General features: G+C 39.8%; 3 protein-coding genes across 3 annotated transcripts; all 3 read right to left on the reverse strand.

Annotated features, from left to right (window-relative positions):
* Nucleotides 1-31,284: 31,284 nt before the first annotated feature.
* Nucleotides 31,285-36,978, reverse strand: foxc1a (forkhead box C1a). The gene has a single exon (XM_054769426.1). The coding sequence runs from the start codon at nucleotides 36,755-36,757 to the stop codon at nucleotides 35,330-35,332; it is 1,428 nt and encodes a 475-aa protein (XP_054625401.1). The 5' UTR covers nucleotides 36,758-36,978; the 3' UTR covers nucleotides 31,285-35,329.
* Nucleotides 36,979-40,183: 3,205 nt separating this feature from the next.
* LOC129176870 (forkhead box protein F2-like) lies at nucleotides 40,184-44,838 on the reverse strand. Its single transcript, XM_054767346.1, has 2 exons — nucleotides 43,712-44,838; nucleotides 40,184-42,664 (listed from the first exon to the last, which is right to left on the reverse strand). Exons 1-2 carry the CDS (start codon nucleotides 44,610-44,612, stop codon nucleotides 42,486-42,488), a joined length of 1,080 nt encoding a protein of 359 aa, XP_054623321.1. The 5' UTR covers nucleotides 44,613-44,838; the 3' UTR covers nucleotides 40,184-42,485.
* A 1,418-nt stretch (nucleotides 44,839-46,256) lies between these two features.
* LOC129177186 (forkhead box protein Q1-like) lies at nucleotides 46,257-47,435 on the reverse strand. Its single transcript, XM_054768027.1, has one exon. It carries the CDS (start codon nucleotides 47,329-47,331, stop codon nucleotides 46,552-46,554), a length of 780 nt encoding a protein of 259 aa, XP_054624002.1. The 5' UTR covers nucleotides 47,332-47,435; the 3' UTR covers nucleotides 46,257-46,551.
* Nucleotides 47,436-72,089: the final 24,654 nt, after the last annotated feature.

Raw genomic sequence — 72,089 nt, forward strand, 5'->3', positions numbered from 1 at the left:
GTCACGATATGGCGACAAGGTGGCGGTGTGTCGGTGACGTCATCGTTCTCGTGTCGAGTTGTTTACACAAATTTCAGATTTTCCCACTCTGGAAGCCGTTTAAAAAAAATATGGCTTCAGGGCACCCAGAATGCTGTTTCCGTGTGGATGAGAGATGAAATGATCAAATACTCTGCTATTTGACCTGAAAACATTTCTGTGCGTATAGCCCCTAAAACTGAACTCAAGACCCCTGACGTCACTTCCTGTCTGCCCGCCGCTCAGCTCCACTAGGGAACATATTTATAGCAACACGCACAAGCATGAGTCTTATTTATGTCTTAAATTTAGTTTAGTTATTTAGTTATTTCATGTCTAATAGACTTTAATAATGTCAAAGACCTTATTTATAAGGTTGTAAACAGGTGTTATTTGCTCTAACCTTAAACTCATCTATTTAAAAATAATGAATCCTACTTCACTCAAATTCACTTAACCAGTTATGAATGAATAATGTTAAAAAGTGAGCTGAGTGTACTGGTACTGTGCTTATTATTCTTAATTATTTTATTTTTAACCTGTTAACACGAACACTGCTGAACTTATTTGTACACTTCTATAACTATAAACAATGATCAAAAGTAAGATGAGTTTACTTATTGTTCTTAATTATTTATTTAAATGTTTTTTTTTACCTCTTAATGTCAACACTGCTTTATTTTTATACTTGTACGACAGTTAAGTTAATGTTAAAATGTTAGTTGAAATATTGCCTTTCCAGTTAATAAGCTTTTTATGATGGCGACCCCTGAACACATTATTTCCATTTCCTACAGTATAAGAAAACTGTGCATGAGAGGTCAAGCAGTGTCCCTGGATTGTATGTTATTTTTCCACCTTGAAAAGTGAGTGTATGACTGTCCATAACAAATACATACCTCAATTTGATGCTTGATTAGTGCAAAGAGGGGCGTTATTTGTGTCATTGTCTCACCCAACATTGACCCCGTGCCTTTTATCCCGATACATGTGCAAAGTTTAACACAAACCTCTTTCCACATTGACGGTAAAAAAGAGGGCGAGTGTCTCTGTGCTCACCTTAAATTAACATTTTTAAGGCTTTTTTTCCATCAGCCGCAGGATGTTGCGATATCACCGTCTGGAAGGCAATGATGGCACAGATATGCAATGTAAACCAGTACAATACATGATTTATGTATACGTCCCCTCCTATCGTGTGGTTTGGGTAAATTTGGCAAACTCGGCTTCTCCACTTCCTCCTATGAGGTGGTAAAATAAGGCTGGGGGAGCTTTTAAAAAGTACATATTTCAAGATACTGTATGTTTACTCTTTAAAAATAACTGGGGGATATTTCTATTTTGGTGTTACACTGCAGTTTAAAGATGTTGCTGTGACTATACATGAAGATTCAAGATGGGGACAAAAACATAAGTTCCTAAAATGTTGCAATGTGGGAAAAAAAGTGAGCTGGCATGTTGAATGAACTGTATATCAATGCTTTGCTTTGAGGTGGTTTTATAGTAGTCGAAGTTATTCTAATTTCTCATTCTTATTACAGGGTTTCTATGGAAACATTTTGAAATGTGTATCGTTAGAGCTGCAACAATTAGTCGATTGATCGATGATTAATCGATAATCCAATTAATTGACAACTATTTTGGTATTCAATTAATCATCTATTGATTTTAAAATGTAAATATCCTCTGATTTCGACCTCTCAAATGCAAGTATTTTTTAAATTTCTTTAGTAAACCATGAAAGTAGACCTATTACCTAACATCAGCTTTGACTGATTGATATTTTTGCATCTTTTCTGATATGTTGCAGACCAAATCACTACCTGTATGTGTTTGGTTCATGTTGATTTGGTCCGTCTCTAAGGCCTAACCGATTGCCGGTAATCGAAACAACAAGATTCAGATTAATAAAGTAAGAAAATAATTGTTAATTGCAGCCCTTGCATCCTGTAAATGAATTGTAGAATTAATGGTCTGTTTTCATTATTCTGAATAAGTATACCATTATATCACTATGTAATTCCCAGGAGATTATGGATAGGTAATGCAGCTCATACAAAGGTCTGGAGGAGGGTACGAGCAGAAGTCTGGCCATACAAACATCTTAGTTGTCCTTGCAAGGTTTTTTTTTAAGTTATTCATCATTTTATCATTTGGAAAAACATAATGCTTGTTGTATAGTTTTGGAAACATGAATATTTTTCCATACTACTTTGTTTCCATGTCCACTAGTTTTCCAGACCTGGAAATTTATCAAATCAAATTCCATACTTGCAGAGGAACCCTGTAATTATTCCCATATGAAATAGAGTAAGGTTCTGATTTGCATAAATTTGTTCTAGGCTCAACCTACTTTTTATTAAGAAACTTTTTAAAGTAACATTTAACATTTCTAACTGTCCTAGAAGTATTGAAATAAGTTAAGCACTGTATAATAGGACTCAATAAAACTATGTATAAAGTAAAACTACTCCATATTCTCTGAACACGCCTGACAGACAGGTAATGGAAAGGGAACAGTACAGTGGTTGCTGAGGGATCCTGTCATCTAGTGGCATATTAATTTCTACTTTTCCTCTGTGTTATCGCAAACAAAAAGCCAAACATTGAAGTGGAATTAATTTTTCAAGGCTCACAAAGTTGATGATCAATTGATGATGGTTGGGACTCCAAGTTTTAAGGTTTGGAGGTTTCACTGTGTGTTTTAGCATACTGCATAAGACAAGATTCAAAAACAGAGATTCTGACACAACGTCCTTTTTTCTCCTCCTAATGAAAGAAAAAGCATCCCGGGCACTCTGGCTAATCTAATTAAGATCCCAAGAAGAGAGAATATTGAACGGAAAAGGCACAGATTTTGTCAATCTCCACGATTGATTTAATTAACTGCAAATCTCATGCTATGACCTCTGTAATCCTGTTTTTTTGCCTTTTTTCACCCGCTAAAAATTAAAGTTTAACTATAAATAGAGGTGGATAATGCAGTTGACCCAAGGGGTTAATTCTCTGGCTTTTGGACGCTTTCAGCCCCCGGAGGCCCTTCGGTGTGCGCTCTCCTCGGGTTACATTACCATGAACTCCAGAACCAGTGCAAGGAAATGAGTTCATATGAAGAAATGAAGTGAGGATTTGGTGCGCTCGGGCACCTTTGTAGGCACTCCAAAGATGAGAGGCCGGGAACAGGCCGAGCCTAAGTCTCGATTAATCCCCCTCGGTTTCACGCGTCATGAGATCAGCAAGAGATGTCAAATATTGGAACCAAGTATTAGATTACTGACTCATATGCGGCTGCAGAAATTATCTTTCCCAGTTTCAACACTGAAATAGCAGAAATTCTTGGAGCGAAAGTGAGGTGAAATGTTTCAATTAATACCAGATGAAAGGACGTGTTGAGAGCAGTGTCCCTGCATGCCACGCACCCAACAGCTCTGCTGAATAATGTCTGCTTCACCAAAATCCTCAAATGTTTTACATAATCGCAAATACTGTTTGAACATGAAAAGCTCAGGATTAGTGTTATAAAGTGTCGCTCTGCGCCAGAACAAATATACACCTTATTTTAGCGCCCTAGCTGCTTCAGCATTAATCTTTCTACATTTGTCCAGCTAATCAAAACAGAGTTGGATAAATAGAAAAATGTAGCTTGAGCACACATACAGACAAGTATGATGTAAACAGAGGATGATGCGTCGCTCAGCGAGCCATTTCATTTGGTGGCCGCTCAGGAAGATGATGTATGCATCTCATTGCAACACACTGAAAGATCGCACCCAATGCAAGCTCGCGCAAACAAACACACGTGTCGGCAACGTCAAACTCCACCATAAATTTTTCCAAAAAAAAGGAGCACTGATTGCCTGAGCAGCTGAGCTAAGCTGTGGTCTGGAAAGTCCATTCAAAGAGCTACTGTGGCGGACCTCAGGGTAAAAGTGCATCCTTAGGGTGGGGAATTTCTGGGAAAAAGGCCGCTGGAGGTTTGTAACTGCGGGCATCAGGTAACAAGGCCAAAATCTATCGTCTTGGGAGGTTACAGAAATTAATGCTTGTATTCAGTCCATAGAACTAACGGAACATATTTAGTTGGTGATGGTGATGTTTTAATTTATCTTGAACATGCATACAAGTTACATAGGAATACATCACAAAGTACAATTCACAATTCCACATGTCCAAAAAGCAGTAGGAAGAAGCAAAACTTATTTAATCCTTCCCCTCTCCATTTAACATCAATTACAATACTTTTGTTCTCTTCCTGTATTCCAAATGTACTCTTTGCTAATTTTAAATACATCGGAAAATTATAAGGCAGTACAGCAATGTGGTAAAACAGGAGTCAAGGTTTATAATCACCGTAAATAAATTATATAACAGTCATAATAAATATATAGTAATAATAACAACTGATGAAAAGGTTAATAGTTGACAGAAACATAGTTGGATGATGAGTGAGTACAGACAATGTACTCACAAGAAATGAAGAGTAGTGAAGTAGTGAGTGCAAGAGTGGTTAGACATAGCATTGTATGTGCACAGTGGCCCAGGATAGGGATGAGACGGATACTCGTATCCGTTACGGATAATGCATTTTTGCAGAGTACGAGCATGTAACCAGTACAGCTCATCATTATTCGTAATTGTGATTAAGGAAAATTCTCATTGTGTAACTACTTATGTATTCACTACTTATGTATTCACTTTCACACTCTGTGATTGGCCAGTCATACACAGCGACCGCCCCTCCCTGGACAGACTCGCTACAGCCAGAGAGAGGAGCCATGCCTGTCACTCTTTCACACACAGATACGATACAGACAGTGACTCTCTGCTTGCTTGGCTTGACTCCAGCTCACGTTCTCTATTTCATTGTCACGGTTTGTATGATATTTTAAATTAGTTGGTAGACTTGTTTCGGTACATATGTGGTGCATTTGACAAGACAGAGCTGAAAACGTCTCGTGTCACGTTGGTCGCTGCCTCCACTCCGACGGGTTCTTTTTAGGTTTTCCTCAGCTCAGCTCATATCTAAAGTTACTTGATAAATTTGTTTCATTACGTTCGCGGTACATTTGACAAGAAAGAGCTGTAAACAGCGCGTGTTGCATCGGTAACTGCGGGTGTTTTTTTTTTTTTTCCATCTGCTTTCTTCTAATTTGTTGATATCAAGTCAGTTGGAAAACTTTGCTCATCACGGTGCTTTTGAGAAAACTACAGTCAACAAGTCTGACAGATTGTGGATTGTGGATGATGGGCAAAATTTAAAAAGTGCTGTTTTCCTTTAAGATCCAACAGTGTAAAGTGTATATTCTTGCAATTTTTCAAAATTATTAAAATTATGATCAGCGAACGCAGCGACGACTCATCCGAGAGGTCACAAAAGACCCCACAGCAACATCCAAAGAACTGCAGGCCTCACTTGCCTCAGTTAAGGTCAGTGTTCATGACTACACCATAAGAAAGACACTAGGCAAAAATGGCCTGCATGGCAGAGTTCCAAGATGAAAACCACTGATGAACAAAAAGAACATTAAGGCTTGTTTCAATTTTGTCAGAAAACATCTTGATGATCCCCATGACCTTTGGGAAAATACTCTGTGTTTGACGAGACAAAAGATGAACTTTTTGGAAGGCTGTGTCCCATCACATCTGGTTTAAATGTGACGCGGCATTTCAGAAAAAGAACATCATACCAACAGTAAAATATAGTGGTGGTAGTGTGGTGGTCTGGGGCTGTTTTGCAGCTTCAGGACCTGGAAGACATGTTGTGATAAATGGAACCATGAATTCTGCTGTCTACCAAAAAATCCTGAAGAAGAATGTCCAGCCATCTGTTGGTGACCTCAAGCTGAAACCAACTTGGGTTTTGCAGCAGGACAATGATGTGTTGATGTGTTCAGGTCAGAATAAAGGTATCAAAGAGAGCCAGACTCTGTGTGACTCTGCACCTCCGTCTGCCTTCATAACAGCTGTGATGTGGCTTGCAACAATGTTCAAGCATTAATTACACTAAAAATTTTAACTTCATTAATGAATTAGTTACCGCCTTTAATTTGCTGTTTTTGACAGCCCTAATTTTTGATTCCTTCCACATTCCAAAAACATGCATATTAAGTTAACTGGTGACTCTAAATTGTCCCCTGCGACCCTGATAAGGATTAAGTGGCATAGAAAATTAATGAAAGAAAGAATTATTAAAATTATTTAGAATTGTTAAAACTTTAGATGAGACAGTTACTTGCTATGTACATGTATGGTACTGTTCCGGCATACACAGTTTTTTCCTGTCCATGTGAACAGAGATCATTTCATCATCTGTATGTATATGCATTTCCAAAACACTAAGAATAAAGCTTAATCTAAATAAAACGTTTTTAAATTAGATCATTCCATTATAAAAGTAACCTCAGTTTGCAAAGACATGGTTGAGCCATCCAGAGGGTCCAGTTCTACCTTACCGGCCCACATACTTTTGGCTGTATAAATTAGGCTGATTTGGTTGCATTCCATACAGGCATGGAAAAAAACATTAGCATCTTTGGCCAAAAACATTGGCATCTTTGGCCAAAAACATTGGCATCTTTGGCATGCAAATATTCTTGGCCATCTGTCAAGTTGCTGCAGTATCCTTGAGCATGTTAAAGGATCGGCACCTATGAAAGCGACAGTAATAACTAAGCAGTGTTGTGTTTTTGTTGTTCTTTTTTTCACTGCTGTTTAATTTAATTCTTGTGTTTAGTGTTTTATTATTTTACTTTATGTCTGCCATATGTTTCTGTCATATGTTTCTGCGTACAGTGTGAGTGACTTAAGTGTTATTTCAAGTATGAGTTCCTACTTACACTAAAAGTCGGCCTACAAAGCGACGTAGGAACAGAACTCATCCATAACCCAAGAACCACTTACCTTCATGGGATCTGACTTTGTGGATTATTTTTGAGTCTTTCTAGTCTGGCTTTCGAGTCCTGATTGGAGCGCTCGTGCTAGCCAAAGGAACAGAACTGTATTCGTGAAATGTGCACAACTGACTTTATATCACCAGCCAAATTAGAAGCAAGCATCATCATCATTTCATGACTGCTATTATGTGTGATTGTCATTGACAGCTTTGTCATTGTGGTTGTTGATATTGTTTTGTCCTTATGTCCTTGTTCGTCTTTATAGTTGTCACAGACATTTATTTGCTGATGTCATCCTGTATGTTTCTGTTGTTCTATCACAATTGTTGTTGTTGCTGCTGTTGTCCTTGTCTCTTGTCTCTCTTTTTTTTTGTCCCCCTCTCATCCCCCCCTCCCCCGTTTCCTTTTCTCTTCTTCTCTGTCCCCTCCTGCTCCGGTCCGGTCGCTCCAAATTTGCTTTATAACAAGCATCAAAGTCAAATAAATTTTATATGACAGGGGAAGTGTATATCACACTTCTCCCTGGCAGAGTAAATCTGTTGAGCACTTGACGGCATTTAGGTCTACAATTCTATCTGCTTTAAAGGCTGGACAGGACAGGAAAAGAGAAAAAAAAAAAAAATTTGAAGCAAGCATGTGTGACTGGCCAATCACGAGAATGAATTGAGAAGGATTTACAGATGATGACGAGTTGTACTCGTTTCATGCTCATAATCTGCAAAAATGCATTATCAGTAACGGCTCATCCCTAGTACAGTATCTAGATTCGAATCGAGTCGTCTTTCACAAAGAGATTTACATCCCTAGTAGATACAGTATATACTGGGACAATGCAAATACCTGTAGTCCAATTAAATATTTCGGTTGAGCTAAAGGAGTAGCTCAACTAAACTGTGCGTGTAAATGTACTAACAGATGTGTATAGCTCTCCCTTGTCGGAAGATGTGCAGCGATCCACTTGTGTGTGGATTAAAAACAAAGAGGGAGTGTGTAAACTTAAATTTCCCCAAAGAGGATCATTTTATTTTTTTGGTGCACTGTTTTTCTAGTTTTGTGTGACGGGCCTTTCTGAAATGACCTGGAAAGCAAACTAGTTGTGGGAAAGGCAGCAACACAAACCACTACACCAATATCCTGACAAGAGGATGGATAAAGTATCACACTTTTTAAAATGACATGACATCAGTGGCAACTCTGCATTAGTCACGATCGTAGAAAACAAAGTAAACATGTAGTGCTGTTCTTCCACAGAGACAATAATAAGCAAGAAAAAAAGAGTATTTTGCTCTCTCTTTCTGTTCCCTTGAAGTGTTTGCTCTCTGTGTGGCCTTGGAGGGAGCGGCACACACATCCTGCCTCTCAGTGTGATGCAAGGTCAGATGGTCAAATCAAAGGAGTGATCATGAGGACAACTATAGTGTCCATCTGCTAAATTGTCCCACTGAGCGATATCATGCATTAGTGTGTTGTTTATAACTGAATGTTCCCCAGAGAAAATGCATCCATAAACTAAGGGAAGACACAAATGAAGCCTTCCCACCCAAAAAGTCCCAGGAGATTAATTAATTCCAAGCCCATATGGATTCCTATGCAAGACCATGTCCTATTCAGACATTTAACTATAAAGTGACACGTTCTTTCGTCGGACAGATCTGCGAGCCGCGAGATTACCGATGTGTATTTGTGGACGGTGGGAGGACAGGGGAGGCCCGGTGCTGTCTCTCCCATCTCCAGAGAAGGGAAATTTTATTAAAGGCGTCAAGATTGGTACCAGACATTTCTAAATGTTCCTTCTTGCTGACCCCTCTCACCCCGGCAGAGGTCAAGGGGGCTTCTATTAATCCTCAGTGTTAAAAGAGACATGCAGGTGTGGGAAGGAATGAAATCAAATGCGTGATCATCCACATGAAATGAAAATGATATCACTTATTTCATTCATCTATTATTACTATATAATGAGTAATAATAATTAGCTCTAAATTTATGTCCGCCATTTACTTATACATTACACAATGTTTCGGTCAGTTTTTACTCCTGTATTTATATATCTATTCATTTATCTTTCATCTCTTCATTTTTTATACATTTTTAATGTATTTACTTCTCGGTAGTTATTTTCAATTGCTTTTATTGATTTATTATTCATTTATTTTAACATTTCTTTTTTTCTTTTTCTTTCATCGCAAATTTAGTTTTGTAAACTGGCAAAATTCAAGCCAACGTAGATATATGCTAAGGAGTTATATCTGCATATCATCTTTGTGTTATAGGTGAAAAGGTATATTATAATACTATTATTAGTATCAACATTTCAGCGTTTTGAATTGTCTGCTGCTGCTTGTTTTCCTTTTCCTTTGTATTTTTAGACTTAGCTGAGGACCTAAAAAAAATCAAGTGTTGTCCCTGTTGGTACAACAAATGGCCCCCGGGCCACACTTTGGACTCCCCTGATCTATTTTTACAGTCTTTTCAGTCCCTATTGGTGGCATTTAAACACAGAAAGTGATTATTAGTAATTGCTCAGACACGGAGAAGGGGTAAGATTAAATAAACTCTGCTTCTACCTACTCCTTTTCAGATATGAATTGTGCAAGTGTAAACATTCCTAAACATTGTAACCGAAACAAATAGAACTAAAACTATGAGCATTACTATGATGAATGCCAGTGTTTACCTTAGTACTGTACCTTTTTTGCATTCGTGATGGCATACTTTAGTTCTGCATGAGCAAAGTCTTTTAGCGCACCTCCTTGCAGTGCAGCCCACGTGTTGAAAGGATGCCTTCTTTGTCTCGCTCTTAAGTGAGATACACATGGTAATAAATGGCAGCTCCTGTCAGCGCCATGAACTCTCTCGCCAACCTTGGAAGTGCACTGAAATGTAAAACTTGGAGTCGAGGCCCAGCAAATATTACCCCCGCCATTCTTACACGCAGCATTCCAAAAAAATGGATGTGAACCAAAAACAAGTTTATCAAAAAAAAAGTGTCTAATTTTGAGTTTTTTTGTTTTCCCACGCACTCGCCAACCCCGTATTTAATTCGATCTCAATCAGCTAGGCCATGTGTTGCAGAGATTTTTTTTTTTAAGCATGGGACTTATCAAGCTGTTCCATTAATCATACTTGTCGCCAGCTCTCCCACCAGTGTCCAACAGACTCATTAGCTAAAGCTGAAATGTGGTAGTCATAAATCCTGTCGGGGGTCGGCGCTGGTATGCGACAAGCATGGGAGAAATGAGGGGCTAGGAGGTGATCCACCCGTAAGAAGACACAAGGCGTTTTTGCCAATGAGGGAGGAAGAGGTGAGGTGTCAACAAGCTGCAGCATCCAATCTTCACTGCAGGTTGGTGGGCAATGGGACACTGACAGTGGGAGATGAATGGGAGGGAATTATCTACTCACTCGGCCAGATAATTGCTCCATTTGGCCCTGAGTTAGAGAATGGTTTCTAATTAGCTCCCTGCAGTCCTCCTCCTCTTACCCCCCCAAAAAGAAAACACTCTCACACATGTTGGAGGTTTAACCAACTGGGTCACTTTGATGACACCTTAAACAAAAAAAGCTAACTCCTGTGCCAGTTGGCAAAAAGACTGATCCCAATGATTTAAATTCCTTTAAAAATATCTGTGTCAGCAAAAACAGTTGTGCAGATTTGCATATATGTAAATGGTCATGAGAAAGGTCAGAATTACATAAAATGGAGATTATTTAGAGAAATATTCACTAATTTGAGGATGTATACAATAGTACCTAAGGTGTTTTTAGGATGCGGTTCGTAACACATACAAAAATATACAAATGACGTTTACTGCATTTGAAGTGCGTTGAGCACAACTACAGGATTGGTAGTGTTGCGACATATTGGAAATATTTGGAAATTACAGAAATAAACAAGGGTAATACATGACAAATTACAGCAAATATTGGCCCTTCAAGTAAGCTTTTCCCAAACTTAGTTAGTAGATTACAGTAATCCCTTGTTTATCGCTGTTAACCGTGATAAGTGAATTTCCTTATTTATAACCGCAATATTTTCGTATCAACCGCACGGTGGCCGAGTGGTTCGCATGTTGGCCACACAGTCGGGAGATCGGGAAGACCTGGGTTAGAATGTCCGCTTCGGCATCTCTGTGTGGAGTTTGCATGTTTTGTGTGTTTTCGCCAGGTACTCCGGTTTCCTCCCACATTCCAAAAACATGCATGTTAGGTTACCGTAATTGGAGACTCTAAATTGTCCATAGGTATGAATGTGAGTATGAATGGTTTGTCTAAATGTGCCCTGCGATTGGCTGGCGACTAGTCCAGGGTGTACTCCGCCTCTCGACCAAAGTCAGCTGGGATAGGCTCCAGCATACCCTGCAACGCTAATGACGACAAGCTGCATAGAAAATTGATGGAAAATTATTGGTTTTGGTGTCCTTTTATTACAAGCTCATGTTTATGGCAATACATGATATCATTTAGTAGGTTTGAGTCATTAAGGACACCCAAATTTACCAAATTTTCTAAGAATGATTGATTCAAAATGAAAAGTAAGTTGTGAACACCTTCTGGGGTGAAAAATTCTCAAAGCTTGTCAAAAATGGCATAAAAAATTTACCAAAAAAGTGACTGTTCAGTCATCACATGGTGTTTTCATCTTGAGCTGTCTGAGAAATTTCAAGTCAACCCAACTAATGAGGTCAAACTTTGGGGTTTAATAACAGCGTGCCCAATAACAGCACAGGCAACAATGTGGGGTGCACGTTTTTCACATGACCGTGTGTTTTTAATAATACACATATATAAAGTGAACTTTTGTCAAGTGCAATTTTTCTGTTTAATTTGACTTGCAGGATCACACTGTGTGCTTGGTCAGACTTGATGAATCATACCGGGACGTTCCGCATTTTGCCGTTCTTTCCTGGCGCCCTCCGATTTTAATACTTTCCCCTATTTTTCTCGTATTTTAACTTCATTGAAAAAAAATGCTCTCCTGTTCTACCACAGTAGCACAGCTTTTCATCCGCTCGGCAATAATTGGCAACGCTGTTAAATACGCCCTCTGGCCGGTTAAGTCAGGCCTTCAAAACAAAAGAAGCACGCAAGTAAAATAACACAGTTGCACCACAGTAGGCAGCTGGGTCTTTACATCAGCATCCCCCCCACCACGTTGACAATCCCTGATATACTAAAATCATCCCTATTCACAAGGACCTGCAAAAAAGACCAAAAATACTGCAGTATGTCCAGGTATGAAAAACTAGTTAACTCTGGTCTGTAAAAAGAGCCGAAATTTCATACCAGTAGTTGGCAATGGAAAGAAATACAACACAGCGCTCATGCTGTTGTGATGTGATGTACTTGTGTTTCTACATTATGTTTGTTTGTGAATTAGTGCATTTTTCATTTTTTACAGACCTGTTTTTGTCTGCATTGTTGTATAAACCAGTAGACCCTCAGTTTGGGAACACAAGCAACAAGGGCTTAGGGTCTATCCACAATGAAATGTTTTTAGGTGAAAACATCAAAGTATTATATCGTTTGAGCTTCTCATCCACATGGAAACGCCATTCTGGGTGCCCTGCAACGGAATTTTTTGACAATAGCTTCCAGAGTGGGAAAATCTGAAAACGCCGGCTTGTCGTTTTCGTGCAGACAGCCTACACAAAAACAATGACGTCACCGACCCACCGCCACCCTGTCGCCATCACTTGAGCAGAAGTGAGCTTTGATCACAGGCCAACATAATATCTGAATATTTGGATGGACATGACCCACCCCAGTCGACATTCTCCTGATATTGTGTTGTCTTATACTCCATAATATCCATATCGAACTTATTCTGCAGGGATATGGGGAAATAACTATCAAAGTACACTTCACTCGCTAGCTGTATTATTATTATGACTGTTGTATAATTTATTTACATATACAAGAACCTTCACGCCTATTTTACCACATTGTAAATATATTATCTAATCTTTTTCTTATGTGCTTTAAACTAGCAAGAACTACATTTGGAACACAGGAAGTGAACAAACGTATTGCAATTACAATGACTAATGAATGTATTGCATTACAAAGTAATGTACAGTGTTACCTCGCTACATCACGTTTCACCTTTTGGGCTGTTTTGCTGATTTTTTTTAAGTGCAATTTTGCAGATTTTTTTAACAGAGTATGAACGCGCACTGTGTTCTGCGTCCTTGTGGTGTACTCTATCGATCTGCCGGTGCTCTGTTGTATGTGTCTGTCATTGTATTTCCGACTGCTACCAGTAGAGGGTGTTGTATACTCATGTTGAAGAGCTCCACCTCATCTCAGTGTGTTTATGTGCCTGTACAAGCATATTAGGAACCCACAGTAGACAATAAATATAAAGCCACAACAGTCCTTATTGGCTAAGGGAGAACCCGCCCATTGTGTTCTGCGTCCTGATTGGCTGTAGACCATTGCCAATCAATCTCCTTTGTGCCGGCGCTAGGAAACTCACTAACTGCGTGAGCAGCTTGCTAACTGCCATAAACAATAGAAGAAGACGAAGCAGTTAACCAAAATGAATCTTCGGTTCAAGGAGGAGGACGAGGAGGAGGACAATGGCAGGCGCTACAGCTGACGAAGCACGGTCAGAGGAGTGAATACGCGTGAGTCACTTACTAATTTATTGTGTCCAACCTAATAGATTGATCATTAAAATTCAAATGAAATTTTAATTTTGAGAGTGTTTAAAATGTGAGAAAATGTTAATGCCAGTCTGAGAAAAGTGTATAACAAAGTGTATAACAAAGTGTATAACAATTGATGTACAACATTGATGAAAAATTGATGTGGAACGGATGTGGGGTAGGATTAAATGAGCTTTGCTTCTTCCTACTCCTTTTTGGAAGAACTGTGAATTGTACTATGTGATGTATTCCAATGTAACTTGTATGCATGTTCAAAATAAATGAAACCATTAGCATTACCATAATGACTCGTAGAAGTAATTCCACTTCTCGTAAGTCTAGATGAGCCTTGGAAAGCGGAAGACTACATATTTATGCGCATGCGTTCTTTCTTCTTCTATGGCTTGGTGTGTCACGTGGTTCCGTCTGCGTGTCTGTTCACAGCGCCACATGTACGTGTGCCTTGTGTATTACATTGTTTTTACTCAGTGATCCATTCCCGTCTGGATGCAACTATTTACTAATCCGACAATGCGGACGTGAAAAAAAAAAATCTCAGGAGTGTTCCTGTTTGGACAGGGCCTTATTCTCACTTGAAGTGCAAAGAAATGTTCAACATGAATTACCTTTTGGGTAATTATCACTTCACTAATGATAAAAGAGTGACTGTCACCCTCCTGTGCAAGGCCATCAAGCTTTCAGTATCAGCAGGAGGCCATTTGCAAATGAACTTCTGTAATTAACAAACGGTTTATTTGCTCTCACAGTTTGGCATGTTTCCTCAAATCCCATCTTAAGCAAGGCGGCACAGCCAAGCGCTTGCTTGCTGGGCTGTGGGTTAATCTTTATGAATAAGAGTGTTGCCAAGTTCATCAAAGTTTAACCTTCAGAAAGACCCTAAAGCTGAGACTGAAATAAAGTGTTGCAGCGGTATCAAAGATCAAATGGTCACAGTGGGGTAGATAATAGCAGTGGGAGCAGTGAAAGGTGGTGACAGCTTTAGTGCAGATGCCTGTGGTCCCTCCGAGGGCCCTGAATGGGGACCCCTGACATTTGGAAACCTGCGAGAGTGGCCTGAGTCTGGGCCGCCGTCAGGGTTGAGAGGGGTTAAAGTGGGTGATGATGTCTTGCCAGATTGGCGAGCGTTGAACATATTGCGATAACCACGTAAACAACATTTTAGATGCGATGATGAGGGGACACCTAACAAGCATCCATGTTGGATTTTTCCATGCCGGTTTGGATTTCAGGTTCATATTTGCACATTTGTGGAATTCCACCTCATCTGTCAAATGTTTGTTTGGATTGATTAGCGATATCCCTATAAGCGACCACAGGCACTGAGAGGCGGGAAGACTGCATTGGCATAAAAAGGTGGTCGGGATAATGGGAAAGGCGCCCTGGGAAAATAAACGTCAGGCAGTGATCCCTGAATGCAACAGAATCCTTTCTCAAACCTCCGTGTTTCTGTCTGCAACGGTGACATAGCTCACTGCAAGCTGACCTTGAGAATAATGCTTGCATGTAGTATGACGACTACTTGGAATACACACACACACACACACACACACACACACACACACACACACTACCGTTGTAGTCCAAGGACACAGCTACATGTCACCGAGACATTAGTCATTAGCTTTATTTGACAGGCAGGGATTTATCCCTTCCCGTTAAATGAAAATAGAGCATAAAAGTTCACCCTTGACATGTCTTGTTAGCTGACGTTGCACATTTCTGCTCTCATGTGGATGCTTCCAATCCCGCCGACAACAATATAACACAGTTTTGGTGGCGCGAACACGGTATATAAATCAGGCCGTAACGGCGGCGTTGGCGAGTTGAGAATGTGTCACACGTCACCTCTGGAGAGAACGAGTATAGCAGAGCTCAGCAAAGTGCACGGAACTGATAAAGCTGGATTGTCTGGCTGTAATCAGAGCCAGATGTGGTCAGGCCCTCGCCATGGTGGTCCGACCACATCTGCTGTGTCAGGGGGAGAGGGAGAGAGAAGGGGGGGCGGGGCCACAGCTGGATGACCTCTGACCCAGAGAAGGGAACCACGAGCCAAGGCTGACAGCTGCCATGGACTAGGCAGGCGACCTGTTATCATCTCCTTCACTCATATGGTTTACGACTCAAGACGATTTCTGCTCAACTCATCGACTTTCCTTTTCATTTCAAACAGTTTTCACACTGCCTGTATTTGTTCCAGTACTCACAGGTCCTGGAAGGGAGGAAAACGCCAACATCTGTGCTTCACTGGAATTTTCATATTGCAGAGATTAAATGATAAAAGTGCATAGTCATCATGTTTATCTACACCATTTCCATTGTTGTTTGCGCTGCTTTCTTTGAGCTGTTTGGATAACAAAGCCAGAGAAGCTTCTTTAAGGCCGTCAGTGCAGCGAGTAAAGTAGTAGTTTAAGTGTTCACTATTAACCCAAAGGCAGCCTGGTGATAGACAGCCTTGTGGTCGAGGCTCACTCGGGGCTATTAGTAGATCATTGGAGGAGTGACTTTTCCCGTCACGTCCTCCACTTTCCTTTGGGGGAAAAAAGGATATTGATGTGATTCAGCTGCTAAACTGGGGAAAAGAAGATCCCTGCTGAGGTTAGACATTTACTCCAATTTCGGTCAACGGGTTTGGTACTGATTAAATGGCTGCAGTTTAAGATTTTACCCAACTAGCATCGTGCTAGTTTATGGACATCACAGCAACATAAAAAAAAAGTATTGAAATAACAATACACTGTAAGTCAAACCAAAATACTGTATAGTCACACTCCTCCCCAAACAGTAGTGCATTTAAGTCTGCTGGGTTTTTTTTATTGTACTAACTCAAAATATATTACGATGTTATGTGTAGCAGCTCTTTAACTCAGGTGTACTTTATACCAAGGTTGCCACACTGGCATGCCTACTTGTAGCTCTACTTGCTTTAGTTTGAGGTGGGCGGTTTTGCACATGAAAATGGTACCTCAAGAATGTGTGGAAATCACTGTAGATTGGCTGCATCAGTAAAAAAAAAAACGCTACCAAACACCATCAATGGAGGAAAAGAAAAAGACACATTTTATCCAAAGGAGACTGAGGGCAGTTAGGAACTGGAGCACTGCAGCAAAGTGGAAGACTGAAGTATTTTTTTGAGTACCTACAAAACACTATAGAAATGTGATGTTTTGCTAAGGCATAGCAACGGGATAAACTATTGTTAGCACGAGTGTTTATTTTTGTCATGCTTAAATTGTGCATTGTTGTGGTAATGACAACATCGTAGAAATAGTGCATCACAGATTTGCCAGTAGAAACGTGTCAATAGCCAGTGTTTTGTTGTTTCGAGGCAAGGTAGCTGATAATGGAAAAAGAGGATTTTGTTATTGGTGGACTACTCGCGTTGTTTTAGTCCTAGCAAAGCAATTGTTATTATTGAAACTGTACAAAAAATGCAGCATATTAAAGTTACAATATTTATTTAAAAAGAAAATGATGAGTTTTGTAAGCATTTAGCAATTAATATCATTATTATGAATGCCCTGTGATTGACGGACTTGATTGACAAAGTCAGCTGGGACCCTCAACTGGATAAGCAGTAGAAAATAAATGAATGTTTTACTTGTTTCATCACTATCACACACCCCATGTTGGAGGTGTCCATTAACATTGTAGTCATCTCATATCTCTGGTCTTGATGGATGCAGAGGGAGGGAAACCCCACACTTAACTCCCCGTATGTCAGACCCGTGCTGTGCCGCGATAGGGGTGAACGGCGCACCTTCTTCTGCACTCGATGACGGAATTGCCGTGAAAAAAAGACATTTATCTGTCTTCACAAGCCGCAAAGACGAATGAGGTGCTGCGTGAGCTATCGCTACACCGGGCCTGTCGTCTCCTTGGTTTCACTGTTGTTCAGGTGCCTCATTTTTTTCTATTTTACAGCAGTGACGGTATGCATTTATCAATACGAAGGGACTTAAATCATGTCTTGCAGCCCAGCCATGTTTGGCATGCCATGGGTGATGATGTTTTGCCTTTATGTGTGTGTAGGCTTATGCTTGTTTCTCCTTGTTGTTGGTCTGCGTTTTTGACAACTTTAATGAACACAGGGATTATTCTACTATTCTACCGCTATTCTACAGTCCAATAAAAACAGAGATGGTACCGCTGCTCCATTGCAATAATTTCAATTTCCAGGTCTAAGGTTACTGGGAGGTGCAGCAGCTTGACAATAATAGCAAAAACACATTTTTCAAATTGGCTAAGCTACCTTAAATGAACTGATTTTTAGGTCCTACGGTCGCGGAGTCTGCGGTGAGCAGAAAAGGCCACAAAATATGCTCCAGAGAATATGTTTACCGGCAAGTAGAGGAGTTCCCAGTCGTATTATGTTCTATGACAATCTAATTCAAAAATTACCTCAAGTTTTATGCAACTTTAGAGGTGTATATTTCTAGAAAAATGGAAATTTTGCGACTTCAGGTTCATTGGACTTTAGAGGATTCACTGTATTTAGAAATAGCCCAAACAGTGCTCCATAAATCTTTACCTTTGGACGTGACTTCTAAGAGCAATCTCTTCAAAGAGCAAAGGAAGCACGATTCATGCAAAGTCTTGTTGCACGTGCGTTGCATAAGAACTACAACACCCTGGTCCACGGTAAAAGAAACGGGGGCCGCAGATAGGGAGCACAGGCCCCTCCTTCCGAACTCAGGCATTTCCTTCTGGGATATTCCCCTCTTGCGACCTCAGAGGAGAAGCAGGAGAGGAAAAAGTGAGTGTCGAGCTGGCAGGATCCGTCAGAATGAGCCCTGTGTGTAAGAGAGAGTAGCAAGCCAGGCCTGACCTTTGACGGATCTGAGTGGCAGCCCTTCAGTTTTGGATCAGCCGGCAAGGAGTGGCTGGAAAGAGGCCCTCGTTCTATTGTTCTGTGTGTGACGTTGCCTGCCATGCTCCACTGAGGGCAGGTGCTTGAGGGTGTCAAAATAGGAAGGCCGGCGGACAGGCTTGGCTGCCATCCATGCTCCTTTGACATACGACAAAAGCGCCACTCTCACCTTGGCACAAAAGAATACCAGAATTGATGAGCGGGTCATTTGCAAAGATTTTTGCTGGAGACTCCAAGAGGGAACATTAATGGGAAAGAGCCAACTAACCTTTGGACCCATATGATAGTACTCTGGAAAGATTTGCTCATCTCCCCATCCTCATTTTGTTTGCCATAGAACTGTCTTTGCATAAGAGATGATGCATGACCCTCATCATACAACACCCAATGTTCCGAGGCTGTCGTTGAAGATAATCAAGCACATTGTTTAAATGTACTTGCAGGTTCAATGCATGATACATGAATAAAGGTCACACATACACTGACCATAATAGAACACTCTCCAGGCAAACCGGCCAAGTTGTTATCAAAGCCCCAAGTGATTATTTTCCACAAGATTTTCCTGTCAGGATGTTATGAATGTCTCCATGTTTGGTGGTCGCTGATAAATGGCATTGCTTTTTTGCGCTGATGTCATCCAGCAGCCTCGAGGCCCAACTTCCTCTCCAAGTCACTGTGAATGCCCCATCCACGACTGCATAGGTGTATTGTACTTGCTTCATAATCCAGAGCACATTTCTCTACAGAAGCAATAAGATCCATCAGCACCACAGTTTCTATGAGGGTCATTATTGGCGCTAAATACTGCAATATTGATCATCCTTCATCCTCAGTATGTGCAACATGAGGGCGGATTGTATTTATACTGGCAGGGAACAAGGCTTCCTCCAGCGGCGGTACTGTACACCGCAGATTTATATTAACCAGTCTCTCTATGCTTTGTTTGTTTTCATGGCGTGTTCAGCCATCACTCAACAAATAGATGATCGGGGTATGACTTCCTGCGGTGCGAAGTAAGCCATTGAAGGTTAGATCGTCGCAGCTGCATGCAGGACGGTGAATGGAGATGTGTCACATCACTGTTTTCTTGCACAGCGTAGTCCGACCCAAGAGGAGGTCTGTCTGGTTTTGGATTTGTAATAGAAGTCATCTGAACTTAGAGGCTGATATTGTCCCTCAACCACAAACACACAAACAAAGCATGTATGGAATGAAATCCTACACTTGCTTTTATGTAATGTAGCAACTACAGCAGCACTGAGAATATCCTCTTTCACACAGAGAATCCTCAACATGTTAGGGACTATTTTCATTTTTTTTTTACTTGAGTCACAATGGGACGAATGGAATAGTCCACACCACAATTAAAACATCCATTTGTATAATACATCGCAATCTCGGTTTTTGTTATTAAGTCATTATAAAAGGTCAGGTGAAAACCAAAACATGCAAAAACCGATAGGAAACCCACAAGAAATAATGTAAATCCAATTAATCCTTTGTCCTCCAGACAAGCATAAACAAAAAATACATTTTATAGAGAATAATTATAGTTTTACATGCCGACAACAACATTTAACATCGCCTTTACCTTTATTGAAGACTCTTCGTGGTGAAGACGACGAGGAGCGGAGAGGGAGGAAGAAAGTAGAGAAGAGGGGATCAAAACCACCAACAATGTCTTAACATCTTCAGTTGTTGTGATCTGTTTTGTTAACATCTTTACTTTTTCCGCAACATTAGCTTCCTTGAGTTCGTCTTCTTTTTCAGGATGGGATGTATTGTTGATGCGGCGAACTGACTGGTTTGTGTAACATTCTCGTTTCAGTTTGACAAAAGAATGCGCCTTACAGGACACCATAGTAATGTGTAAACTAAGTATTGTGAGATTTGCTGTTGGGTGAATGAAGATGGCTAAATAAACAAGAAGACCAAATCATACAAAAACTGGGGTGTTCAAGGTTTGACGGTACATCCATATTTGTGTAAAAGCACAAATATGTTGCTACCCCAACAGTTTTCTGCCTTGGTGGACGTCTGTGCTCTCCGTTATGCTATTCTAGCTTGTAATGTGAGATGTCAAAGACACAGTCCCACCCTTGCCAGTTCTGTACAGTAAGATCTTGTTTATCGTGGTTAATAGGTTCCAGACCCAACCGTGATAAGTGAATTTCTGTAAAATAAGATTCCTTATTTATAAATGGAATATTTTCATAGTTAGAGCAGAGAAAACCTGTTGATGACCTTGTAAATACTCTTTTTAATATTATTAGAGCCCTCTAGACATGAAATAACACCCCTATAGTTGCCTTTACACTCATAATTACCCAATATAATAAACATAAATAACAGAAAATAAGACATAGGCATAATATGCATAATATGCTCATGTGTGTCGCTATAAATGTGTTCCCTATGGGAGCTGAGTGGCGAGGGGACAGGAAGTGATGTTGGAGGTTCAGAATTGAGTTTTAGCTTGGCATGGGTTACTTCAGCAGCAGAATACAGAATACTCGCTACATCGCAGTTCAAACGTCACGCCCTCAGTCTATTTTTTAAATTTTTTTAAATTGATTAATAAATGATCATTGTTTTGTGGTTGGATATGGCCTATTATTAGTCAAAAATACGCATATTTAAGCAAATTGTACTTATTCTTGCCGTAAATTAAGAATTTTCAAGCATAAAAATGGCTAAATGAACTAACTAAATGAACTAAAATACAAATACAATGCAGAAGATTTTTCAAGATAATTGTGAATGTAGTATTCTACCTTGTCAGTAATTGTTTGATGAACTAGCACCAGACGTGGTCGCCAGAACAGCCATTTATTGCTATTGTTGGAGCCATAACCTACAACAAGCTAAAACTCAACTCTGAACCTCTAGCGTCACTTCCTGTCCTGCACACACATCTGCCTGCCCGCCACTAAGACCCCCTAGGGAACACATTTACTGTGACACACACGAGCTGAAGTTTTATTTACGTCTTAAATGCCTTATTTACTCCTATTACGTCTACTGGGGGGGCGGCATGGCTAGGTGCTAGAGCGGTCATCTCGCAACCTGAAGGTTGCAGGTTCGATCATGTCCAAGTATCCTTGGGCAAGATATTGAACCCCCAGTTGCTCCTGATGCTGCGTCATCAGTAGGTGTCAAAGCGCTTTCTTTGAGTGCCTTGGAGGTGGAAAAGCGCTATACAAGGGAAAGACCATTTAGCATTTACTATATTAGGTAATACAAGTGTAAAGCCATTTAAAGCCGCCATTATAATACATTGATGAGACAATAGCCACCGCAGGAAGTACGCAGTCCACAAAAAAAAAAACAACTGCTAACTTGTGAGCCTATAGGTTATTTTATTTACAGTATGTCTAATATGTCTTATTTTCTCTGATTATATGTACTATATTGGGTAATATAAAGGTTTCATATTTAGAGGACTCTAATAATGTTCAACTGTATTTAGAAGATTGTAAACAGGTTTTCTATGCCACAACTACAAAAATATTCCATTCATTATTACTGAATTCTACTTTGCCAAAATTCACTTATCGCGGTCAGGTCTGGAACCAATTAACTGCGATAAACGAGGGATGACTGTACTACATATCATTCGCAGCGTCTTTGAATGCGTCTTCTGAATGCCTTAAATACAGTATGTATTGTAGTTTATTTAGCCATTTTATGCTTGAAAATGATTCATTTAGACAAAAAATAAATAAAACTGCATAAATGTGCAAATTTTGTGACTAATAACAAACAGCATTCAACCATGAAAGAGCATGATTTATTACTGAATGTATTTTTGAAAAACTGCGACGGAGTGAAGCCACAAAACTCGAACTGCAAAATGGCGAGGGACAATTGTACTATACACTTAAGAACTTTAGGGATATAAAATTATGAGCCATCATAGGTGGACTTTCTGTGCATCTAAATGTCAGTCAGATAGTCGCATTGGTGTTGCCTGCCGCCAGGAGATCCCCGCAGTCATTGTTCCTGGGGCTCCGCTGTTGACGGACAGCACCGCCGGTTCGCTTGTACTTCCTGTACAGACCCAGACAGCCCGCTTCTCTGCTCTTATCATGCATGTCACTGAGCCAGGGGAGAAGAAAAAGAAGGGGAAGTCAGTGGGGGGTGGTGTTGTGGGGGAGTATTAAGAGCAAGAAGAGGGGTTTTCCTTTATGGTTTGACACTGAGCCAACTCCAGTCTGAGCTGATGAGTGACGACGCCGTGTATTACTTTAAGATTACTTTAAGTACGCACATTATTTCTAGCAGAGTTGGAAGCTGAAATACATTTTTTTTTATTAAGATTCCCTGTTTGGGCACGACTGAAGATGGTTGCTGCTGATAAGATAAGAATGTAGCAGTGGCCTTCTCTGGTTGCTGGTGCAGGAGGAGGAAATGCCTATCTGATGGGATTCTTTTAAATTGGATTTTCAATGCTCAGACAGGGAAGGAGAAAAACATTGACACGTTTTTGGGAGTTGGTTGGCCCAGCGGTGTTATAAACAACAAATAATGACACTTGTTTTATGAGATGATGTCATTTTTGTGTGGCCGTGTGGAACTTGTTGATATATTGAAGGCAATATCAACTCATGCTTATCTTCAGATTAATCATTTAATTGCTCTATAATAAATATGTGATTCAGACATAGTAAAACTATAAAACTACACACCTACAATGATGTTTTTTTGCCAGAAAATTCATGTTAGGAAACTTTTCCAACTTTTTTAGCACGAGCCCAGGACTAACTAAAATGTGACCCTTGTGTTTTAACATAAAAAGAGTGCTTGTCATGAACAAGTTTACCTCATGCCATTAAGTCAGCCACCTGCAGTAGTCGGCTAAAAAGAGGCCACTTGGGTCATCAACAGACCTGGATGCCAAGTCCAGCAAAACCAAACATTTGCTGAATAAACCCATGAGGCAGTAAGCCTTCGTGTAAATGGCATTTGACAGGAGATGAGCTGTTTTTGTGTCATTTAAATTAGATTTGCGGGGCCGTCACCTTTTTCCTGCCTGCATTAGAGAAAGGTTAGAACTGTGTAAACCTTCGCAACCGGCTGAGATAAAGGCAGCGGTGGTCACTGGCTACTTCCTGGTGCTCCCTTACTTTCAACACGCACTACCCTGATGCAAATATTTCTCTTGGCTTTTTTGTGTAATAAATGATGTTAAAACCATCAAACTACAGGCACTAGTCCAAGAGCAGTCAAACAAAAAGGCAGTTTGTTTGTTTGCACTGATAAGGACAGCATTTATTGTGTGTAGAAAAAGTGCACCGCATTTAAAAGTGAACTTACATGTGCACATTTGACCCAACTGTCGAGTAGCAATTGAACCCAAAAGCGACCCCACATTTTCACCAAGCGGTACAGATCAGTTCGCCGTGATGTGATTTAAATGTGTAAAGTACTGGGATGGCAATAGTTGTGTCAGCAAGTCAAATTCTGTCAACAACAAATGTTCATCAATAAAAATGCAGGGAAGTGATTATCCTGCCCATGAATACCGATGGTCTATTTGACAGAAGAGACAACCTTTGCCTGACTACGGCAAAAACACTGCAATTTTTTCAGGATTGTTTTTTTTTTTTACTCCTTTGTGGAAATGTTGTTGTAATTTTTTTTGTGAGGAATTGGCCTCCGGGCTCCCAGTTGACAAGGGTTGCTCTGAGGTTCAAACCGCTGTCATGTCTTACATGACTTTAACAAGATTAGCTGCATTTAGCTGTGTTTTGCTTTTTACTTGGCTTTTTGGGGATTTTTCCCACACTTACACAAAAGGAACAGACTCAACAATGTAAAACAAACAAAAAAAACTAACAATGTAAGAGTGGGTTTTTCATTGTTTTATTTTAACATCGGTTAATATGTTTTTACACCAGCATTACGACTGTCAAAATAGTACGTTAAGGTGCTGTCAGTCTTGATTACACGGCTGCCGAAAGGGCGCTCGTGTTTGAACGTACTGCGAGCATTATATCATCCCCTCGTCCTGATTTGAGTAATGAAACTACGCCTGACGTAATACACGCACACGTTACGTTGTTGTCAACTAATGATAGCAATCTGACAAAGTTTTCTAGCCTACTGTAACAACAGCCTGACTGAAAATTGTGGGCCACTTGTCTGAGGCCGCTTTTGTGTGTGTGTGTGTGTGTGTGTGTGTGCATGCGCTATGGACATGTGCGTGAATACCAGCCAGCCGTGAGTGACAAGTCATCTTATTCAGGCTGAACGACATTTTGTGTTTAATCAGTTTTCTTAAACCAATATGGTGTTCTGATATTTTGTCATTGAAAAAATATATTTTGGAAACAAAAACATACAGCACCTGTCACGTCTGTACAGCATTTATGATGACAACAGTTTCACTCTGGAACTGCAGCAGCATTTACACTTGCATGTGTTCTTCCTCCGCATTGTCCTGAAATTTGCTGTGGCAGTACGTGCCATTTATTTATTTATGGCACACCTGAAAAGCGTGTTTGTGTTCTGTTTACGCATCAATTACGCACTTGGCACGAAGTTCATGACCGAACATGGTGCGCATTGGCACAAACTGACGACACTCCTGCACCACTTATTTACACCTTGTCAAGTACTGTTTACATCCAGTGCATAACAATAGTACGTGCAACGGGCATTTTTTCCACATGGGTATGCATTGTCACCATCACTTCCCGCATCCGTGAAGCAGTCGTGGCATTATTTGGTCCTACTGTGTCCCGCGTGACGCGTGACGCCACCAGCAGTCATCACCCTTAGTTTCGCTAATCCCTCAACTTGCAGATGTTGAACTCCAGAGAAGAAACTCATGCAATAAAGAAAGGTAAGTCTATATTTTCTTGCAGCTGCAGGTAGAGAATGTGCAAAGCAGGAAGGAGGCAATAAAGTAGAAAAAAAAGAGACAGGGACAGTGTGGGAGAGGGAATTGCTGACATCGCTTTGGGCATTATGATTAGTTATTATCAGAAAATCACAAGGAAGAGCCAAGACGCTACAGGAATTACTTGAGAATTCCCCTTGAATTGCTCCAAGAGGTGGTGGAAAAGTTAACCCATTCATGTGAATGAAACACGCTATGATACGCACCGCACGCATCGTTTGCACATCCGTTGCGGTGTTTCGAGGTGCATTCACGTTGCATTCAAGACTAGAAATGACGATCACGACTAGAAATTACCCACTGGCAAGATTGCGTACCAACGTGGGGACAAAGTGCATGGATGTGTAAAAGAGGGTTGTGTTAGTATTTAAAATAAGCAGTTTTGCAATCCAGACAAATCAGAGATTGAGGCTCAAACCAGAATGGGTTGTGTTCGACCTTAGAGATCCCAGAATTTTCATAAGGAAGTAACAATTCTGTTGCCCAATCAGCAGACTGCAGTGTATTTCCCTCCACCCATTGAAACCACATCACTGTAATTGGTACCTCAGTTGAAGGGTGCCAAAATGTGTCGGCGTAGCTTACAGACTTGTACCTTATTGAGGTATACTCCTATTCAAGCAGTGATTTTGGATGGGGTGCTGGTGGCTGCAGTAGAAATCTGTTTATTTTTATTCCACCGCTGGGAGAAACCGTCCCCCCACTCTGCCCCCCCGCTCTTTAATGTTCGGCCATGCGGCTTGCCTGATGCAACTGGCCTCCTCTGTTATGAACAGAGAGTAAACAAAGCATTAAGTCATCATAAATCATGGCTGGATGACACGACGGCTTCCGTGATTGGATGAGGAGCTCCTTCTCTCCTCCTCGGTCCCAACGTGTAAGATCATTATTAAAATTGCAGCCCAATTAAGATAATGCTAAATTACTTTCACCCACTTTGATGTGCGGTGGGGATTTTTTTTCTCCAATCTGCAGTTGAAGGAGCAGTGTCTTAAAAGGAAGGCGCAAAGGAGGGCAGGAGGGAAGACAATTGCTGGGGCTTTGATGTTTGTATTGCTTTGCGTGTAGTTAGATTGGAAACGTGCCTGATTGCTTCTGTGAAATGAATTTTAGACAAAGCCTCATTTCCAAAAGTGAACGCTACATCTCATTTGCTGCACACTGCAGACAACTTGAACTTCTGGCAGATTAGGTGGAGTTTAGTGTGTGCTGCGTTGTACTTTGGGTGAACTCATCACAGTCGCCACAGGCCTCTGAATGCTGAAACATTGTGTTTTTTTCTTTCTACTCCATCTTGTTTCCATGTTGAAGCAATGGACTGAACATGTTTCCTACTGCCAAGTGTGCATGTGCAGTGTGTATGAAAACCTCCTCAGGACTAATTGGGATTTGTTTCATCCATCCAGTCCTGTCTAGATGTTATTCAATTGATTAGTCAGTTAGAAAACCAATTCACACAACACTGTGTTGAAGGGTGGCACATGGGCCAACAAAGAACCTATTAAATATGAATACATATTGTTACAGTCTGCTTGCACTGGGGCAGTAACCCACCAGGTTGAGAAAAGGTTGCTGTGTGTTGCAGCAGGAACATACTATACTGACCCCAATATAAAATCTCTTTTCCCCTAATAAAAAAGACAGGCGGTCTTCTATTATGGGTCTTGAGAGTTGCCAAACAACTTGTCTCCAAGCAAGTGTCACTCACACACACCAGTGGCCTGGAGACACACTGAGACCCGCTGGGGAGTAGAAAGTATTTAAATGTTGTGGGCAAGTTAGAAAAATATGGTTTGTGAAGCAGAGTCATCAAACACCTGTCGAGCTTTTATTCTTTTATTGCAATCTACCAGTTGTTGCTGATACTAAAAACATGAAACATGAAAAACATGAAAAAACATGAAAAATATTGATTTTTGCCTTTGATTTCGTCTGAAAACTACTTTTATGAAATAGATCTTGATAAAGAGGAGTTGTTTCTATTCAGCGTCGTCTTGCATCAAACAGATCAGTGTGTGGATGCAAAACAACTTTCTCCAGCTGAACTCGGACAAAACTGAAATCATTGTCTTTGGCCCACAGAAACAAAGACAAAGTGTTATTAGCCACCTTGAGACTCTTTCTCTAAAACCTAATCAGGTTAGAAATGCAGGCGTAATAATGGACTCAGATCTGAACTTTAACAGCCACATTAAATCAATAACATCAGCAGCTTTTTACCACCTAAAAACATTGCCAAAATCAAGGGGATAGTGTCTAAGACAGATTTAGAGAGTCTTGTCCATGCCTTTGTCTCCAGCAGGCTAGACTACGGCTTTCTCACCGGGCTCTCTAAACGAGTCAAACAGCTGCAGTACACCCAGAATGCTGCTGCTCGAATCCTGACTAGAACCAGGAAATATGACCATATTAGTCCAGCACTCAGGTCTCTGCACTGGATTGCGGTCGATCAGAGAATAAACTTAAAAACAGCTCTGCTTGTGTACAAGTCTTTTCATGGTCTTGCGCCAAAGTACATCTGTGACATGTTAGAGACAGATGAACCATCTTGGGCTCTGAGAAGCTCATTGAGTGGTCTCCTGCGGGTGCCCAGAGTCAAGACTAAACACAATGAGGCTGCGTTTCAGTTTTATGCTGCCAAAATCTGGAACAATCTTCCAGAAGATGTGTGACAATCCTCAACTTTGGTAATGTTAAAATCCAGGCTGAAAACACTTCTATTCAACTGTGCACATGACAACTAAAACTATTTTATCTGCACTCTTCATTTTGAATTTTTTTTTTTGTTTTCTGGAATGACTTATGGAATTGTATGTAATGATTACTATAGAATGAATTTATGTTTTTATGGGTTGATTTTATGAAGTGATTTTATCTTTCTTTTCTGTAAAGCCCTTTGAATTACCGTGTGTACAAATTGTGTTCTGTAAATAAACTTGCCTTGCCTTATACTTGGGTCAGTGCAGTACATAATCATCCCCTACAAGATTGATATCGTACAATATTGCTACTACTGAGCCATTCTACTAAGTATTTTATTTTGTGTTATTGTACATAATGCATCACCAAGTTTCCTTGAAGAAAAGAAACTGTAAAAACTGTATGTCCCTACATTTTGCGGGGTTTCTGTTCCAAGCCTAATATAATCATAACATAATCCACACTGCTTGCTTGTTGAAATTCCAGTAAAGATTTACGATCATATATTAACTTGTGCTCCCCTCGCTTCAAGTTTTGAGACCGGATTGTTCTATATAAGCGTCTCACAGCAACTATGGTGCGTTCAACCCCTGAACCGCCTGTGAAATCTCAACACTCGACGAAAAAACATTATCAGTGAAGCATAAAGACATAAACATGTAAAATTGTGTGAGGGGGGGGTTAACAGTGGTACATGTATCCTGTATATGTAACGTATTTATAAATTGTTAGCAACCTATGTTTACGGAGGTAAAAAAAAATGTATTCACGGATCAAATCACCAAAACTGCATTTTTGTGGCAAAATACTGCATTTTCGGTGGCGCATATTATGATAAAATTTTAACAATTTACTACTCAGTAAATCCACCAAGTTCAATTAAAGGGACGAAGCAATACTAGAAGAATGAATACTTGCTAATACAGCAACTGCAGCTTCTCTTCAAAGGGTCAATCTCATAAAAACAAAAAAAAATCCTCTTCCCATGTACTGTATAATTTTTTTCTTTGACTAATGTTACCGGTGGGCTCTATTCTGTCTATTGTTTCTCGTCACACCCTTTTGTCTGAAAGTTCACGTATTTGCCTGACTTGTCGCTGTAAACACAATGGCAAAAAAAACAAAAAAACATCAGAGGGCCTGTGGACTGGGGATGTTTATATGAGCCGAGGGCCTGGAGATGGAACAGAGAGATACAAGTGGCGATCTGTGAAAGGAGCCGCCGCTGTAATCGCCGCTGCCCGCCATGGCGCACAAACACCAGCTGGCCACCTCTCATGCAGACGGAGACCACCTAAACACCTGCAAGAGAAGCCCTCCGAGTGATGTGACGTTCATGTTCAACTCACTCGATGCCTCTCAAGTAGGATAACAACGTCTTTTTTTCATTCGTCGAGCATCTCCTCCATGTGTTTGTTTTTGTAAAAACCGCACTTTACAACAAAATCAAGCATGCGTACGGAAGGTAAGACGTTAGAAGAAAATGAGTTAACTGCCCAGAGAGTAAACAATGGCCCACTGAAAGAGGCTGTAGGGAGGAAGGGTTTAAATCTGCAGGGTCGAAGGTCAGATTGTCCATTGACACAAGCTGACAGCTGATATTTGAGATAGACTTGTTCTCTCACACGCTTTTAACTGCTGAATTTGTTTGCATAAGAGTGCATGTTATATTAGATCAGCAATAAAATCTCTGCACTTAACAGTCTGGCAACTTTTTTTCAGAATAGGATTAGGGTTTTAAAGCGATTGTCAAGGGAAGCAAGGCATTTCGGAAGCATGTTGTTGTGATTAAGCTCCAAGTGTCACTATCGATCTGGGATTGGATAGATGAATGCAACTGAGTTAGATCCCGACAAGCTAAAACGCGATCGTGCTTCCTGATTAAAACAATATAAAGGCAATGCGTGCAAGTTATCAGATTGGAACTCCGGATGGAATTGTCATGCAGCAATTTAAGGAAAACATCAATGCTTTCATTTGCTGTTGATACGACAACTTCACTGTGCTTTTCCCCATTAACTTTAACACTTATTACAGTGTAGACAGATAGATGTGGCCTTAACACAGCAATTAATAATCAATGACTGAAAATTGCCAAACCCTTGATAAGGTTATCTTTTATCATTAGTTTTCATTAAAAATGTTTGCCAAAATGATGCCTCTTTTTTCATACATTGTCTCGTTTTTTTGTACAATAGTGCGCTATTGAACTAGTCCATTTGCCCTGCACTGTATCAGTCCATGGAATCGAGTACCCAAACAAAGCAACCTATGCTTTGGTGACTCACTGCCTGTGTATTTTTATTGCATGCGATTGCCAAATAGCCCGCCACGGGGCCAAATAAAGTTGCGAGTACCAGCAGTTTGATAAAAAAGGTGAGAGGACACTATTGAATTCAAGAAATCATTTGCAAAGTACAAATATGGTGTCCCCTGCCCCCTCCCTCACTGTCTTTGCTGACAAGATCCTTTAATAAAGGTAAGAAATATGTTCATTATATTATTTGTCCATTTCATTCGTCATTTATAATTATTTTTGCATTGTTTTCTGTATGTAAAACTAGAACTATTCTCTATAAAATGTATTTTTTGTTCAAATGTTTGAGTGTCTGAAACATATTAATTGGCTTCACATCATTTCCTAAGGGAAAAAATTCCATCCATTCATCTTCTATGCCGCTTGTTTTAGTTTTTGTATGTATGGTTTTCGTCGGACCTTATTAAACGAATTCATAACAAAAAAAGGAGCTAACTCTGTATATACTGTAGGCTTCTGTATAGATTTGTCTCAAAAGGGCAGAGCTGCACCGCCATCTGACTTTCCAAATTCAAGTGAGGAGCCACTCAGAAGGAAATAGCTCAAGACTTAGTCTGTTGTAGACATCACAGACTTTAAAAAGAAGAGAAAAAAATTGTAATTGGCGTAGTGTGTAGTAGGCTGCTACTGCCAGTAAGTTATTGGCATTGGGATGTTTCAAGGCATTCAGATGACTTTTCCTATCCACACACAGTGTCTCTTTAATATGGTATTCCCACAGGCTTTCATCCTCTGCATTGTCTTGTTTCTATTTCAGGTAAAAGAAACATTTTGGTGCAAAGTCCAATCCATCACTGTCTCCCTTCCCTCCTTGCTGTGCTTGTATCTTCTAGTCCCTAAAGAGAGGATGGGACTATAGAGGTGACCGGGGTCACTTCCAGGATCTTCTTCTCCACCTCCTCCTTTCCTTGCAACCGCCACCACCTGCCAGGGCTCTGAAGATGTAAGCATCAGGGGCAAGGTTGGCAATGCAGGAGGATATACTGTATATTCAGTGTTTCCCATAGGTTTACAGCTTTGGGTGTATGGCCTGACAAACAGCGACACAAACACACGTGCTTGCGGCGTAGCCAACTGTATTGAAATCGCTCTTCGACAGTTACATTTGATAACCACCACCTTTCATCATAAAAACACTGACAAGACTCCGACATGAACCACAACATCAAAATAAAGACGTGTCATGCCATGAATGCAATAACTATTCAGTGCAGGATACAGACCAGAGGAGGAATTGCAACTAGAGAGAGAAATGACATGCCGTCCTAAAACAGAGAACTAAGATAAAGCTATTTAGTTTGTTTGATAAAAGGACAAGATATAGAGACCCGTTCTCTGTGAACGGCGTCCTTAAATGTTGTGATCTGGCAGTATTTACAAAATAAATGTCAAACAAAATAAAATTAACCTGACCTTTCTTAATAGAGGAAACACTGATATTGCCAAGTCATCTCAGGAGTTCCAATTCTATTCGGTTTCTTGTATGGTGCATTATTTGTATACAGCAAATAATACATCAATTGTATAAATCGCAAGTTGTGTATGTTTGATTTGTATTATTTTTTTATTATGTTAAATCTGCTACGCGTAACATATTTCTTAATGATAAATATATTTTTTCAGGAATCTGCTGTTTTCAGAGGCCAGTGGCCGCTTTAAACACCAAGAAAATACCCCTGGAAAGACACAGACAACTGCAGCTGGGGCTCAAATGGCCGCACAGCTTTATTAAAGCGGCCCTCTCATGTTATGCACTCCAAGTTTGCTCCCAACAATCAGGGGGCGACTGCAGGGGCTTGTTTATCTGCATGTATTATTGCGTAAATAAACTTGTATTAATTGCGCAGGTTATTTAATGAGAAAGGGCTGTTTTGTTATTAATTCAGACAAAATGATATATAATTTTGATTTATTTTTTATATGTTGCATATGAACACGTACTTGAATATATCTAGAGTTAAACATAGCTCTTTATTATTTTTGATGTGTACATTAACTGTATCACACAGACATATGTTACATATGATGACACACAAAACTGCATTCAAAAACTATTTTAAAAATCAGCTATTAAAAACTAGGATTTTACATCATTATTATGCAATGGGGAAAAAATAGGCAAAGTAGGGGTGTGTGTTTTTTTAATATACAGTATAGGGAAATTAAACGTGCTTCGTGCTTTTTTGTTGCGTCCGCATTGCACCTTGATTGTCTGCGTTCTTGCACGTGATAATGTCAAATATTATCGTCTTCTCCATAAGACTAGACGTGCAAAATGAGAGGGTTGGGACTCCTGTTACAGGGACAAGTGTTGCACCTCTCACCTTTCACTCGTTTGGCCGCAGCGCGCGCACACACAATTGGCGTCTACGGACTCTCTCGATTGGAAGCAGATGCAGGGAGAGCTCGCTTAAAACTGCACACTGACCGTATAACTAAGCTAAAACATTTTCCACTGCACTGCCAAAGGGCCGAGTGGGTCATGCAGGTGCAACACATGCCTTGCAAGGAGAGTATGAGGAGTAGCAGGAACGGCTGCAAAAAACTGCGCATTGTGCACAGAACAGCACAGCCTGACAGCAAAAAAGTGTTTGATTAAAGTGCTGCATCATTTCCTTCAATTATGCCTCATTTATCATCTGTAGAAGAAGCTTTACCTCTCACTTGTGGTCGTGCATCAGCTGACAATAAGTCATAACAGACAGCAGGAGTCTGATGTCCAATTGACCATGTTTCTGGCACGTTCAATAGATTTTTGTTTAACACTGTGTTCATGGCCGCTTTTTGTTTTGTTTTTTTCTATTTTCAATATACATTTGTATCAATAATTAGGCTTTATACAAATTTGAAGTTTTTATTTGAATAATATTGTAAAATTCTATTTGCAATTAGAGGAAAACAATGTCATAATGATGTATTTGAAACAAAATAAATGCTGAAATAAATCGAAATCCCATGAATTTAATTCAATTTGCGTGTTCAAAGCACAAGATATTTAAAACACTATGAAATGCATTTGATGGCGTGCAGTTAGAGACGCTAAGAACGGTTTAGGAAGTGTGATCTCTTCCTTTTTCTCTGAATGAAGCAAAATATTTCAGGGGGAAAAATAAAAAGAACTGAAAAAGGACGTTCCTGGATGCCTTGAACACCCCAAAATAGAAATTATTACTGTGGACTTAAATATATCCTGTCAGTCTTAAATGAATTGCACTTAGCAGCAGGGCTCACGCAAACATCGCCATTACTGTACATGTATTTTTAATTGTTTTATTTACATTGTTTTATATGTTCATGTCTTACATCAACTTATATACGTCGCCCACTCTGAGTTTTCCCTGTCATGAAAAACGATTCCACTCAGCGGCGCTGATTGAATTTTATTCCTTCCTGACCTGGAACTATTCTGCGAGCACACCATCAATCTTTGGACTAACACGACACTTGTTTGTTATTAGAGCCGCAGGTACACACTCTATGCGGTGGTTTTCTATGAGGTTTCATTCTATATCATTGACCAGTCGTCAGCATCACGTGGCACCTTTTGTTTCTTTTTTTGGTTTGCCCTTTTGCTGTCAGTAAGGATTGAAAGTATTGGAAAGATGTTTGTGTTTTGCTTAATTGTGATGAGAATTATGCGGTTCCAAAGCGGCCTACGTATGCAGTGAGAACACCCATGCCGGTTAAGAAATGCGCCTCAAAGTAAAGCAAAACACATAATTGAAAGCGGGTTGGGTGTAATTTGCATATAAAATAATCAAGTCATCGTATGAAAAATAATACATTTCCTTATAATAAGTTATTATTATTTTGAAGATCATATTGTTCAGAATGTATTAACTATAAGCAACAATTTTATTGATAGCGTTTTAAAAAAGTGTCTCCTGGGGAAAGTGTAAAAAAAAAACAAAAAAAACTACGTGCTACAAAATAAAATAACATATGAGACAACATCCCCTATTGTCCGTTATTTAAAATAACCTAACGCTTCTATGACTTTTTCTACAGGTTGGTTTTTTTTACAGATTTATTTTGCGTGTCCTAATAATTGACCGTCTCCTGTCAGGCAGCATGGCCACAATTCAAACATGTATGCATGTGTTGGACTATACAGTACATTTTTGACATGTGTTCTATGAGAGGTAAGCACTGGTGTGCGCCAGTGTTTACACACAAAGCCACCCAAAACAACGTTTGTATCATTAGTCGCCTGGTTAGCAACATATGGCGGCCTATCACTGCTTTCAGACATGATTATAAAAGTGCAAAAGTATTGTATTATCGTAATTCCACCAATATTTTGCCTTTAAACTAGGTAAAATTGTATTATTGTGAAAAAGTAAATAGGTGCAAGCTATTTCTTAATTTTGTTATTTAAAAAAAATTAAATAAATTCACATAAATTCCCATAACATCGTCAGGAAGGCCTCTTCCTTGTCAGATATCACCAGCCTGTCTTTAACTGCTGCAACAAACCAGTCTTTTTAAACTTTTAAGCTCACATAAAATGACAATTTATTAAACAAACAAAGCAAATTCTTGCAAAAAAAGAAACAAACAAAAAATACTTATGAACATGTGAAGAATCTTTCAGATAGTAGGGCGATATACACGTTCCGTCAGTCACTTTTATAATGGAACAATTTTAAGGTCATTCAGTTTAGAAACACTGTTTTTTTCTTGGTGTTTGGTCCATAATAAGCCGGCTACAGTTTGGAAATAAATTACTATATGCATGTTTAACATAGTGTATAAAGCCACAAGAAGCAAAACAAAAAAAGAGAGAGCGAGAGAGAGAGAGAGAGAGAGAGAGACTTACGTGTTATTTGTGGTAACACTGTTGTTAAGAAATACCGAGATCAAGTCTTTTTTGTTGGTTTGTGTCTCATATTAGTCCATGTTTTGCTGCTAGAATGGGACTCAGAGTGTTCACATACAGTAAATATGGAGGCTGGTTTTGGATCAGAACTTGCTGCAGTCATACACAAAAGCTCCCGAAGTGCGATAGATGGACTGGCTCGGTGGGAACGACATCTGGCAGCTGTTATTCCCGTTCACCGGTGAATTATTCAAGCCAATTCTCTGGGATTCGAACATCTCTCGCACCGAGTGGAAGTTCTGCTGCTGCGCCGGGTAAGCTGCGCCGAGATGGCCCAGGTCTCCGGCCTGGTTGAGGTACCATGAGGTCAGCCTCCCCTGGTGGGCATGGTGGCCCTCCTGGCCGGAGTTGAGGCTGCCGTGGCTCAGGGAGGACGAGGTGGTGGTGACCGAGTAGTCTGGCAGGGTCTCGTCCACGGTGGTGCTCGGGGGGACCAGGTGGCTGCTGGCTCGCTCCCCGGCGTATAAACTCATGGCTTGCATGTTGCAATGGTAGGTGGCGTTGGAGGTAGTGGAGATGGAGTTTTGGTTACAAGGGGAGCTATACACAGATGTCTGATTCGGGGAGTAGTTTAAAGACAATGATGGGGCGATACCTGTCCTTGTGGGGGCACTTAGGCTGGGAGGCAGCTCAGTACCCCCCTGAGGGGACCCCCGGAGGGAGGTCATGATATTGTCCACGCTGAAGCCCTGCGTGGAGGCCTGGCCGTGGTGCTGGTGGTGCTCGGACCCCTCTATGCCCATGGATCTGTTCGACGGGATGCTGTGAGGGCTCCCACTGGACATGCTGCTGCTGTCCGGGCTCTCGATTTTGGGCACAGCGCTCAAGGAGGGAGAGTTGGCCTGCGGGGGCGTCACGGCACCATTCTCGGTCTTAATATCCTGGATTCTCACAGGCTGGGTGCCGACCTGCACAGATTGCTCCTGGTCCCGGGACTGCTGCCTGGGCGGCAGGTCCTTCTGGATCCGCTCCTCCTTCTCCTTGAGCACGTCCTTCTTCTTGAAGCGCCGTCTCCTCCTCAGGAAGCTCCCGTTTTCGAACATGTTGTACGAGTCCGGGTCCAGGGTCCAGTAGCTGCCCTTGCCGGGCTTCTTGTCATCGCGGGGCACTTTGACAAAACACTCATTGAGAGACAAGTTGTGTCTGATGCTGTTCTGCCAGCCTTGCTTGTTGTCTCGGTAGAAAGGGAACCTCTCCATGATGAACTGATAAATCCCGTTCAGAGTCACCTTTTTGTCAGGTGAGTTCTGGATCGCCATGGTGATGAGCGCAATGTAACTATACGGAGGTTTCACCATATCCTTCGGCTGGGGTTGAGGGGTGTAAGGTCCATACGCCCGGGCCATGCTGGCTGGATACTGGTCGTGAGCAGCGTGGGTGTACATGTTCATGGGTGCGGGCATGCCGGTGTATCCCCCACCGGCGGCGGCCCGGTAGTAGCCGGGGTCGCTGCTGATGTAAGGCACGACGCCCAGAGAGTTGGGACTGGAGACGGAGTAGCGCGCCTGCATGACTTCTGGTCCAAAAAGTTGGGAGATTCTTTCGAATCCTCTGCTCAAAACAAATCACAGCTCCTGGCTTTAAAAAAAAAACGAACAAAAAAGTGTTTTTAAGCCGTCCCCATCTCAGAACCGCATTGGAAAAGTTCTGGACTTTGGACATCCGTCACCACGCAGGACTTTTGCGCAGTTAAATTCTTTCCTCCTTTTTGCTGCCAGTGAGGCCCCTCCTCGCTCAGGGCCACCAGTCGTCCAATAGGAAGCGTAGCAAGGGGGGTTCTGGGTTCTGGGAGGAAGGACAAGCCAGCCCACTTCGGGCCCAGACGTGACAGAGCAGCAGAGTTAAGTCACAACAATCAGATGAGGGAAGAGCGATTTATCCTCCAAATGCGAGCAGTTGTGCAATATTTACACTCTTTAGTCAGCATCAGCCATCAGAATCTGAATGATTTATTCCAGCATTGAACTGACTTGTAAAATAGCAGTTAGAGCAGATGGGCTGTGTGAAAAGGGGAGATCAAAGTCCAGACTGTGAGGAGGTGGAGAGTCATCTTCATTAAGGGGGGGAATTAAAAGGCGAGTTTGGGCTCAGAGGTGTGAGGATTTGTTTCATGGGTAGGGTTTAAAACGCAGGGAGACAAATGGTGTTAACGTTTGGTCTGATTGAGGTTTGTCTTCTTTGAAAAACATGCAGCACACAATACACACAAATGTAATGCGTTGTTGAGACGAGGTTGCATATTTCCTCAATAATCCTAATGAAGTTTTCACTACAGTACACCTCATTTTTAGTGTAGGTTTTGCATGCGTATTACATTATATGCAGGAATGAAAGCATGCTGTAAGCTTTTTGACTCCCATTATTGAAGAAAAAGGAGGCCTTCATTGTGCGTGAAATTGTTAATAATCATTGTGAGGCAAAGTTACACTCCTAATATCAGTGTAAGCCTCTGCATGTCGTCTTAATTAAATGTCCGTACAGCTCTCCGACGGTTTCTCCTTACATGGACCCGGGCATGAACTTTTTCCACCGCCCCGGGGTGTTTGCACATGGAGTCCACGACTGGCCTTCTATTTAATACCACAGGCCTTACCCACCCACAGGGGCCCCCTTTAACTCCTTCACAATAGGGGGTATTCAGAGATGGTATCTTTTATTGGTCAAGTATGAAAAGCTGAATTTGAAATAATAATTTCTGGATTGTGTGTCGATATTGTAATTGTTCAAATATCCAACTGATGTACAATTAAAATTCATTCATAATAATACATGATTTATTGTATTTATTTATAGGCTACATTTAACAAACATTTTACTTTTAAGTAACCACCTTACTATGGAATTGGTAAATGTGTGATTCAGTTAGGAGAGTTTGTGATACTTTTCTAAATCAAAATCTGTAGTGTAGCGGATTTGTGACAGGAAACGGCTAAGGGAGGTTAAATAATGAATGTGAGTTTGGCTCCCTCTAGTGTACACAAAGTAGGACGTTTGCCATTAAAGGGGAAAATGACCAGCATACATATCAATGTATTATACATATTTTAAAAAATGAATTGAAGACACTTTCTCGGGAAATACATGAAGCTGAGTGAGTCATAATGTGCATTTTTACATACACAGCGAGGTCTAGGTCAGGGGTGTCCAAACAGCAGCCCGGGGGCCCAGAGCATGTTGTAGAAATCAAATCAAACACTTAAAAAAAATGCACAATGTAAAGTGAAAAGACTGAACAACTTTTTTTTTTTTTTGCCTTTTTACAAAATAAAAAAACACACATAAAAATATTAAAGTGGCCCTCACATCCTTTGATTTTTCTGTATCCCGTATGTATCTGGACTAAGTGATCCTTTCCAAAAGTACACTAAAAACTGCAAGGCTTACGCACACTTAGACTCTACTACCATCTCTTGGTCAACTTTAGTATCACAGTTAGTGTGCTACATGTTGTGTGTCAAGGTGGGGGTAGACTACGAACTGACCTTTGATGAACAAGTAAAAGGTTCTGGTTTCTTCCTGCTGACTGACCAATGATCTTTCCATTGCGTCAGCATCATTCAATTAGCTCCAATTTATCCCAGGGCGGTTTCCAGTTAGAACCTGCAGAAGGGGCATAAAGAAGGAATCATTATTTATTTCAAATAGGTAGAATGTTAACTATTTTGCCTATCGTGACTTTTCAGTACCAGGTTAACTTCCTCATGACCTAATTACCTTAAATCAGGCCAAAAGCCCAAAATGGTTTAGGTGTTTATAACAAGTTAGCAGGGTTGTCACGAGACACTCAGTTCCCGAGACAAGACGATAAACAAGATTGGGTCTACAAGACCGAGACGAGACGAGACGAGACAAGATTTTAACCTTATTTTTTTTTTAAAAGTACAATGAAAAAATATTTTTAAAATACAGGAAATGAGAATATATTGCAATCTACGAAGAAAATTTCTACTAAGTTACACGCTTCTGCACTCTGTGTGTATGCTAGTGGCCCCGCCTTCATTCACGAGACAAAGAGGCTGTATGACTGACAAAGGGATGGACTCCGTTCATGCTGTTTTTCTGTGGAACAAATGTGCCAAGGTGCTAAAACCAATGCACAGAGTGAACTCTCTTCCTGCCTGTTTGGAGGCGGGAGATGTGGAAAGCAGACAGGCATGCACATGGCAATATATTGAGGCCGGCAAAGCTATCGAGTTCATTTTCATTTATTGTGTGATTAATTAATTAATGTTTTTATTTATTATCATCCCAGGCCGAGTGTCCACAAGACAGTTTTTTTCTGAACAAAGAAATCTCGTCACTTTTTAATCTTGCAAGATCTGCCCCCCAAAAAGTTAGCAAGGTAGTTTTAAATAATTTTGGTTACATTATTGTGAAAATTATTGTGTAGACCAGGGGTCACCAACGTTTTTTCTTGCGAGAGCTACTTTTAGAAAATGAAAATGGCCACGAGCTACTCATTTTTGTAGAAATCATTTTCATACCTTATTTCAACCCAAACAGATCAAATATGCTTGTTTTACCAAAACATTCACAAAATGCTGGTATCCACAACTCACATTTTATGTTTCACAATACTTTTCTTTCTGGTGTTCTCACATTATTAACTGAAAACCTGAATGAAAAGCAGGCTTGCGGGCGCCTCATGTGGTCGTGGGGGGCTATCTGGTGCCTGCGGGCACCACGTTGGTGACCCCTGGTGCAGACAATAATCAAAGGTGGTGCCAGTGTGTCTGATAAAGTATGTGAAGTTTCATATGGACCATTTCTGTTGAAGTCCTGCAACTCAAAATGAATTGTTTGTGGTTTAAGAAGGGACATCAGTTTTGGTAAAGTTACACTTCCCTGTGATTCATTTTGTTTCGTTAGTGATTATTGAAAATAACATTGTAACGCAATACTGTGAATATTTTAAGGAAGAAATAAAACACAAGCAGTCATAAAGCGACAAAAATGTCAACAATGTGTGTTTAATGACAAAGAAAAGGAATGGAAATTAGTGAGTAAATGTAGAGGAGTCATAAAATGTTTTACAGTGTAAAACAATCACTGATACAATCCAGGAAACGTATACAGTACAGTACATAGGATAAACCATACGGCAACACAGGTACACAGTAAAATATGCTGTGACAACGGAGAGAGAGAAAAAGCTTAGAGGCACACTACAAATGTTTGGAATATGTGGATTGAGTTTGCAGGGGGTGGGGGTGGAGGGCAGCGGTACAGCTATAGGTGTAGATGCTAACTGGAGGGTCTCAGGTTCCAGTATTCCCGTGGAAAGTGATTATTGCATTCTTTTATTGTATTATATGGGATGCCAGTGAATGTGGGAAATGTGGCAGAACTAATCTGACTAACCTAGATCAGCAGCTGCAGCAGCATTTTGGACCATCTTTTGGGGCTCTATATGCTTGATTTATTGAGGCATGTGAAAAGGGAGTTGTTCAGTACTGAAAGCGAGACTACAGCATGTTCCTAGGAACGCAATGTTTCTGAGGTAAAAAAAAAACAACAAAACAACAAAAACTAAGTATGGGTGATGGATGCAACATGGCATTCAAAAGCTCGTTGCTTGATTAAAAATAACCCCGAGATTTCTAAGATCTGAGTGAGCATTTGAGCTGAAAGAGGGAGGAGTCTTTGCCAAGAAAGTTGCTGACCATGCAGTTCTTATAATAGCAGACAGCCAATCGCGTGGTCTGTTTGATAAGGTTTAAAAGAGAAATATAGTTGAAATATAGCTAGTCATCCGCTTAGCAGCGATATAAAAAGTCGTTCAAAGAGACTGATAACCACCCCAAAAGGAAGCAAGTAAAGAGCAAAAAAATAGCAGACCTAAAACAGAACCTTGGGGTACTCCACAAGAAAAGGTGGCGGAAAATATCCAAAAGAATTTAAGAAATGTTGTGATTGACAAAGGCTAATCCAGCACCACTTCTGTACAGAACTTTTTTCAGCATGAGAATGTCCTTCATAGCTGGAAGGAGTGCAGTCGTAGTGTTCTGGATGGAAACCAGACTAGAATTGTTCAAATTTAGTGGGATGCTTCAATGACCTTGTCAGCAACATACATTCCTAACACATTTAAAAATAAACTAGAACTTAGAGACGCGGCGTTACTATGTAAGAAAAAAATAGACTTTTATAGATATGTATTTATTTATAACAGCCTCCTTCAAATAAATGGGGATATGACCTGATTCCAGTGAGATGTTGTTGCATTTTCATTTTTCGACAGGCGTGGAGGCAAAAAGAAGAGTTGCTTGCGCTATGTATTGGTCTTATCTTTTGTGCTTTACAGAAAATAACTTTTAAAGGTAGAACAGTAAATAGGGATGCGTCTGTGTAGGCTCTCAGTCGTACAGGAGTTGTCAACGTCCGACACCTTCTTCACAGAAGTACAGATGACGCCTCAAGAAGCCTTTTCCTCGATGAGTAAATAGGGATGTGCATTAAATGATGGGGCAATGGAGCATTAGGTCTGTATTCTAAACCGTCATCAAAACTCATTGAAAAGGCCTCAACAGAAACAGAAAATGGAACTGTAGTGTTTGTGGATTACTCAACTTTTTGGATCTTTAAATATGGGAATACCCTACTGTGGCGTTTTGTCATTCACAGTTCAGTAGATGGCGACAGAGTCCCTTAAAAGGGGGTACGGGCCAGTGAGCGGTTTGGTCAAACTTTGAATTTAAACTGTTACATTCAAAATGTATAAAGATGTATGAATTGTCAACATAAAACGGGGAGGCTGATATGTCAACAATGTCATAAATAAACTGTAAACAACAAAAATGGATCATTACTCTTGATACTGTGAACATGAAATGACCGAAAGGATATTTGTATAGGAAATTGTAACACACATTCAGTTTATACATGCAAATTAGGAAACCATACAAGTAAAACCAATCATAATAATAATAATAATGTAATGAAAAAACGCATTAAACGCATCGATTAGTGCAAGTAACAGTATATTTAATTCAAAGTTTGAATAACGACACGTAACAGATCAGAAATAATACGTTCCTTTAATGATAATTTTCAACAATATTAAGTGCACGGATTAACATAAATGTATGAGTTTTTTTCCTGGAAACACGTCCTGAAAATGTGCGCAATCAGTCGGTCGGTAAGTCTAATGAGAATGTTGACTACATGCATCACATTGTGATATACTGTCGCCCTTCGTGGAGAAAAGAAACCTCATATCACAGATGATACGTGTGGTGGTTACATGACACAAGGCTTCACGTCCTGATAGGCGCTCTGGTGATGATGCAGCTGATGATGATGATGATAGTAAGAGCCGCCAGAGCTGGAATGGAGAGAGGACATCCCATTGAGGCTTAAAACGAAATCTTTCCTGTCGCACACTGGAGAAGAGTGGCTGGAGTATCGAGACAGTCCAGCTGCAAAGAAAAAGCCAGAACACGTTAAAACGACTGCTAAAAAAATGAAAATAAGATGTCAACCATGTTTAATTGTGTCTTTGTATATTCATGTATTTGGCATTTAAAAAAAACACCAATTAATATACAATGATCAAGTTAAATGGAGGTTTAGAAACTTCGTTAAGCACTGCACCCTTTTGTTAATATATACTCTGCGTATTGGACATTCTGATATAAATCATTACGTATCAATTAATTCATGAAGTAAATCGACTTTACATTTCTTAAGTGTAGGCCTTAAAGTCTTAAATTAACTTAAATACACGCGTCATATTCTACATGCTTGCTAAAATAAAAAAGGCAGTATTTAATGTTTGTTAAAAATATAAAACTGACAGGGGGAAAAAAATAAAATGTATTTTTAAAAATTGAGAAAAATGCTCACATTTGCTAAGAACGTTGGAAACAAAACAAACAACCAGAATATATTAATATATCTAATTAAAAACTGGGGGTGTAAATTTTTTTTCTTCAGAAAATGAAGGGAAAAAATCACATATTATGTTTTTTTTTTTACGATTTTCAAAAATAAAATAACGGGAAACAATGTATGTCTGTAATGAGGACAATTTTATTAAAATCGAATTAGTAATTATTTGTTTATCATGATCAGAATTAAGATGGATTTATTCTTGACAATGTCCCTGAAGGGGTAATATTTTTTGTATTACTTTACATTTTTTATGACATTGTTTAGTGCCTGATAGTCATTTATAAATGTTTGCATCAGTCTAATTATAGTCGACACCTACCGAATGTTATAGGTTTAAACATACAATAATTGCTTCCTAAAGTATATTTCTGCTCCACTCATTTCGCAGTTTCACTTGATATAAACAAACACTACATGCAACATAATAATAATAATGACACAAATAACAATAATGCATTTTTAATTGTATCGGTATGCTATTTTTAATTAATTCTCATTATCATTTTTTCAGTGTATCATGTTGATAAATGAAAAAAAAATCATAAATAAAGGCCATTCACTCATTTTAGTACCTGGAATGTCAGTAGAATCTCGTCCATTGTGGTACAGGTAAGACTGATCCAGAGAATAAGGCGACATCCCGTGTGTGTGCAAAGCAGTGTGGGCACTGGTGCTGTTGTTCGATGTCAGAGTCTGCTGCTTGATGTATGAAGGCACTGCAGGTGAACTCCAGTGGGGGGCTGCGTTGCCGTAAGGGCTCTGACAGTCCAAAGGGCCCACCATGGCCGGGGAGGACTGCAAGGAACTGTCCGGGCTGCAGTAATCCGCGTTGGGGGTCACCTGGCATGCAGCCATGTATGACGAGCTGGAGCCGGGGGACACATGATGCCCCCCACCGAGTCCCTCAAAGCCCCCCGCGTTAAAGTCCAAGTTGTAGCCGTTGTGACACACTAAAGGGCCTGATGCTGACTGGAAATCAAAGTTGGCCCCAAAGCCGATGCTGTTCATCATCCTGTACATTGGTTTTAAAGTTTGGCATTTCCTGCGAAAGCCCCGAGGTCTGCGGCGAAAGGAGCCCTCCTCGAACATAAACTCACTACCAGGGTCGATGGTCCAGTAGTGGCCTTTGCCAGGTCGACCGAGACCTTTCGGTAATTTGATGAAACACTCGTTGAGAGACAGGTTGTGTCTGACAGAGTTCTTCCATCCTTGATAGGACCCCCTGAAAAAAGTGAAGCGGGCCTGCAGGAACTGATAGATCTCACTAAGAGTGAGCCTTTTGCTCGGCGAGCTCTGGATGGCCATCACAATGAGGGCGATGTAGGAATAAGGGGGCTTTTCTGGGCGCCTCAAACCGGAGTTCCCCCTCTTGCTTTTCGCGTCTTGCGCACCGGCCGCCATCACTGCTTGTGCGCCGCCAGCCGGCATGGAGCGTGCAACGTTCGGATCCAAATGGGGGCTCTTGCTCGCCATAGATGCACCACTAAATCATCCTGTTGAATTCAAAACACAAATAAAACCGATGCAGGTCTTCGTCCTCCATGTCCCATGAAGCGCCCCCCAGCCAAAGATAATCAAGAATTTCCAGCTTCAGCTGCTCTTCCTCGGCTCGGTCCATCGCTGGCCCCTAAAGACCTTCAACCAACTCTTCTTCTGGCTCTGCCCCTGTAGACCCTTACAATCCCTCCAAGAAGTCATCAGGAACTAAACTCCCTCCCATCTGGACACGATCCAGACTAGAAGCCGCGGACACCAGGCTGTGCGTGCGTAAAAGACCGACCACCCCACCCCCTCCTCCCTAATCGCCCTTCCCCTCACTTTCTCATGCACACTTCCACTGCTCTGCTCTCAAAAAATCTTCCAAAAATCTCGGTCATTCGTCAGACCATAACTGGACACAAAATGTGGGCATAAATGGAGAAAAAAGTCTGTTCAAAGTGCACTGCTATTGCAGGTATGTTTACATAGTGATAAGACATAGACTAAATCAAATTATAGCTTATAGAGACCAGTTGTTACCAAATGGGTAGCAAATTATTATTTACATGTGAACTAATGTTAATGTCTACTATAGTACATAAAATATATTATTATGATGTTTAAAAAGTGGGTCCATTTAACTGGAAATATAATCTTAAAAATAGAATACAACAAAATTCTGTGATGATCCATCTATTTTCTATGCCGCTTATCCTCACTAGAGTCATGGGTATGCTGGAGCCTATCCCAGCTGACTTTGAGTGAGAGGCGGGGTATACCCTGGACTGGTCGCCAGTCCATCGCAGGGATTCTGTGAAGACTTGGGACTTTAACTTGGGTTTTACTTGGTGAATATGAAATGAATATACTTTTTGGATTATATGTCAAAGGGGACAGTTGATTTAAGGTTGAGCCTATACAGCAGGTGGAGTTGAACACGTTATAGGATTTTTTTTTAAAGTTCATTTATTTCAGTAATTTATTTCAAAAAGTGAAACGTATATTCTATTGATTCTACAGTGAGTGAAATATTTCCGGGATGTCCTTTTTTTTTTTTAATAATAATTTTGATGATTATAGGCCTACAGCCAAATTTACGACCTGAAAGCATTTCCTGAGCCTTTAACTGTTCTGGTGGTTTCATTAGATGATTGGTTTAATTAGTCTCAATTGAACCCCTGAAATCAAATAACTCGTACACATCTAATTTAGTGAGATGCACCTGTACACCTGAAATGAACTAGAACAAATTTCAATCATAATCCATAATAAACCGTGATGTTGTTAAATACGTGAACAGCAAAAATAATAAAACATAATTAGATTAACAAGAACGTGTTGCCCCGTTGTTTATTAGTGTTATTATTTGAGAACGGGGCCTTTTCAAAGAAAGCTGCCTTCTCAGGAAAACCATTGCGCATGCGCGGAGCTCCAGCGAAACCACTGCATGCACCAATTAGTGAATCGATTTCTATTAATACGTTAATTTCATGAAAATACCCAACAAATAGGAATATGGTATTTTCTTGCTGCGGTGAATAAGGTTCATTAAATGTTATATTGCAAGTAGGCGTCATGCAACATTTCCAAATGGCTTTTTGATTTTGGTGTGAAATATACGTGACAACTGTACACTTTACACATCAACATGGAGTTTTTATTTTGCTACAATCGGCATATCTGAAAGACAGTGCAAACCGACCAGCTTTATACATATTTTCGCAAAACAGTTGAGTAACAGTTGTGACAAACCACAGCTGGATGCACAAGCAAAACAAGAGACTGCATGGCCAAAATAAAGAAAACTGCCACAAAATGCCACCAAAGTCATGTCAAAAATAATCATGTCATCCACTGGTTTCCTTCCTGCACCGGTGCACATGATTTGTGATGATGAAACATGTAAGAATGAATGTCATTCGGAATGAATGCTTCATAAAGTTTGTGAGAGAAGACCACAAATTGGCGCATGCGCATTCCCAGGGTCCACATGGTATGGTGGTTTGACGTAAAGCAATGAGGCAGCAGGTGTATTTAAATACTGCATCATTATGCCGGTATAGTGTTCCACAGGGGACACAAGTGGCAAATGGCTGTGAGTGTCCCTCCTGAAGGGTTTGCTGAGGATGGTGTCTATTGTAAAGGAACTTGTGAACTTCTTAGCGGTGCTTGAGAGGTCGGTGCTCGGCGGTGCGTCCTGTGCCGGCTCCGAGCTTTGCTGCTGCGTGCTCAACCTGGCGTTGAGGCGCTTCCTTCTGCGTCTGAATACGCCGTCTGCGAACGTGTACTCGCTGTTCGGGTTCAGCATCCAGAAATTGTCCTTCCCCCACGGCCTGGAAGGGTCGCGGAGCACTTTGTGGAAGCAGTCGTTCAGAGACAGGTTGTGGCGCACCGAGTTCCTCCAGCCGGTGTAGCTGCCCCGGAAGAAGGGGAACTTGTTCATGAGATACTCGTTGATTTCGGCCAGGGTCAAGCGTCCAGAGGGGGAGTCCCGAATGGCCATGGCGATGAGGGCAATGTAGGAGAACGGTGGTTTGGGTCTCCTTGTGTACGGCTTGGGTTTGCCGCTTGCAGGGCTGTGCGCCACAAAGTCTCCGTCCGAGCCGAGCTCCTCCTCAGCCGCGAAAGGCGACAACTTCCCTCCCTCCGGAGCCTTGAATGTCCCATCCGACTTCATATTATGATGGTTTCCACACAAAACCCCACGCTTCATTCCCTTTTATCTTGAGGAAGCCACGTATTGTCTTGAGCTACTTGGATCGTTGTGTCAAGTCCCGTGCGTAAAGTGTTCCGGCGATGCTGCGTTACCTGTGAGCCCTAACAATCTTCTCACCTAAACCTGCTTGTGCAACAGTTTATAGCTTACCTCAGGACCAACCCAAAAGGGGCGGAGTTTGTCTGTTTATAAAGGTCTGTACTTCATTGGTATGTGACATGTTTCTGTAGAAACATTTAAACGTTTAAACGTGAACATTTTTTAATATTATAATGATTGTCAGGTGCTTTTTTTCCTTCCTCACCTGTGCAATATGATCTGCATTTACACCTGAGACAAGCAGGTGGCGTGTGGTTCCACAGGTGTAAAGTACAGTATTCAGTGGGAAAACACTCCTTGAGGTTATTTTTTTGCCCCCAGTTTGTTTTGTGGTTGTTCAGCCCACATAGAAACCAATGTTTGTTTCAGGTCTGTGCCACTGCCAGGATAGAGGAGTTACCAAAAAAGACACATTGTCATTTATTTTCCTTCTTATTTAACTGGCTTGTTGTTTGAGATTATTTTGGAAACGGGAGAGTTACCCTTGAAACGGTCCAAAGGGAAACACCTGCAGTACGTAACTTTGACAGCATACTCTCTTGTTGTACCAACACAACAGTAAAAGAAGTTTAAGTCGAATCTGCTTAACAAAGTTACACAGGTAACATCATATGACTACATTTACACAATTTGAAAGCCCGAAAAGCAGTTGGAAGAAGCAGACCTTATTGAATCTTAACCCTTCTCCATCTCTCAGCAATTACTGATACTGTGAAACCTCAGTTTTCCAACGCCCCGGTTTTCAACAAAAATTTCCACCAAAATTTTGCCGCACTGTCCTTGTATTTTTTTATTGAGCGCGACTGCTAAATACCTCACCATGGGGCCAAGGAAAGATACAAGTGGCTGTAAGTTGATAAAGAAAAGCTACTGAATTAAAAGAAGAACTCACTGCAAAGTGCGGAAAAGGCGTCCGTATTTCTGATCTCGCCAGGATGTACGAGAAGTCTGCATCAACAATGCGTTCCATCCTGAAGAGGAAATCAAGGAAGCAAATGTTGCGAAAGCGGTAAAGGCGTTAACAAAACAGAGATCAAACGATGGAAGATGTTGCTGTGGATCGCCTCCTCTTTCTTTCTTCCCCTCCTCCCTCACCGCTACTTACCGTCTTCGGCAACAACAGTCTTCAGTAAAGGTAAAGGTGATGTTAAATGTTATTGTTGTTAAATTTATCCATGTTATTTGTAATTTATAATGATTATACATTGTTTTCTGCATGAAAAACTATAATTATTCTATAAAAAATGTATTTTTTATTGATATTTTTGGGCGTTTGGAATGCATTAATTGGATTTACAGGATTTCCTATGGTAAAAATTGCCTCGGTTTTTGTACGTTTCGAATTTCGTCTGACATTTTGGAAGAAATTAATAACAAAAACTGAGGGACCACTGTAATTTGTTCAATTCCTGTATTTAAATGGTCACCTGTTCCAGTTTTCTAAAAGAATACAGAAACCACACCAATTATGATATTCCTATTATAGGCTATTCCATCATTTTACTCCACATATTGATTTCTGGGAGAATTATTTTGTCATGAATGTAAGTATACTTTCCTGATAAGATTGATTACACCCGTACGCTGCTGACAGTTCACAAGGTGATCATGTGTCATCCAAATTTCCAAAACAGGATGTATAGCACCTCGTGTGTTTATGTCAATATAAACAGGTCAAACCAGAGACGAGAACATACTAACTGCCAAGAAAAGTGCTGCAGACTATGTACTAAATCAGACACAAGCCATTATATTGATACCTCTCAAAGATATTACCTCATTTGAAATATGACAGAAAGTACAAAGAACCGGCAAGGTCCAAGGTCCACAAGACATTCTAGGGCTGTGGTTCACCTCCAATTTGTTCGTAATTATTATTATTATAATTATTTATTCTCATAAGCGCTGAAGTCATTCCTATAATTTGCTGTAGTCGTTTTGTGTGATGCAGCTCATGACGACAGCTTTTGGTGCGAATTTTGAGACAGATTTTTACCATCAGTTTTGTATAAACTCCAATTAATACACTATTTTGGCACTGCATATACAGTATATTTTGGAAATGCCCGTTAGAGTAAAGAAAACCTTCACACCATAAAAATTACACTTAGCCACAAAAGGACGGTATGCACATTTCAACATTTATTGTGCACATTTTTTGCAGATATACAATTGTAAGTGTTGTGGCCATATTTACTATATGCTGGGATAATGAAAATCATTGGAACTTGCTGTAAAAATCATAGATAAGCATTTGTGACCACCACAATTGATTTGCCAATGAGTATACAGTCCTGCAAGGACTACAAGCACAGTGCTTGCAGCAGATCCTCTAGGCTTCGGTTCAGAGGTGGGGAACCTACGGCCTGTGGGCAATACACGGCACACAAGAGCAGTGGATCCAGCCAAACAGGCAATTATAAGAAGCCTTCACATCACCCCCAAAATGTAATACATCATAATAAACATTTGTTGAACAGTTGAATTTTCGGCAACCAATAATAAAAATGTTCCCCTCCCTGTTTTAAACACAGTCATGCAGCCTGAAGGTGACTGATCTCAGTCATGACTCACGAAAGTCCTTACAAACAGATGATTTCTAAAATAAGCTCTCACTGTAGTTGTTTATGGAGAGAAAAAAAAGAGTCCTACAGTCCTACAGTGGTTCGGAAAAGGGCAGATGTAATACAATCCACGCACGCTACTTTTCTGGGATGTTTTCATGTTTGTCTTTAAGTGAGAGGTATGCACTCATTGCCCCCTTTAAATTCATTTGCAATCTAATTGATTTGAGATTGGAAATTTCCTGATTCATTTTAACCATACCAATATGAGAAAGCTAGGATGTGCGGATTGACAGTGAAGCAGCAATACTTCCGATACGGTGTTGTTTTTGGCAGCCATTTTATTTTTAGTCTTTGCTTTAGTCCTTTACACAAAAATGCTTATTGTTTTAGTCACATTTTAGTCAGATCTATCTGTGATAGTTTTCAATTTCCAATTTCCAATACTTTTTTATTATTTAAGTTTTTTATTTTACTAAAACTGAACCGACTAAGTATTGGAAAATTGGATGAGGAAAAAAAACAAAAGACGGGATACAATTACTCTCTCTCTGTATACAAAGTACACCTCCTGTAACGGGCTACAGGTGAATACAAAATCCAATATAGGTATAGCATATCTTAAAAAACATAATATACACATGCATGTGTGTATATATTATATATATATGTATGTGTGTGTGTATATATATATATATATATATATATAAATAATATATATTAAAATATTTAATTGTGATTCATTACATTTGTCCATAGTTAACTCATAATTAATCACAATTAATCACAGATATAAATAAGTTTTTATCGGTAATAAGTAGGAATGTAAACCTGTTGGTGGTAAATGATTCAATACGCATCTACATACATGGGTTAAGATACAATTAAAAAACGCTCTATTTTAAAAACAGAACAATTTGATATGATTCGATACAGCGCACAAACAATATAATTCAACGGTTGTTGATGTAGACATTCATCTTACATTATAAAATAAAGAAGCCCATTCTATAAAAGTGGCATTCTTACAGTATTTTCAAGTGTGTAAAAAGAGCACATCATATCCCCAAGCATGCTGTAAGACAGGCGTCCCCAACCACATGGCCGCGGGGTAAGTTAATGTGCAATGATTTAAAAAGAACACTTGAAAAAAACAATTGTAAATAACTACATGAAATTTTATTTAAAGGGATATCAATTTTGGAAATATAGGCCATTCGTTTAAGAAAATGAATGTTTTGCATGTTTAATGCGAATGTCGATGGTCCTTGAACGCACCTTGTAACTTTTTCCCATGCTGAACAAATAGACTACTATACTGTATTATTCCCCTTTTTCTTTCACCTCATCTTTGGTCCCAACTGCTGATACTATGTGGGAATGCATAAAGGGAAGATTTGATGACCTTATTGAGCGCTGATATGTATATTTATGTGGTGCAATTCTCTCAACAACAAAGTCGAGACTCGTACTGGTGGATCGTGGGTCTGTATTCATTTAGTGCTTTTAAAATGATGTTGTTCCTGTCACAGTTTGCACAGTACATAATAAATAAAATAAAGAGGTCGCTATAATGTACATATGTTTTGCTGATGTGTTGAAAATCTTTCCCGGTGACTAGCTAGTGTGCTGCTAATGTTAGTGCTGCTAATGCTATTTACATCCATTCTTGTTTTCAGCCATGGTCACATTGATACAAGCCCCAAAATAGCTATCCTCGGCTATGCCTGCCAGTAAATAGCAGCTCGTAACCCAAATTTTTGCTTGCAGTTCAAAGCAAAAAACGCTCATTAGTTGGGACACTCGTATGCCGAGGTAAATATTGGTATCAGATCGGTATCACCAATACCAGCCTGAATTTTACTCAGTATCGGATCGGAAAACGAAATCAGTGGTATCATACATCGCTAGAGAAAGCACAACATAAAATCATTTAAATGTACATTGCAAGACATATTTCTCAGAAAACTATTTGAACATTGCAAAGGATTTCTGTCACGTAAACCTTTACCGCAAATTCCACATGGTGTCTAAAAATAACCCGGTGAAGCTGTCTACCTGTCTTGGCTTCAGTTTGCATCAGTCTCGCTTGAGGGTTGGTTTTTTTGTTGCTGTCTGTACAAACAAATCCTCTTTGCGTGTGAGGCAGCCGTTAGTTTGTGGGGTCAAGATGATTTCCAGATGATTACGCTGCCGAAAGCATAAACAGTAGCCTCGACATCCACAGGATGCATTCAAAGGGTCAAAATGTTGGGTGTTGCTTCGTGCTATTTAAAAATCTTAAGGATATTTCACACTAATTTGACTTACTGTAAGTGAAGGTATGAGTCTTAAATGTATTTGATCATACAAGTTCTTGCTTGTAGAGGTTTTTTTTGTTGCACCCTTCTAATGCACACATAATGTAATAAATACCATTACACCTCGAATTCTGTTTGGGCGAGTTCAGGTCTTTTCCTTGCACCTGTAATATGCTTAACTTTGGGAAATCTATTTAAAGAGGACTGTTCTTTCATGTTTGTGAATAGCATCAAGGAAAGACGGCGTGAAAACAAGCCCGTTCCTGCCGCTGGTTTGGGGAGTTTCTATTTCCGTATTTTTCACTTCAACACAATTGAACTGACAAACACATGGGAACACAAAAACATTGCGCGTATAAATAAAAGGGTATTGCTCGGTGAGGGGAAAGTAGGAGTAATATGCAGACCGGCTAACATGGAAATGTACAGAGAATGTTTAACTTATGGATGAATGAATCGTGGGGTTAAAAACACAGAAATAAGCTTGCCTATCATACAGATGGGGGAATAATCAGGGGAGAATTTCGCAACAGAAAGATTGAAGACGCAAAAAGGATGAAAGCATAAAAAGAAGAGCGATCAAGTTTCTATTTATTCAATGCAAGGTTTTGAAGGCCTAAGCAGGTACGTATGTGGTAGGAGTCTTGTAAACAGTCAGTGACGAGCCGCAGGGCCACAAAACTGTTATTACGACGGAGAGAAAAGGCGGATAAACATTTAAATCTGAAAATCTATGGCAGGCATCCAAGTGTTGGATCCAAATTCAAATTTGACAGAGAGGGATTCCCACTGATTCGACTCAAGGCACATAAATATTCTTAACAGAACATAAGGGTTTTATAGTTTTATAGTTAACACGAACCTTTATCATCTTATCATCTCTCCTGATATCAGTTTTGAGACACAATGACCCAAAAACAAGTATAAAAAGACGTATGTGCAATAATGCAATTACTGTGAAGGTTGAACCATTACATATTTGCAGACTTTTACAGCTTTATCATATAGTATGCGGCAACCTTTGCACTGCGCCTGTGACTTTTCCCCTCCAACCTACTACTATCTTTCCTCTATTGCTACATTGGTTGATTTGAAGATGAATTCATAAGCTTTCAATACATTTCTGTTACAGTTGCCAAACCAGTACCATATAATGACTGAGCAGTAATCTGCAGGCCACATCTACAAGGACAATAGTTGCGTGAGGCTGTGCTCTGCTGCACCGTGTACACATACTTAAAGCAAAACTGCACTTTTGTCATCCACAATCCTGATGTGAGACATGAACACACATCTTTCTCTTTTCTGTGCGTTCTAAAGATATAAAAACAGATACAAAAAAAGAGGCAGCTCATTACTGCAAGGAATGGGACACACCTATGTGTAATGTTGTATAATTTTCTATCCATTCTGTAACCCTGTAGCAACAGGCACAGCCATGATAACATGTAATAATTATCGTAATTCGCCGTACTTTGGTCGTTTTAAGCATTCCCGGAACTTTAATGTTGTCAGCAAATGTAGCTAGAAGAATATTGTATATGTTCACTGATATTATTCTAGCTATTCTCTTAGCTTGGTTGCCTAATAATCAAAACAGAGCTCCAGAATAGTATTGGTATTGGCAGGTATCCAAATTCATATGTATTCGTATATACTGTATATAGCAGATTCCTGCTTTTTGCAGGGCTTACTTTTTCCGCAAACTAGGATTCAATATTAATAAATTAAATATTTCATGGCTAGATCATAGAAAACCTGCTGCTGCTAAATACGTTTTTTAACATTATTCAAGCCCTGTAGACATGAAATAACACTCCTATAGTCACCTTTATACTCGTATTACTCAATATATTAGACATAATAATAGAGAATAAGCCATCTTAGACGTAAATAAGATAAGACAGACTCACATAATATAAGATAGACTCACATGTTAGCCTTGACAACGTACTTCCTGGTGGCTGTCATCAAAGTAACGTTACTGACACCTAGAGGCCAGTGTAGAATACTACTCTACTGTCGCTGTTGTGGTTAAGGAGATACTCACAATGCATGATTAACAAGCAAAGAACACATATGCTGTGAACATTCACACAGGAGCTGCTGTCAGCCACTTTCTACACTGCTAACAATGCAATGTACCTGCTAACCTACTGCTAGCACTCAGCTAGCAGTAAACTCCAGCTAGCTGACCTCACACACGTCACTTCCCAGGCCCCGCTTCTTAAAGGCGCACACAACAAGTCACAGATACTGTATTACATTCCACATCTCTATCTTTTGAATGCCTTACAATATTAGTATTATTTTCGCTCATTTAGCCATTTTTATGCTTGAAAATGTTTAATTTTGGCCATGAATATGTACAATTTGCTTAACTATGCATTTTTTTAAATAATAGGCAGTATTCAACCAGAAAACAGTGATCATTTATTGATTAATTAATTTTAAAAAAAACACGATACAGTGAGGGTGCGATGTTCGAGCCACAAGGTAGCGTGGGACGACTGTACAGTAGTGTACAGTCGTAGTGTTCGCCAACTACTGTTGCAGCATGCATATTAAGCTACTGTGAACGGGGATTGTTGTTGTTGTTGTTGTACACGTATTCTTTGTTGTAAAGGATTCATCTGTACTTCCTTCTGCGTGTTATATTATCTTCTGCAACATATCCATTAAGGTAGAACACTGTGGAATTTAAACAACTGGGAATGCAAAGACTTGTACCGTCATCCATTTGCATCGTCAGGTAGCAGTCGTTAGTACAGTGTGAAATAGAAACTAATGTCAAAGCTGTCAGCGGGGCTTAACCTGTGCCCAAAACCATGTTCAACTTGTTTCACATGCCTGAAGGCTTCCTTAAGTGCAGTAAGGGAAAATACAGTACAACAAACACCTTCAGTCAAGGTGTCTTCCCTTCAGTGGAGATAATGTCATGTTACTCCAACTATCGGACCAGGTAGGGTTATCCCCAAGCAATGGAAATTATGACACAAGGAAAATGTATTGCAGAATATATTACAAATCAAAAAAGAAACACCCTTTATGTAGTTAAATGTTTGCTTAGTATGCTCCCCCTCACACAGGTTTAACAACGTGCACACATTCAGCTACTTGGATCAGCGTTAATAACAGGGCAAACGCAGTCTTGTCATAAAGATTTAATGCACTGTGGCTCTTAGGATAAGTGTCTGTTTGGCTGCCATTATTTGTTGCTGTAGTTACCAGGGATTTCTTCCCTGATTGAATCACCATGTTTCTGTAAACACTCCAGGGCCAGATCAATGTAAAAAAATATGTACTATTAAGCTCTGGGCTACAGAGCAGTAATTTGTCATGTTTGTGTTTTAGTTCTTGTTTAAAAGGTTTTTGTGATCGAAATGCTTTATGCTCTATGACAATTTTTTTCAGATTCAAAGCTACAGTGTGCTCCTATTCAAATCCTCCGTGCTTAAATAAAGGCAATGTCTGGTTCTTATTTCTTGGTCTCTGGCACATTTCATAAACACATCTCCCAGGTGGTCTGCAAGTGGAAGTGAGTGTGTGCATGGGGGTGTGTTTGGAGGGGGAAAGAAAATGGAGAAAGCCAAGCTATTGATGGCGGAATGCTCGGCACAGCCAAACTCAATCTGACAGCCTGGCTGAATTATATTTATTTCCAAAGCCGTATGCTTCCAGAGCTGTTCTGGATCAGTCCACACAGGTGGACCTGGGCTTAGCACACAATGCTTAAAATCTGGATGTATGACTATTGCTTATGCGTGTGAATGGACGATATTTACAAAATCCGTGATGAATGTTTTGCATGTTGGGCACAATTAAAGTGAGCTGGATACTGCTTTGTGTGCCTTCATCATATAGTAAATTGTGCTTTTAACAAGTTGGATACACGCACGCTTGCCATTTATAAATAATGCATGCCAGGGTTTCTGCATGTTTCAACAAGTCAAAGTTAAATGGTAAATGGTCTTTCACTTGTATAACGCTTTTCCACCTCCAAGGCACTCAAAGCACTTTGACACTGTTAGCACGTGTGTCTACTGATGACGCAGCATCAGGAGCAACTGAGGGTTCAGTATCTTGCCCAAGGATAGTTCGACATGATCATGGGAGGACGGAGGATCGAACCTGCAACTTTCAGGACAACCACTCTACCGCCCAGCCATGCCGCCCCCTTTAAGACTCTTTAAGACTTTTTTAATACCATAAAATGAATACAATTTAAGACCAATTCTACATCCAAACTGGAAAACAAGTACAAAAGACGTGAAGGAAAATTGGAATTTGCATTGGAATACAAAATGTTTAACCTAACTAAAACACCAGAAACCTCTCTATTGTGAATATGTATAATATCTATCCTATTGTAATGTCTTTGTGCTTTCATTAATTTTTCAGTGCTGCTATGCTCCGCTGTAAGACACCGCAGCACACACACAACAACACACTAGCTGGTTGAGCTCGGTAAATTCTGACCGGGCTGCACAGGCAGTTTAGTGCCGTTTTGTAGTTATGTTATATAGAAATGAAAAATCAAAACATTTAAAAGAGAGACTCAAGGTGGTGCTTTAAATAAAAAGTTTTGCATAAAAGTAACATTAATAAATACATTTTTAGATATTTCCAAACTGTATTCAAGACATTTTATGTGATTTTAAGAGAACTGTAGACATTTTAAAGCCTTAAATTCAAATGATTACATTTTGGACTTTTTAAGACCCCGCGGGCACATACAGGTATTTTGGTTCAATTATTCCTGCATAGCTACACCCTTTCTTGATTGATCTCTACATTCAGTCAACACTATCAGCCATGTTTGTTTTTCCCTCTCCTCATAGACGTACTTATTGAAGTACTACAAAATGATATGATAATGCTTGAAAAATGTCATTCCTTTAACACTACAAGAGGTTTGCTGTGCTCCTTCTAAAGAAGCAACAAATGCTTATTGGCCATGAGGGAAGTCCATGAGTTTCATTACTGCATACTTTTTAGTACTCACAGTACAATACACTCCCGACCAGTCCAGGGTGTACCCCGCCTCTCGCCCAGAGTCAGCTGGGATAGGCTCCAGCATACCCACGACCCTAATGAGGATAAGCGGCATAGAAAATGGATGGATGGACAATAAACTCCTGACCAAAATTTGAAAATGCAAAAAAAAAAGAAATTGGATTGAGACAAAAACATTTTTCAGGAAGCAATTTATTGCAAACAACCCAAGAAAAAAAACAACATAAAACACTCCTAAAAGAAAAAAAAAAGAAAAAAGAAAGGACTCAGTAATGAGTAACCATTGTCATTAATCACCTTAAAAATTGGTTTGGGCATGCTTGATGCCAGTGTTTCCAGGGGGGTAGTGGGAATGTTGCTCCAGGTGGTGAAGCTGGCTTCACGGAGGGCATCCACTGTCTGTTAATTTTTGTAAACTTCCCTTGCCATCCATCCCCAAATGTTCTCAATTCGATTTAAATGAGGGGAACACACAGGATGGTCGAAAAGAGTGAGGTTATTCCTCTGGAAGAAGTCCTCCGTCGGGCGGGCGTTTTGAACTGTCCTTTTGAAAAACCCAGTCATTACCACACAGACAAGGGCCCCCAGCAACATCTCCTCACAACCAGCTGCCGTTAGACTCCCCTGCACAACCTGAAGCTCCATTGTTTCATCGAAGGAAAAAACACCCCAGATCATGACGGCGGCCCCTCCACTGTGCCGTGTGGAAAACATCTCAGGTGGGATGTCCTTGTCATGCCAGTAACATTGGAAACCATCAAGACAGTCCGGGTTACATTTTTTCTCATTACAGAACAAAATTCCAACGAATCCCAAAAGGGCAATTTTGTAGAGTTGAAGGAGACGAGGCCTTCGAAGATGTTTTTTCTTCTTAAAACCTTCTCTTGCAGATTTGACTGCACTTGGCACCTGTATCAACCTTCATTTGGGCCCAGGATTGTCTCGTGTCTTGACAGACAGCCCATCGGATCCTTTTCATAGTTATTTTCTTAGTTATGGCATATAAAACCTGTTTACAATCTTCTTAATACGTTTTTTAACATTAGAGCCCTCTAGACATGAAACAACACCCATATAGTCAACTTTATACTCGTATATACCAATATTGTAGATATAATCAAAGAAAATAAGACATGTTAGACATAAATAAGACAACACAGACTCCCACATTAGCAGTTCCTCGTTTTTTACTGGACAGCGTACTTCCTGCGGGGTTAGTGTTTCTTCAATGTATTAAAATGGCAGCTTTAAATGGCTTTACACTCATATTACCCAAAATAGTAGACATAATGAGACTAAATAAGCCATTTAAGACGTAAAACTTCTGCTTTTGAGTGTCACAGTAAATGTGACCCCAACAGTAGTCCCTGTTATTATTACGATTATTATGTTATGATTATTGTGTCTGCTGTGAGATAATATAAACCTGCAATAAATGGCTGTTCTGGCGATCACATCTGGTCCCTTTACTGACACCTAGTGGCCAATGTGGAATACTAAATTCACACTTTTCTGCCTTGTGTATGTATTTTAGTTTGTTTAGCCATTTTTATGCTTGAATATGCTTAATTTAAGCCAAGAATACAGCAGTGTGAAAAAGCGCTCCCTTCCTAATTTCTTATTTTGTTCCGTGTTTGTCGCACTTAAATGTTTCAGATCGTCAAACAAATCTGAATATTAGTCAATGACAACACAACGGAACACAAAATGCAGTTTTTAAATGAAACTTCGTATTAGTAAGGGAGGAAAAAAAAATCCAAACCTACATGGCCCTGTGTGAAAAAGTCTCCTAAACCTATAAATGGTTGGGCCCCCTTAGCAGCAACAACTGCCATACTGTCGTAATATTTAAATTTCTTTGATGATCTGAAACATTTAAGCGCGAGCAACATGCACAAAAATAAGAAATCAGGGAAGGGGCAAATGCTTTTCACACCACTGTATGTACACTTTGGTTAAATATACTGTATATATTTTGTTTTGCTAATATTAGGCCGTATTCAATCACAAGACAGAAATCTATTATTAATTAATACATTTTTGAAAAAATTGCAATAAAGTGAGGGTGCAAAGTTTCGAAGCGCAATGGAGCGAGGGACTACTGTCTTGTACTGTATTGTATTGTGGGTAATACATCGAAGTGTTGGTAGAAATATTATACTGGGGAATCATAGTTCAAATGCAAGATTAGGGCCACTAATGTCTTTTGAGATCTTCTTCTCACCGCTTTGTTCATGTATTTTCATCATCACCGTCCTGGGATAGCAAAATGTAGCCACATCATGGTAAAGCATCGAACCAAGGAAGCAATGAATAAATCCATCCAACTGAACTAATCTTTGTTAAGCCAACCAGTGTTTTGAACAAAGAGGATTCCGGCTCACCAGTGGGGGTAACATGTACAGAGTAGCATGAAAGGTGCCAGGAAATTCACCATCGCCTTAGCGTGCTCAGATTTCCTTGTGTTTTGGGCTTTAAACATGTCAGTGGATGTAGCTTCCTAAATTGGTAAAAACGATTAGAAAAGTGTGCCGCAAAAATTTCAGCTATTAAAAAATTTAACATATATATATATATATATATATATATATATATATATATAATATATAATGTAATATATATATATATAAATGGGCAAAAAACGGCAACATTTTCATAGTCTAGTAGTTTAAAAAGCAAGTAGTTAATAAAATTGCCTTCCCAAGCCCTCCTTGTCTAGCTTATAATCACTGAAAATTCATGTACTGCATGTCTGCCACACAGACAATGTCAATGAAGGCGCCACTTAATGGAATGTCACCGGTCCAGATGTCTCACCGGAGCATTCATTTGTTTAATAGGCTCTGACAGACGGACACACGTTTCATAATTCAGTTTGTTCTGTGTGTCAGAGTGCAGACAGTTCTTTCCCACCACCTATTTTAGGGCACAAAGTCTGGGAGAAAAGCATGTTAATTATCATCATGATAACAGGTGTTGATGCTCAGAAGATATGACTATACTGTATGTTGAAGTACTAATAAAAGTTATAATTATTTGAGCAGTGCATTATTGTCTCACATGTCTCTGCTATGCACGCAGACGTTAATTTGTTGAGTGGCATGCATTTTCACATCTCTGCATCTTGGTGTGTGGCACGTCTACAACAAACGGAATGTCAACTGCGCTTGAAATTTGATCCACGCCTCTTGTAAGTCGTCAGTTTTGGAGATCTAAGGGAGATTAATGCAGCCTGTGCAGCATTCAAAGGCGTTTGCATTGAAAGTTCAGCTGGGAAACTTATTTTCATATCCACGTTTCTTTGCACCAATCTTTAACTTGGGGGCATAGCAACTCCTTCAGTTTGTTTTTGCTTCCCGTTGCCTTCTAGCCTTTGCATAATGGAGCACTAACCTAGCCCGAGCCACAAGGGTGTTTAGAGCATTGAGAGGCTTGCAAGAACACATTCACACAATCACCAGGCCAGTGTGTGCCAGTAAAGGTGCGTGAGAGCCTCTGCCCCACCCCATTTCATGACTCATTCCTCATCTATCCAGTGACATCTGATAAAGGAGCATACAGCAGTCGTCTATATAAACATTCCTGATGAGGAGAGGCGAACACAAGAGTAAACCAGCCAATTCTATGTGTGACTCATGTGGGTAAGGCTCCGACGAGACGACAGAATCTAATGAGGTGATATTCAACCGCTCTGAAGGGAAGCACAACGGAACTTGGTTGACCTGAGATTTGTTCAGATTTTGAAACAAGAGTCAATCTGTTGCTCTCATAAAATTTTCACATTTTAACAGTAAGTGTACAAATAGTTTAAAAAGGGTTAACCACAATTAAAAGCAGAACGGTAAAACGACAAACCAGTATTAATTTTAAGGTAATACAATGAATGATGACTAGCAATGCAATGAGTCGTCATGCAATTCTAACATTAACTGCTGCAGAAATGTAAAACAAACCAAATAACTTCTACAAACAATAAAAGCCTGATTTAATCCAAAAAATATAAGAACACCACCACAGGCTGGCATATGTTACCAATAGTGTTTTAAAAGAACAGATTAAACAAATAAATGTCTGTTTTTATGAAAATATAAAAATCAATTTTAAAATTAAAATGTAAAAAATGGTTAAAATTGTCGTTCGTGCTGAATAAGATGACTGGCGTTCATGGCTTTCATTCACCGTTGTCTCATGTGCACGTACGTGTCCGTCACACATGCACATACACAGAAGCGATCATCAATTCAGAGTCATTGTGTGGTGCTATACAGTAATCCCTCATTTATCGTGGTTAATTGGTTCCAGACGCGACTGTGATCAGTGAATTTCTCCAAATAGAAGTCCTTATTCACAAATCAAACATTTGCATAGTTAGAGCATAGAAAACATGTTTATGACCTTCTAAATATGTTTTTAACATCATTAGCGCCCTCTAGAAATGAAATAACATGGTACAAACCGAAGATTAATTTATTCCATAATGGCGCCCTACAGCTGCGTAAGTTCTACCTTCCTTCAGCATGTCCAGAATTCCAACTTTTTGTGCGATGGTTAGCATCTTCCTCTGCCTTTTGGGTGCAACTGCAGGTGCCTTTGTCGGTGCGGAGTGTTTACTCGGGAGTTTTGTCAGGGAGAAAACTTGCAAACATACAGCACTAAAGAGCCACACTGCTAGCAATCAAACAATTATGTAAATGAGGCAAGCTGAACGCATTCTGTACTGTGAAGGACATATGGCATGGAGGAGCTTGATTGATGGTCTACAGTCCCTTAGCTAATCGGGACGCAGAATATGATGAGGGTTCTCCCTTAGCGAATCAGGACGCAGAACACGATGCATTCATACACTGTAAAAAAAAAAAAAAAAGCATGCTACACTGAAAAAAATTGCACACAAAAAAATCTGTGTAATAGCGAGGCCACGTAAGGTGAACCGCGTTATAGCAAGGGAACACTGAATTTAATTAAAAAATTAAATATCAGTCATACAAGCGCATAAATAACCCACAGAAATGGCAGATAGCTAACAGCCATGGTGGAGGCAATAATTAAGGGGAAAAAACACTGTTCGGTATTTAGACAGAACTTGTTCTTGGTGTGTAATCTTTGGTGAGAATTTGAGGCATTGTGACTCACCAGTCGCCTGTTGTTGAACAGGGAAGTTCAGGTTAAGACACTTTGCATGAGGCAGATACCTTTCTCAGGAAATAGGCGGCAGGACAAGTTGTGAAAGGATGTTTTCTTTTGTACACCCAATGTTTGACGGGCTTTGAGGAGGGCAGGTGGGTTACGATGAGGTCGAAGGAGAGCTTGGGAGAGTTTTGAGGTCTATTTTAGGCTCGAAGGAGGGGACAGGGATGTCCATCCTTTGGGGGTTTATGCAGTCTGTGTCTTACCTTTCACCCAGAACGTGACATCAGGGGTGAAGCCAGCCGTGTCAGAAGGAAAGGAGACCCATGTTTTGGCTGCCACAATGTCATAAGTTCTTAATTTACATGACGAGCCTATGTTAGCATGTGCTACTTCCACCTTCAAAAAGGAATGATGTGCTTAAAGTTGGTGTACACATAGGTGGATATAGGTGAAGTTTCAAAAGCAGGATTCCTAATTTATAAATGGACTATTTTCATCATTTGCGCTTCTAAATACGAGTTTTAACACTTTTAGAGCCCTGTAGACATGAAATAACACCCCTATAGTCACCTTTACACTTGTATTACCCAATATAGTAGATATAATGAAGAGTAAATAAGCCATTTAAGACATAAATAAGACTTGTGCTCCTGTGTGTTGCTATAAATGTGTTCCATAGGTGAGCTGAGTACCGGGTGGGAGTTCACAGTTGAGTTTTAGCTTGGAGTGAGTTACGGCCGCAACAGTAAGCCATGTTTTTTTTTTAGGAATTTTTATTTATTATTGTGCCTGTTGTGAGATAATTCAAACCTGTTATAAAAGCCTCTTGTTCCGGCGATCAAGTCAACAAGGTGTTTGTGTGTCAGTAACATTATTGACACCTAGTGATCAGTGTAGAGGACTACATATTCTCAGCATCTTCATTTAGACATTTTAATGCTTGAAAATTTAGGCAAAAATGCATAAAATTTGCTTCAATATGTATTTTTATTAGTGATAATAGGACATATTCAACCACGAAACAGCATGACTTATCAATATATTTTTGAAAAACTATGATCAAGAGAAGATGCAAAAATGTAACCACTAGGTGGCAAGGGACGATTGTACAGTAGAACATCTAAAATCCACCACAATCTTTCCTGAAGTTAGTTTACTTCACCCACCTTGCCTCCAGTTCTGCCCACACCGGTGTATGAATGTGAATGATTGTTAGATGGTGGTCGGAGAGGCCGGAGGTGCAAACTCGAGGCCACGTTTCTGTCAGTCTACCCCAGGGCAGCTGTGGTTACAGATCTAGATTACCACCAGCAGTGTGTGAATGAATAATGAGTTCACTTCACTGTGAAGCACTTTGGGTACCTTGAAAAGTGCTGTATAAAATGTAATCCATCATTATTATTACAAGGCTGATGTGTGTGAATATCTTGTTTTGCCGAAAACACAAAGACAATAGGTCTGCTTTCATGGATGACTAAAGGGATTAAAAATACTCACATCTGAGAGGCTGAAATCAGAGGATAGTTACATTTTCAAATGAAAAAATGATTAATCAAATACCAAAATAGTTGTAGATTGCTTGGATAATTGATTAATCATTGATTAATCGATTAATTGTTGCAGTTCCAGACCAGAGTACCATACCACAAGTGTGAACGTATCCTTAGTGTGACTTTTGAAATACATTTTTCCCTAAAAACTTCTAAATTGTTACAAAATTGACTTTGTTGAGTCCACCGTTTTAAAATACTCAAACTTAGGGTTGCAAACAGGGTGAAGTTTATTTCAATATTCAAGATTCAAGAGTTTTATTATCATATGCAATATTGCCACCTAATTAAGATCTGGGAACGTCATGAACTTAAATCCATAAACACAATAGCGGGCCACAGTCAAAGAGTCAGACACGATGAAAGCATTTCCCGTCCATTGACCTATTGTCAGTCCAAGCCTGCCATGGTATGGAATGAGATCCAAACAAACCCTTTGTAATCTGATCCTCAACTAGCATCAAACAACCTCGACCAACAAAAACAACAAACGACAAGGTAAAAGGGCACAAAAATAGTCGGGCAGAGAGAAAACACAATGCCATTGTAACTGCAGCAAGACACAAGTCTGAAACAAATGTCTGCTATTACATTTTGCCACACCTTCTGTTTGTTAAAAAAAAGCTGTAAAATGTCTTTTGCATGAAAGAATCAACATTTATTACAGTCTATCATGTTACAAACAAGTCTGTGGGTATGGCGTTTTTGGAAAGCTGAGATTCCTTATAGCACAGGTGCAAACTGTTCAACATGAGTCATGCAACAGAGCGCTAGGTGTTTTCGTCCGATTGAAAGCTTTGTTGTCATTCCAGCTAGAGATGATTTTGAGAAGAGTAGCAAAGATAACAGAGCAATAATCATCATAATGGCACGTGGTGTACAGAGAAATACAGTGCAGTAAGTCCTTGCTAGCACTGTGAATATAATGGACAGGGAGGAGCTTTGACAAAAACAAAACAAAACAAAGAGAGCAATGCTAGCAGAACATTGAGTGTACCTTACAACCACAAAGCTGAATAGAAGTTTTGAGACGATCACGTAACACATGACATTGTATAGTGGCACACTGAGGAGGAATCTTAATCACCCTGTCCTCACGCGATGCAACTAAACAAATAAATTAAGCATCAGATTACCTTTTTGTGGCACAAATTTGCGACTTCTGACTGAGTGGTTGTCTTGACATAAATACAGTACATGTACAGTTGCCCTCAAATTATTAGCCCGCCATCGTAAATGATACTTATTTGCAAAGATGATTCATCTTAAACAATTTAAACAGCTAAACAACTAACATACAGCGGTGTGAAAAAGTGTTTGGCCCCTTCCTGATTTTTTTTTTTTTGCATGTTTGTCACACTTAAATGTTTCAGAACATCAAACAAATGTAAATATTAGTCAATGACAACACAACTGAACACAAAATGCAGTTTTTAAATGCATTTTTTATTATTAAGGGAAAAAAATCCAAACCTACATGTGCCTGTGTGAAAATAGCGATTGCCCCCTAAACCTAATAACTGGTTCGGACACCCTTAGCAGCAACAACTGCAATCAAGCGAATGGCTCTCACTGTGGTTTGCTGGAGTCCCTGAAACATTTAAGTGTGAGAAACATGCAAAAAAAAAAAAAAAAAGGAATCAGGACAGAGGCAACCACTTTTAACACAACTGTATGGACACTGTTTATTAAAATTTGCCATTTATTGAAAGCTTGTTCATTTTGCAAATCAGTTAAGTTATACATTATGCTGTCATATAATCATAATTTTGAATGCACATTTTCAACATTTTGACTCTTACTGTCGATTTGTGTCACCCCTTGTACTTGTATACCTGCAATCATGTCATTTTATGAATTTTGGTAAATCTCGTAAAATGCACCCCATACTGTAACAAATACAAAGATAAATGATAAATGGTATTATTTTTAGAATTAAATTGCACGTTATATTTGTGTCATCATTCAATGGAAACCTTTATGATTACTATACTGGAGCTGCAAATTATGTTTTACTGCTGTTTTTTTTAATAGATATGGAACGAAACACATGCAGCTTGGCAACCACATAACACCAAATTGGGTGTTGCATTTTAACAAGACGTATGACGTTGAAGAACATTATTATAATAATAAGAATAATAATAAGTAAAGGTGTGTGCACCTCTTGGAAAAATGTTATATATCATACAACCTGTCTGACACAGGTTAACATTACTCCAAGCTGACAGCACAAACAAGACAGGATTCCACTGTATTATTTTGTAAGCCTACTTAATAATCTAAGCGATGAGTAAAACAGAACGTAGAGACACAAACAGTTCCCGTAGTAAACAGTAGTGACTAATGTCTCAACAGAACAATTGTCTTAGCTTGGAATTGGTGTTGACACCGGGACTCCTATTTGGCACGCGATGTGGGCGCAGGAACATAAACAGGCTTATGTCTGGCTCCGCCCTAACATGCGCAACCTTTCTGACACAAGAATGTACCGCAGAGTCTGGATAAAAGGTGACTTGATAAATAGTTGACCCAAGGCCACAAAACCATTGACCTCATCACACCCCACAGAAAAGACATACAAAGGAGTGTACACTAATGAAGTACTATGAATAGGAACGGGTACAGTTATAATTGCGCAATTACAAATTGAGTAGTATAGCCGGTTGTGCAATAAGCTTTGTCTTGAAGCAATGTAGGACTAGTTGGATTTTTGGGGCCATTGTAGAAAAGTACAAAGCATTACTTTGGGACAGGGTGTTTTCAATGGGGTGGGAATCTTTGGCCACCTCACGATTAGATGCGATTACGATTTGGAGGCCTGCGATACGATGATAAAAAGATTACGCATCGATTCATCTTCTTTTGTGATCAATAGTTTGTCCGTTTTTTCCTGCATTTTTTTCCATATATAATTTCTTTTTGTTTCTTTATATATTTGTAATGATCCACAGTTAAAATAAACATGAAACAAATTAATTTACTCCATTATCTTTTAATAATTGGAAGGTTACATCTACCAACATCTAATAACATATTTCCCATTGCACAGAACCAGCAGGAAAAGTAAAGTGCACCAGTAGCAGTATGTACAGTATACAATTAAGAAACTTCAGCATATTCTGAATAACCAACAAAAAAGAAATCTGCCATATTATTCATAAATAAATAATATACTTCTGAATTTAAACTAAAATTCCAAGGATAGAAAAGCATAGATTACAAATGATAGATTTCTGCACCAGCGGCTTTCATACAACAATAATGCTTGCAGACGTCAGCATATTGTGAATAACCAAAAAAACTAGGCTGCCCTTATTCACAATTGCAGTGTCAGTGACATAACATTGCGATGGGACGTGTTGTATCTGGGTTCCAAAGTGTGCAACAAAGCACGAAAGCCCTGCTTCTCAACAACCGAATACGGCCACAAATCCTTCGCAATAAAAGTGTTTCAAGCAGAAACACTTTTCCGAGTTGGGTGGAAAATTAGTTATACCTGCTGAGTGGAACAGGACATAAAGTGCTGGTTAAGCACGGCGGGAGTAAGGCGTCTTCTTTCAGTACTTCCAATGTAATATCACACTTCATTGCATTGCAGTATTTGTCTTATTTTGTCTTATTTTGCACAGTGTTTATTTCTGAAATGCATCCAGTGACATCACAGTAAAAGAAACATAATGTGTTCATTACACAACATTAGCTTGAGGGAGAGCTGCTGCGTATATTGGTATCGTTTGATATTGGTATTGGTTATAAAGTGGTGGACAATATCGGACATCGGTATGAAAGCCAATATCGAGCATGTCAAATTGTTTTCAACCAAAAATGATAACATTACCAGGGAGTATAGATTACCATCAGTGGTATAAAAGAATGGAAGGATGGAAAAATACAGGCCAAATAAGATGACTGGCCTCCATGGTTTTCATTCGCGGCTGCCTTGTAGACACGTATATGGTCCGTAGCACATGCACATAGACAAAAGCAGTCTATTTGCAACAGTCCAACACTTTCCAGTCATTTTGTTGTTGCAATAGTCTATACGAGTGGTGCTCACACTTTTTCAGCCTGCGATCTACTTTTAAAATGACCAAGTCCCAAAGATCTACCTCCTACTATAAATGTAGAAAATATATATTTACTGTCTTTATAAATATGAGTATTTATATACATTGTAGATGTGTATCGGGGTGCACGCACTTTTTCAGCATGCAAGTTGTAAGTCGACATGATCTATTTCTTCCTGTAAAACATATAACAAAACAAAAATCTAACAGGTAAACTTTTAAACTACGATACTAAATACTAATGATTAGTATTTCACATACCGGTACACAGTTTCAAAGTTTACAAGTAAGGTAATCAAAGTAGTTTATATAATTCACAAATAATTCACAATTCAATTCAGTATGGCAGTAATTACACATAATTCCTCAATAGTTGTGTACATAAGTAATATGTCAATCAAAATAGCTACATAGTGTTCATTAGACCCATACTTCATGTATTACATCCAGTTAGCATTTACTATCAAACATTCCCGACATACGAGAAATGAAAATGATTATGCAAAAGGCAATGCAGCCGAAGTCAAGGCAACATATTAAACATTTTTCAGCAACGGGCACATTTTCCAATTCATCATGAAGTAATAGTTTAAGAAAGGGAAGAGTAGAAAAACGTGCATTTCTATAGTGGAGTTCATGATGCAAAGCAAAGCCCTCAAACAATTCACTTTTATTTCTACGTAACTTGCTTCTACAAGTGAACGGAGAACTTTTAATCAGAAAATGAAAGTTGCAGAAAGTACTATCATGCTGTACCTGTTCAGCAAGTTCTCAGAGCAATAATGGCGATAAGACAGTTTACATAATGTCTTCCCCTTCCGCAGCCTTACGATTCCGGTACAACAGATTTATAGGCTATGTTTCGGTTAGACTGTTAAAGGTTTTTCTAAATTATAATTCAGCAGGTTTATACAACAGCATTCACTATTCGGGCCTGCTCGTTGGGCTATGTGATTCTTCACATTACAGCTTATCATACTGTCAGAATGTTTACATGGACTAAAACAGTCAGATTCGCAAAGTAGTTTTGTCTTTCTATTTTTTACACTTCTGTGTGAAGTCCCCGTTTATATGCACCAATTTGATTGCTGGCCAAACGCTGTGTGCCTCCACAACGCTAGGGGACGGTTGAGGTTATTTTAGCTGGTTTAGCTGTGTGGGTAGAGGAAGGGAATGCAACATGCCAATCGTTGTCATTAATAGAAGCTGTCAAATGGACAACATAGTTTTTACAGCTCGTACGTGTGGTCGGTAAAGTTTTCTTGTGTGTTTAAATGACATTTGCTTTCATTTTTGTGGTCATTATGGTCCTCAGAGGTAGACAAAAATTCCCATTGTGATGGTTTGCTTCAGGCGTGGACTGGGACAAAAATTTGGCCCTGGACTTTTTGGTTCAGACTGGCCCCACCCTACTTCTCATGACGATCCTCCTGTTTGTAAAAAAAAAAAAAAAAAACTGTTCAGGGTTGGGATCAAACCTGCCCCTTCTGCCTTGAAAGGGGCTAGCATGTACCATCACACCAACAGAGACTGACACCAGAGCAGATGAATTTTGAGATTTAATTCTGTATTTGGTGACACAACCTCGGACGAACTTGACACTGCAAGCACGCGTCACGTGCACGCAGCAAAGCGCATCCTTTGCGCATATCTGTGGTGTTCAGTCCGGGCCAGCAAGGCCGTCTCTGCTGGCCTAACCACCACCAGAAGCACTGACCTACATTTACAACTTCAATTCTAATATTTGATCTATTAAAATATGTGAATTTATTCCCAACAGTCTATTATTTTCATTTCGTAGTGTGTTTCTTGGCTGTACTCCAGTAGTGTATGTGTACATTGGATGTTTTTTGTCCAATCACATTTCAGCTGCCATATCAATGTAATCTGCCTAGGTCCTTCAGAATTAGGGGTGCTGGTCCTCAGCATCATTATTTTCTTTAACAATACTAACCCTCACAATGTCTGTCAATAACATTTCTGGCTGGTCAAGGCCCCACTGAAGGCCCAGGTAACAAAAACAGCGGCCGCCACTGGCTCATGTGGCCTCCTTGCACAAAATAGGCTCCCCTACCGCATGGATCTGCGTGCCAGGAGGGGCGGCTCTGACTGTGCCAACTCGCCCACTCTGTTGTATTGTGTCTGCAGCAGCATGTTCCTGGGACAGCCCAGGAGTTAGTTACCGTAGTTACCAAGGCAAGGCGCAGCAATAAATACAATGGTGTGAAAAATAGTTTGGCCCCTCCTGATTTATTTATTTTTTGGAATGTTTGTCACACTAAAATGTTTCAGATCATCAAACAAATTTAAATATTAGTCAATGACAACACAACTGAACACAAAATGCAGTTTTTAAATGAAACTTTTTATTATTAAAGGAGAAAACAAATTCAAACCTACATGGCCCTGTGTGAAAAAGAAGATGTTATAAAGCCATTTCTAAAGATTTGGGAGTCCAGTGAATTTCACAAATGGCCAAAACATGAAACAGTGGTGAACCTTCCCAGGAGTGGCCAGCCAACCAAAATGACCCCAAGAGCGCAGCAACGACTCATCCAAGAGGTCACAAAAGACCCCACAACAACATCCAAAGAACTGCAGGCCTCACTCGCCTCAGTTAAGGTCAGTTTTTACGACTCCAACAAGAAAGACACTGGGCAAAAACGGCCTACATGGCAGAGTTCCAAGACGAAAACCACTGCTGAACAAAAATAACATTAAGGTTCATCTTAATTTTGCCAGAAAACATATTGATGATCCCCAAGACCTTCGGGAAAATAATCTGTGGTATGACAAAGACAAAAGTTGAACTTTTTCGAAGATGTGTGTCCCATTACATCTGGCGTAAAAGTAACGCAGCATTTCAGAAAAAGAACATCATACCAACAGTAAAATATGGTGGTGGTAGTGTGATGGTCTGGGGCTGTGTTTCTGCTTCAGGACCTGGAAGACTTGCTGTGATAAATAGAATGAAATGGAATGGAATAAATGGAATGAAATGAATTTTGCCGTCTAACTGTCTATGATCTGAAACATTTAAGTGTGACAAACATGCAAAAATATAAGAACTCAGGATGGGGGCAAACACTTTTTCACCCCACTGTAAATAAACGGTCGTCAATCGGCCCACTATTGATCGGCAACCGGGAAAACTCCCAGTACTCCTCATCGCTAGTCTGCCACTGGCTTGCTTTGATCGGCTATTTAAAAACAAATGTCAAGAATTACATGTCAATGACTATCTCGATTGTGGTATAAAGATTCTTGCTTTACTAAAGAAAGTTTGATAAAGCAATGAAGTAGTTCAATTTTGAATTAAAAAAAATAAGTTCAGGTGTGAAAACTTGATGTGTTTCTATTCACCAGGCATGTATTTAGGCGTCATGTCAGATATTAAAACTAGCTTCTTCTCAAACGTTGTGCCACTTCATCAACTGGTAGGTTTTTCATGTAATTAATACGCCACGTGAGTCCAACTGTGTTCTTAATGTATTTTTTTATTTTCACAAAACGTCCTGTTATCGTCCTTAGCTTGGTAACAAAGTGGCAAACTGAACTGGAAGTCAGTTATGTTGCCCATCTGTGATGTCATTAGCTGTCGACTCTCACAAATGTTGGAACAAGACATCTTTTTATAGTTTTACATGCATAAAATTATTCTAAATGCATATAAAAGACAAATAAAGGGATAAATGAACACCGAAGGTTACTTTTACCATCAATGAAGATGTGACTGTTTTCCAAAGACACGATGTGGGAGCGAGATCACCACCGCTCTGCAACACCACCTCCTGTTTTGTCATTTCTTGAATTCAATAGTATTCACTCCTATTAACGGGATGCGAAAACAGTTGAATGCAATCGAATTAAGGTGTTTACATGTCTTTTAAAAAAACTGGTTTCAAATGAATTCGTGAAATAATTTCGATTTTTTTTTGAGTGCATGTAAACTTAGTATGTGTCAAGTGCTCAGTTTACAGTCACTTAGAACAACAGTGAACTATTGGCATGCGATACGGGCACATT

The sequence above is a fragment of the Dunckerocampus dactyliophorus genome, chromosome 2, assembly GCF_027744805.1.
Source record: "Dunckerocampus dactyliophorus isolate RoL2022-P2 chromosome 2, RoL_Ddac_1.1, whole genome shotgun sequence".
Classification (NCBI taxonomy): Eukaryota; Metazoa; Chordata; class Actinopteri; order Syngnathiformes; family Syngnathidae; genus Dunckerocampus; species Dunckerocampus dactyliophorus.

Coding starts and splice junctions, on each gene's coding strand:
- foxc1a (XM_054769426.1), bottom strand. CDS start 36,757: ATGCAGGCGCGCTACTCCGTCTCCAGTCCCAACTCTCTGGGCGTCGTG.
- LOC129176870 (XM_054767346.1), bottom strand. CDS start 44,612: ATGGCGAGCAAGAGCCCCCATTTGGATCCGAACGTTGCACGCTCCATG. Junction 42,665..43,711: donor AGATTCTACTGACATTCCAG/GTACTAAAATGA, acceptor TTTTCTTTGCAG/CTGGACTGTCTCGATACTCC.
- LOC129177186 (XM_054768027.1), bottom strand. CDS start 47,331: ATGAAGCGTGGGGTTTTGTGTGGAAACCATCATAATATGAAGTCGGAT.